We start from the raw sequence: 70,804 nt of genomic DNA, 5'->3' as shown, positions 1-70,804 counted from the left end.
TGGTACATCAAATTTGCTATGTATCTAGACATAAACGTATATCTACATACATAGCAAATTCTATGTATCAAAAAAGTCAAAGCAACTTATAATTTGGAACGGAGGGAGTACTTTCCAACCTGACCTTTCTCCAGATTTTGTTGATCAGTTTATGTTCATTGTGAATATGAATCTCTGACAAAGGACAAAGTAACTAACTCCAATGAAATGAATAAACCTGAAAGACAACCCCATGGAATCGCTATGTTTTTTCAAATTCCTTTGTTTGAAAATACGGAAGAATCAAGTTGTCTCTGCCCATTCCTCCTCTTTCTGCTGGTTGATATCAGCATCCCTATAATATTTTTCAGCAGAACAAGATTCCAATATTCAACTCATGGATGCTGAGGTTGCTCTTTACTGGAGAATCATGTGCAAGCATTTGCAAGCTGAAGCTCAGGTGACCACCAGACTATTTTAGCTTGTTATGCAACATTTTTTATAGTACTTTTGGAAGAAACTAATTCTTAACACAGTATTGTTGTCAACTATTCAATGTAGATACACTCGAAGTATAACTTTTCTTTTCCTGAAAATTTGACCTTTGCTTTTGCTATAATTTTGCATGCCAAAGTGTGGTAGCAGTAACTAGATCTAGGATGCCTAGTGTTGCCAAGAAGTTAATTGTTTTTTAGATGACTTGGTGAGAAGAACCAATCCTTTGCAAGCATCATTCATATCATGTCAAGATTACCCGATATAAAAGGGGCGTACCCAGTGCAGAGAGCTCCCGCTCTGTGCGGGGTCTGGGGAAGGGTGTCAGTGGCAAGCCTTACCCTCGCCTGTGCAATGCGAGAAGACCGCGACTTGAACCCAGGACCTTCCGGTCACAGGTGGTAAGACTCTACCGCTTGCACCAGGCCCGCCCTTCGAAGATTACCCGATATGTTGTAATATTTTGTAACTATTGCTATTTCTTTTACCTCTAGGATGCTATTGTTAGGCCTCTGTTATATATGGGGACATGATTTTGCACTGAATGATTACTAAGATGGTTGATTTCAGAATTAGTATTTCTCCCTTAAGATTCTTCCTAGGGATGAAACCAGATCGGATGTAAATGGATAATGTACGGATACAAATATGGGTAGTTGTTTTTCTTTCAGATTTAGGGTCGGATACGGATAGTTTAGTTTCGGATATGTCAGATATTGATATCCATCCCGTATCTGTATCAGGTATCTGACTTTGAGTATTCGGATTCGGATTGCAGATATTGAATGTCCGTATTTAGATAAGGATTATCCATTTAATATCTAAACCCCTTCGAACTGACAGATAATCAGGAAATATTTGTCCCATTTTCACCCTAGTTCTTCCTCTCAATCTATCTCGATATCTCCTTTGACCTAAAGATACCCCTCCCCCTCCTGACCTTCCCAGCCATGCTGACCACACCGTTCTTATGGTTATCCACCTTCTGATAGGATTGTTGGATCTAATCTAGAGCAATCATGGAAATACATGTGTTCTGCTAATTTTTAATATAATATATTAAAATTATGGAAAAAATTTTGCTAGTTCTACCGGCTTATAGTGGCTTGTTCCTGGCTGGCAATATCATTCTTTAAAGTTAAATCAATACTTTATTAAGTCAATAGTTATTCTGCAGGTCAAAGGCTCAGAGGCTGCAGCAACTACGGGTGCAGAAGCAGCGGTATATGCTTCTGAGGCTACTGATAAAAATGATCTTCTAGACAGTGTCCTTCCTAGCACAATTACTGATTATGTTGATTTGGTAAAGGCACACCTTTCTGCTGGTAAGCAAGAGTAGTTATTATTCTTTCTATGTATGGACTATTTCTATTGCTTAGCTGCCCATTTCAGGACCAAATTATCACTTCACTTCAAGGCAACTATTGCTACTTGGTGAAATGCTTGATTTCTCTGATACTATGAACCGAAAGATTGCAAGTTCTTTTCTGCATGAGCTTCTCATCAGGCCTCTTGAACATGAAGTTGACAATGATGGGAACCAGATTGCAATTGGAGATGGTGTGAGTCTTGGAGGAGACAAAGACTGGGCGAAAGCAGTGGCAGAGTTGGCCAAAAAAGTGCATTCTTCTGTTGGTGAATTTGAAATGGTGGTTTCCACTGTTGTTGAAGAGCTGGCTAGACCTTGCAGGGAGAGAACAGCTGACTTCATGCAGTGGATGCACTGTCTTGCCGTGACAGGTCTTCTGCTTCAGAATACTTCAACCCTACGGAATCTCCAGGCCACAGCAATTGAGCCTTCAGAACTGCTTCACTCTTTGTTGCTTCCTGCAGTAAGTCCAATTGTCCTACAGTTCTCTATGTGTATACTGTATGGTACTTTATATTATGCTCCCTTCGTCCCAAAAAGGATGCAATTCTAGAATAGTGTTCAAACTCTCTTAAGTTTGACTAAATTTGTATAAAAAGATATTACTTATCGTACTAAATAAGTATCATTAGATTTGTCATGGAATATATTTTCATAATATACCTAATTGGAGTTTTAAATATTGATACTATTTTCCATAAACTCACTCAAACTTAAGTTTTGTTTAACTCTAACCAAACCTAGAATATACCCGTATGGTACTATATGCTAATATTCTTCAGCTCCTGTATACAGTACATTTGCTCTTATGGGTATTAAATTGAGCTGAATTATAAAGTTTATGCCCTTGATCTTATCTCATGTAGGCAAAACAAAATCACGTTGATGTACAAAGGGCTGCTTTAAGATGCCTTTGTCTCCTTGGACTGTTAGAGAATAGACCTAATGCAGAGTTGGTGAAGCAGCTACGCTTATCTTTCATCAATGGGCCTGACTTGGTTAGTGCCATAGCATGCAAGGCCTTGGTTGATCTTGTAACTTGGCATGGGCCACAAGAAATAGATCGAGCCATTGGGATTGAATCGCCAGATCCTAGCTATGAAAAGTCTCAGTTCACTCAAGTTGACCTCTCTGATAAGAATGATGATGATCTAAACATTGGAGTTCTTGATATTTTATTTTCTGGATTCCATAAAGATGACTGGGAATTCGATCTAGAGGGTGATAATCATGATAATGTCCCAACCATACTTGGTGAAGGTTTTGCAAAGATTCTTCTCCTCAGTGGCAATTTTGCAAGTATACCTGCTGATTTGCATACTGTTATCCTCGCTCAACTCATTAGATTGTATTTCTCAGAGCAAGCTAAAGAACTAGAAAGGTCAATTGCTCATTTGTCCTCTGTTATTTAAAGGCATTTGTTTTCTGTTTATTCTCACATGCGCTTTTTTTTTCTCTGTTTCAGATTGAAACAATGTCTGTCTGTCTTCTTTCAGCACTATCCAGCACTTTCAGACAAACACAAGGCAAGCCGATAAAGCTTACCATACACTGGCTGAAATTATTTTATGTAACTTTTTCCCAGATCAAATTTACTGACTGACTGAATAATCCCAGATCAAATTTACTGACTGCCTTTCTTTTCACAGAGTTGTATCTCCAACGCATTTGTACCTGTTATGAAAGCCATGTGGCCTGGTTTATATGGTAATGCTGGGGGTAGCCCTCGTGTTATTTCAAAGAGACGGAAACTTGCGGTTCAAGCTTCTCGTTTTATGGTGCAAATGGTGCAAACCCAATTATTTTCAACAGAAAGTATGGACCAAGCTTCGAAAAGTCCTGAAAGTGCTTCAGTTTCCGCAAATGTGTCAAACAATTTTGACATCAGCGAGGAAGGGCTTGCTATCCGTATAGCACTAGAGGTATCAATGAACAATCTAGAAAACACATATACATTTTTTTTTCTAATATTGCTGGACACCGAACAAACATCCTCACAATTTTTTTGTTAGAATTATATTATAGAGGTTCTAGGGAAAAAACTGACATCATATGGTGCAAATGCTCTAGGTAGTCAGTTGCCCAGATAAGAAGACCGCAGCTGGGAAAGCATATGCTTTGGCCCTGTGCAAGGTTGCGGTGCTTCTAAGATTCCGGCAATCAGAACAGAAGGCCATCAAGTGCATGAGAGGCCTGGTTAATCATTTGGCTGCCTCAGTGGCTTCCGACAAGGAGCTCGTGAAGGAGCTAGCTCAAATGGCTGCACGGCTCAGATCGCTTGATGCCTGTCCAGATGAAGAACTGTCACAAGATGACGCAGATGTCATATTCAGTACGTCTAATGAAAAATAAGAACCTATATCATGTCAATGAATCTCTGCATTTTCGTAAGCTTTCATTTTCTAATGGTTCTTATCGCACCTTACTCTTGTTGTTTCTCAGAGAAACTAGGATTGGATGATGGCTTCAAGTTGGACACCAATCAAGCAGTGCCTCCTACTCCAGCACCACGGTCAGTCCGGCCTCCGGCTCCTGCCAGGAGAAAAACGAAACAGGCACCACCATCCTCTAGCGACGAAAGTGACGAAGGGGGAGAAGTTAGCGTGCCTGCAACATCGGTAAGCAGGGTTCCAGCCACTCCCAGTATGACTGCTGCTGCACGTTCTCAGAGAGCAAGCAAGACTGCTGCTCTGAGCAAGATGTCTGCGAAACCACCTGCTATTGCGTCTGATGGCAGTGAGTCGGACAATCAGTCTGACGTTCACGAGTGAGGAGGATTCATACGATGAGGAATCGTCTTAGGTTGCTTTTATTGTTTCGTGCAATCGTGGACTGGAGTTTCTAATGAGGTTCTTGAGTGGAAGAACCAAGTAATGTAATCTAACTAATTAAATTACAGCGGCGAGATATTGTCACACTGCATTATGTATTATTTCGTGTTACTAATCAGTACGAGTTAAAGTCGTCATTTAGGTTTGAGCATCTTGCAACGAACTCGGATCTAAACAAATCGAAATGACAGCGTCGGCTTGATAAGCATTAGGGATAAAAATGGTATGGGTATTTTCCGACTGTATTTAAGACCGAATCCGTTTAAAGGGGTTTAAATCCGTTCGTATCCGAGTCCGGATATTCAACATTCGATACCGTATCCGTATTCGAATACTCAAATCGTATATTTATGATGTCGATATCTAATCGTATCCTATCCGGCATGGTTGATACTATCCATATTCGAATCCGAATCCGAATCCGGATAGAAATATAAAAACAAATGTAATATCAGTGATATCCGTCCGTATTCGATCTGTTTTCATCCCTAATAAGCATTGACCAATATAGCTCGTGAACTGGAAGGACTGTCACACTAAAATGCAAAACCAGCGACAGGATCAAATTTTTACAATGTATGCAACTCCGGCTCAACAGCCTCAGCCTATGTACACAGTATACTGAAGAGAGAAGACTTCCCGTCTTGCTCAGCACCACCATACTGAAGAGAGAAGACACCACGCTTGCGTTGCTCTTATCAAGACATTTTATTTATTTACAACGGTTAACAGTGTTGGCACGTTTGCAACAATCAGCACATTTTATGGGGATAAGTAACCTGATATTGTGGATGTTGGGTGTATTCTTCTTTAAAACTTTATTAAAGTTAGAAAACGCTACTTAGGAATTAGGATAAAACTAAAACAGCCCTGAGAGAAACATTTTACGCTAATTGAAACTTTGAAACTAAAATATCCTAGGAATAACTGGGGCGCAGCAAGCAAGTCTTTCTATTTCCCCCCAATTAAATGGCACGATTTACTTACTTCCTTGAAACAAATTAAAAGCACGACGAAGCGCTTTCCAGCAAGCACTGAGGGCTGATTCGTGCGTTTAAGTATCCGGCAAGTTATGCAAAGCGCGTGAGGGAAAGAAAAACCGATAGGATTGGAGATATCGACTAGGGCCCTGTTTGTTTCCGCTTCTCCCAGACACGCTTGGATTATAATCTAAGCGAAGATTTTCTCGCTTCTCGCTTTTCGCTTCTCGTAGTTCAAATCTCTGAAGCGGCTTACCACATAAGCGAGAATCGGTGGAAATAAGCAAAGCGTTTGGCGGGATTCTCGCTTATTTCCACCGATAAGCCGCTTATAAGCGGAAACAAACAGGGCATAGGAAAATGGTTGAAGCAAAAATAGAGGGATTTTTTTTTTTGGAACTGGTACTCATCCTTCTAAAAACTACACATATATCAAAGCAGTCAATTTAATGGATTATTATGTTTTATTATTTCTCACAATTGAGTCCCGCATGGGCCCAGCTCGTCCAAGTCCAGCCTGAGCCCAACCTGATAGAGGGAAAGTCATGTGTGTGTGTCCATTCCTTCTCAGGCCGTCATTTGCCACGTAGACGACAACACGGTTCTCAAATTTGGGGATGGACAGTTCGGTGATTTGGACCTCAAAACCATCGCCGACGGGTTTGACCGGTTTGGTCCTTAAAAATGGAAGTGGCGAGTCGAAGGATGTGTGGCACCATCGTGAAGCTTGCGTCAAGGCGAAGCGAAGTCGTGAAGGTGTCGGATCCGTCTCATGTACCGACAAAAAGATGGATGATTTTACCCGTAGAGGGTATTTGAGTTATGTGCTTCATGTAAAGATGTTTTTGTCTTTTAACAGATGTCTATTTATTTAAATGGGTAGCTATACTTGGAGGAGTCTCTCTTATTTTGTGTGCGTGAGAGAAGGTTTGGATAAGTATGAGAGAGAATTGACTTTTGTTCTGGAGCTTTTTGTCATCTTAGTTTTGATTTAGCCAGGAGTAGCTTGTAATCCGACGTCTCGAGCTAATCCAAGGATCAAATTTGTGCATCACAGTCTCTAGATCTGAGATTTTACATTTTGTGTGATTGTTGGAGATTTTTTTTTTGAGTTTTAGTTCGTCGAATTTGACAGCTATTTGGGGCAAATTTCTTGAGGGCTTTTGGTGCTAGGACATGTGTGATCAAGGCTAGGGTGACCCACTATCAAATGTTTCAATAGAGCACCATGAATTTGAGTTTTCCCCAAATTTCCTCTTGTTCTTAGAGTTTCCTGTTTTTTTCTGAAATTGATGGTTAATTCTCAATCTTGTTGAGGGCTTGCTGTTGGAGTGGATCCTACATGATGTAGTGATGCTGTGGTTTGAATTTTGTTTTCAACCGGCCTTGATTTGGTTCGTTTTGTGAGATTTGGAGCAGCGCGGCTTCTAGTCTGTGTACTGTGCCGTTTCTGAAAACTTTTTCTACTGTTTGCCTGCTGTTTTCTAGCTTGCCGTGCCATTTCTTTCTGATTTCAGCTCACTACAGCTGTGCTCCATTCTTGTAGAACCCTGCCTGCAGATCCTTGGTTGCAGTACAGCTGCAGCAGCAGTCAGCTCTCTTCTTCCCAAGTTCTCAGTTTTTCAGACATTCAGCAGCAGCAGCATAGCAGCTTGACTGCATTGCACCGCTAGCTGTGCGGCAGCAATAGCAGCTAGCTTGACTCCTCCTTGCTGTCCGCTCATCAACGAAGCAGCAGGAGGCCGACAATTGCAGCCATGTATTCGGTACATGCAAGCTCTGTTCTTTATTCAGCAGTTAGGCATTGTGTTGTCTGAAATTTGCAGCACGTCAGTGCATAGCTTGACTTAGATTTCAGGTTTGCACAATTGCACTATGCAACTCGATTGAGAGCAGCGGCTTGGTGTGGAGTGTTTCTGTGAAGTGTCTTTTTCAGGCTACATTAATGATGCAATAGTGATTCGGCTTTTCTTGCAATCATTAGCTAATGATTTTAAGCTTCAATTTACTTCCCTTTGCTGAATCGTGAGTGCAACTTGTGTCCTAGTAGTTGCAAAGAAGTTGCACTTGTTGTCTTGTTTTATTAATAGTTCGTGCATGCTTTTGTCTAATGATTTTGATATTTATTTCACATGTTCATTACTACTTTCGAGCTCATAATTAGTAGCAATGCTTTGTCGCTTTGCTTCTGCACTGTTTTGAGACATGTCTACTTGTTCCTAGGATCGACACATCACCAGTGGACGTGTGTGATCTTGGCAATTATGAGAGAGGCGCGTTGTGTTATAATTGGAATATAGGCCAAGTTCTTTTCGGCAAAGATATTTTAATCGGCTTCCATTCACCTCCTCTGGTTGCCGTTTCGGTCCTTCACGGCTCCAAGCGCATGTGCGGCACCGGCGACATTGTGTGCGTGGTGGCTATATTGTTTCTAGTGCTCGCACATGTTGATTGTAAGTGTACACAATTGATCTTGATCTCGTCATTATGCTTTCGTGTGGGTGTGTGCATCATGCGTTGATAAGCACACTACTTTTACAGGTCGCCGTTATCAGCCATTCGAGGCCGCAAGGAAGGTTACAAACACAAGCGCCGATGCTACCATGATCTACACCAAGTCATTAGATGAGAATAATGACGACTGCGGCCTCGTGTTTTGCATCAAGCATGTGCGTGCTTGTGATTTCGGCGAAGGGTATGATTCCGACTGCTACTGCTGCGCGACTGATCCGAACGGGGAGTGTTGGGATACACTGAGTGCCTGCAGGGCGCGCATTGCCCCTTCTGCGAAACCTAGGGCCATATAGCTGTCCCTCGGTCAATAAAAATATATATGCTGTATTTAAAGAACAGACATGCGCTCTTGGACCACCACAGATGACGAATTAGCATATGCGTGTAGCGTGCGGCTCTCTTGGACAGTTGCACCTACAGACATGCGCTCGCTCGTCATTCCTGAATCTGATCCTCTGCTGCTCCAGTTGCCCAGTTCGGCAGTTTCGCACCGGCGAGGGCGCAAGTGTCATTACAGAGGTAGTAATAGTTCAAAGCAATCTGACTCATTGATTAATATAAGATTTTATAAATTAAATAACTATAAGAGGAAAAAAAAGGAAAAATCTCCCAAAATCCCTTAATCACCGGGACGAACATACAAGGGGGATCTTGCCTCCGTGATACACGGAAGCGCGGGCCCTTGCCATTCTTCGTTTGTGCACGTTCTATTTATATGTGGAAAAATATTTTTTATACTTTAATTTATTTTTTGACAAATAGTTGTATATATTGAAATATTTATTTATATATACTTTCTCCGTCCCACAAAAATTGCATACTAACCATTCAAATTTTGTTGTCAAAAGAACCATTCAAATTTTGTCCAACAAAAAATGCACACGCGGCCCCGTTCGGCTGGCAGAATTTTGGCTGAAACTGGCTGAAAAACACTGTTTTGGCTGAATTGTTGTGAGAGAAAAACACTGTTCCGGCTGAAAAAAGAAGCCGAACAAGTCGAATATGGAGTAAGCCGAACGGGGCGGAAAAGTACTTCTGAAGTAGTGCATGCAGATTAAAAAAATCAGATGCAGCCTCACATCCGCTCATTCTCGTATTCTAGAACACTCCCGTACAAGCTCATTCCGTCGGAGAACTGTATCTCTGTCAGTTGGGACTGAACTATATAGGGGTATTATTGTAATTTAGCCTCGGTACCCGTGACCGGTCCTACAATTGCAATTTTAAAGGGATTAGGTATTTTATGTTTAATATATAAAATCTGACATATGAACCTGCTATCATGTTACAAGGTCAAAGTTATGTACCATTTATGTTAAAATTGTACACCAGTCATATTACATAATTAATTAAAAACATGTTACATACGTGAAAAAGATCGATAGCTAACACATTAAGGGGGTGTTTGGATCCCCACCACTAAATTTTAGCTCCTGACACATCAAATGTTTAGAGCCTAATTAGGACTATTAAACATAAGCTAATTACAAAACTAATTGTATAAGCCGTGGCTAATTCAATTCGCGAGAAGAATCCATAGAGCCTAATTAATCCATGATTTGTCAATATGATGCTACATCAAACATGTGTTAATCATGAATTAATTAGGCTTAATAGATTCGTCTCGCGAATTAACACGGGTTATGCAATTAGTTTTATAATTAGCTCATGTTTCATCCTTTTAATTGGCATCCAAAGTTCCAAACATCTGATGTGACCCAAGCTAAACTTTAGCTGAAGGATCCAAACACCCCCTAATTGAGTCTTAGAACATTGCAAAATTATATCACCTATAGGGAATAAAAACTTACACGCTAATCAATTATGACACGTACTTTAGCTATTATGGCAATTATACTAATCAAATTATGTCGTGTCTGAAGTTGCAAAATAATTTTTTACAATACCAAATAGATCACACATGCAACAATTAAATCTAGTAAAAGATTTTTACATATAAAAGCTTCTTTATTTATCCTATTTTCTATATATATATATATATATATATATATATATATATATATATATATATATATAGAACTACTATCCTGTAGCTGGCTACAGAATAACTTATTCTGTAGCCACTTTGAGTTATGATAATTACTATGTTAATTTACGAGATTATAGTAACTCCTTACTAAGTGGTTTAATATAACGTTATGGTAAATATCCCCATGTGTTATAGTAACCCAACTATCGTAAATATGTATTGACATTATGGTAAATTAGTATATAAAATTATAGTAAATGAAGGTGGCTACATAATAACTTATTTTGTAGCCGGCTACTGAATAGCCTCTCCCTAGAGACTATTCAGTAGCCGGCTACAAAATAAGTTATTCTGTAGCCACCTCCATTTACTATAATTTTATACACTAATTTACGATAATGTCAATACATATTTACGATAGTTGGGTTACTATAACACATGGGGATATTTACCATAACATTATAGTAAACCACTTAGTAAATTAACATAGTAATTATCGTAACTCAAAGTAGCTACAGAATAAGTTATTTTGTAGCCAGCTACAGGATAGTAGTTCTATATATAGAACTACTATCCTGTAGCTGGCTACAGAATAACTTATTCTGTAGCCACTTTGAGTTATGATAATTACTATGTTAATTTACGAGATTATAGTAACTCCTTACTAAGTGGTTTAATATAACGTTATGGTAAATATCCCCATGTGTTATAGTAACCCAACTATCGTAAATATGTATTGACATTATGGTAAATTAGTATATAAAATTATAGTAAATAGAGGTGGCTACAGAATAACTTATTTTGTAGCCGGCTACTGAATAGCCTCTCCCTATATATATATATATATATATATATATATATATATATATATATATATATATATATATATATATATATATATATATATATATATATATATCACCTATTGCCTCCTAGGAAGTAGTAATAGATGATTCTATCCATATGATCTCATTAAATGAACGGCTCATATATAATCCTTTGGGAGTACCTGATATATAAAAATATGTAGTTCCTTGTTCTGAAATTCAATACGAGCTGAATAAACTATATACTTGTGGTGTTAGTTTTGGGATAAACCAGAGCGCTTGTGCAAACCATGACTACATACTTTTCTAAAGCAATATTTTCAAAACTTTTGGTGTTAGTTTTGGATTGGCAGAAGCCCAACGACAAAGGAAGGTTGTTATAAAAAAAACGACAAAGGAAGGCGACCTCCATGGTTAATACATGGGTGAGTTCAGTGAAGATGACCTCCATTATCAGATACTTCCATCTTGCCCAGCAGCTGCAGCATTGTATAGCGCGACGTTGAGACACCACGCGTGCGTTGCGTCAATTGCTCTCCTGCGAGTTTGTCTTTTCTTTTGCGAACAATCAAATGAACCACGAACTCGATCCGACAGGAGATGAGAGACAGCCATCTCATTAGGGCGTCCTCAATGGTTCCCAAACAGCTAGTCTAGAAATAATTTTATTAGCTATCAAGGAGAGAAATCAAATAATTAGTGATTTCAAGATCTTCGAGAAACAACTCTCACAGCTCACACAATCCTTCACTACAATGTTTTTTTATCCATTCAGATGCGTTTGACCTAATTTTAGAATGTTAATCGTGCGACATGTTTATACTTTGGCTCCGATGAGGTTTTATTCATCTAGAACATCGCTTATCAACCAATACCACTAGAGAAGAAGATGATGGAATGACTTGAATAGAATATTATTTATGTTTTATTTTATAAATTTTTATATGTAATTTGAGGTTGTGTATTATGCCTAGTTTTAATATAGTTTTTTCCTTGGCTTCGGGGGGGGGGGCTCTCTTACGAGTCTACAATATGTACCTTGTTTTCCGCAAAGTATTCTCTTAGTTTTATGTCACCGTGGAGACTAGGAGTGAGACCATGGAGGAGAAAAGGGATACATGGGCAGGGGGAGGGGATTAATTAGGACGACATGGTGGTAGGCCTATGCAGTACTCACTCCGTTCTAAATTATAAGCCATTTTAACTTTTTTGGTTCATCCATTTTGCTATGGATCTAGACATAATATTATATCTAGATGCATAACAAAATAGATGTACAAAAAAAAATCAATGCGACTTATAATTTAGAACGGAAGGAGTAGTTAATAGTGTTACCACATTTACAGTTATCGAGACCTATTTTATGGAGTTAATTAGCTTGATATTGTGGATGTTAGTGTATGTTTCCATAAACTTAGTGTCGGGCAGAAAGTGACCAACTAGTGAATATTTGTAGTTTTATTGTACGTTGTGATCGGGGGCGGCCTAGCACTCAATGACACAGGATTTATACTGGTTCAGGCAACGTGCCCTACGTCCAGTCGGGGTCGGTCGGTGACTTTATTCCTGAGCCCAGGTGCTCGAAGTTTGCAGTGGGGTTACAAACGAGAAGGAGAAAGATGGGGTGTACAAGAGGTCCGGTCGAAAGGGCCGAGAGTGACAGGAACTTCGCTATGAGCTAAGTGTTCAAGCGGGTGCTTGAGGCCCGAACCTGACGGTTCTGTGGTTGTGAGCTATCGATCTAAGAAACTCTGGCCAACTGGAATCGGTCCTCTTTGTTGGAGGAAGTGCACCCCCTTTTATAGACGAAGGGGACGACTTTACAAGTGAGAGGGTGAGAGTACGTATGCTGCCGAGCCTTGTCGCCCACGCCTACCGAGCCTTGTTGCCCACACTGGCGGGTACAAGATAGTGGTAGGCGCCTACAACACTATTGTTGTTACTGTAGAATGTCAGATGCGCACGGGAGGTCGTGCTGCCTTTTTCAAGGATGGTGGACGTCGGCACCTGAAAATATTGTTTGATGCCTAGAGGCATGTGAGGAGTCTCGCTATGTTCACCCGGTACGGTAAATCCTGGCGCCCATACCGCTATCGACGCCCAGAGACACGTGGGGGCCTTACCGTATGGGATTTTTAGCGGCCCCTACAATACTGTAGAGGGAGATGTCGGTGCCTACAATACTGTTCATGTCAGGGTGGCTGCAGAGTACTATTCCGTGTAGGGTATGGTCCCTGGTACAGTGGTTTTGACTTATGAGCCTTGCCTTGCCTTTCTCCGCACGTCTTCTGGTTCCTATCGAGCGGGCGTTCCCGGTCGGATGGCTCCAGTCGGCTCGGAGTGCGCCAGTCAGAGAAGAGCGGTGAGCAAGGTTCCTGCAATCCTCGGTCAAAGACGCGGATCGGAGCCAGAATTAGTGTTTTGGGCCAGGCCTTCCGATCGTAGAGGTCGTCCGGTGGTGGCTGGAGTTGAAGCGAACACTCCGGTCGGAGAGGTGGGCCGAAGCAGCCGACGAGAGGGCATTGTTCCTCTTCGGCCAGACCTTCCAGTCGGTGACTGGGCCGCCCTTTCGGTCTGTCGTTTTAGACTCTTGGGCTGGCCCATGAGTTACGCACTGTCTGCTCGGGCCAAGCCTTGGTGTGGAAGCCGGTCCCCGAGGGACCCCGGGTTTATGAACCCGACAGGAGCCCCCGAGCCCCTGAGCCCTAGGGTGATTCGGGCACAATCGTCTAGGGGATTTTTGTCTTGCTGGCGGGTGCGCGCGAGCGCACTCGCGGGTGTAGCCCCTGAGCCCCCGGGCGGTTCGGGCAGAACCGTTAGGGGGGTTTCCTGCGTTATCAATGGGGGAGTTTTTATTTTGAGACGGAGTTTTGTCACCCAAGGTGTCGTTGTGCAGCCGAGGCGGTTCTTAGTTGTTCTGAGAGATTAGGTGAGAGGGAGCTTGTGGATCCTGACGTCGGTGCGCGCTGTGGATCGAGCGAGGGAGTCAGTCAAGGGTGTTGGACGAGATAGAGCTTCACTGATCCTGGCGTCGATGCGCGCCGTGGATCAGGTGAGGCAGTTAGTTTTAGACAAGACAGAGCTTCACTGATCCTGGCGTCGATGCGCGCCGTGGGATTGGGTGAGGCAGTTAGTTTTGGACGAGATAGAGCTTCACTGATCCTAGCGTCGATGCGCGCCGTGGGATCGGGTGAGGTAGTTAGTTTTGGACGAGACAGAGCTCACTGATGCTGGCATCGATGCGCGCCGTGGGATCGAGCGAGTCGGAGTTGTGTTTTGGGCGAGACAGAGCTCACTGATCCTAGCGTTGATGCACGCCGTGGGATCGAGTGAGGGAGTCAGTCTTGGATGAGACAGAGCTCACTGATGCTAGCGTCGATGCACGCCATGGGATCGAGCGAGTCGGAGTCGTGTTTTGGGCGAGACAGAGCTCACTGATCCTGGCGTCGATGCGCGCCATGGGATCGAGTGAGGGAGTCAATCTTGGATGAGACAGAGCTCACTGATGCTAGCGTCGATGCACGTCGTGGGATCGAGTGAGTTGGAGTCATGTGTTGGACGAGATAGAGCTCACTTATCCTGGCGTCGATACGCGCCATGGGATCGAGCGAGGGAGTCAGTCTTGGACGAGACAAAGCTCACTGATGCTGGCGTTGATGCGCGCCGTGGGATCGAGCGAGGGAGTCAGTCTTGGACGAGACAGAGCTCACTGATGCTGGCATCGATGCACGCCGTGGGATCGAGTGAGTCGGAGTCGTGTTTTGGACGAGACAGAGCTCACTGATCCCAGCGTCGATGCGCGCCGTGGGATCAAGCGAGGGAGTCAGTCTTGGACGAGACAGAGCTCACTGATCCTAGCATCGATGCATGACGTGGGATCGAGTGAGGGAGTCAGTCTTGGACAAGACAGAGCTCACTGATGCTGGCATCGATGCACGCCGTGGGATCGAGCGAGTCGGAGTCGTGTTTTGGACGAGACAGAGCTCACTGATCCTAGCGTCGATGCGCGCCGTGGGATCGAGCGAGGGAGTCAGTCTTGGACGAGACAGAGCTCACTAATGCTGGCATCGATGCACGCCGTGGGATCGAGTGAGTTGGAGTCGTGTTTTGGACGAGACAGAGCTCACTGATCCTGGCGTCGATGCGCACCGTGGGATCGAGCGAGGGAGTCAATCTTGGACGAGACAGAGCTCACTGATGCTGGCGTCGATGCACGCCATGGGATAGAGCGAGGGAGTTAGTCTTGGACGAGACAGAGCTCACTGATGCTGGCATCGATGCACGCCGTGGGATCGAGCGAGTCGGAGTCGTGTTTTGAACGAGACAGAGCTCACTAATCCTGGCGTCGATGCACACCATGGGATCGAGCGAGTTGGAGTCGTGTTTTGGAGTCGATGCGAGTTTGGAGTTGCGGTCCCTGGTTTTTTGGAGCGCAGTCGAAAGTGTAGTCGGATGATGTGAGTTCGGAGTCGACGCGAGTTTGGAGTCACGGTCCCTGGTTTTTTGGAGCGCAGTCGGAAGCGTAGTTAGTTGGTTAGTTTACAGATCGGACGAGACGGTGCTCGTGGATCCTGGCGTCAGTGCGCGCCGTGGGACAGGGCGAGTCGGAGTCATGGATCCTAGCGAGTTCATGGTCGCAGTCCCTGGCATTTGTCTTGAGCCTCCGAGCCCTATTGGGCCTTCGTAGGGGTCGATGTGAGTTGTGTGCGTTACCCCATCCTCGGTTCCTCACAACCGAAGGGGCTGAGTCTTATCGCCTGTCCCGATCGCCTAGGCTCGAACGACGTCGCTCGGTGAGTTCGCTAACGGGTATGATCGAGTGGAATCCAGGTCCGTCGTTCATGATGGGGTCGGCATAGTCCTCTTGTGATATTCCACTACTCCTTTACCTACAACCTGGTAGATGCCTGGGTCGTTCTGGAGACCAACCTGGGGGCCTCACGGCCTCTCCTCGATGGAGATTTTGTGGGCTTGGCGAGAGGTTCAGGATCGAACGAGAAGGTTGAGATGACCTGGTCTGCCAAACTGGGCGAGGGCCACACGGGGCTCATCTACGGTTTTCTCCCCTGGCTCTGTTGGTTGCTCAAGTCGAATGAGGCAACCGCCGCTTCGTGATGCAACATAGAACGTTGTGATGCATTTCGCTGCACGTGCGATGCTTAGTTCTCAAGCCCCCAGGCGGTTCAGGGCCTGAATCATCCGGGAGGTTTGGGCGTATGGAATGAATGCGCGTATGGATGTATGAAATGATTGTAAGGAAATAGACGGGGTTGGTAGTGCTTACCTTGATGGCTTGAGTGACGGGGTCCGGAGAGCTTCAGTCGGAAATATCCGACCAGGACCTGCGCTCGTCAATCATGGGTGAGCCCTTGTGTGAACAATTTTTGTATTAATGAACATATGCTCACCTTGATGACCTGAGTGACAGGATTCGGAGAGCTTCAGTCAGAAATGTCCGACCGGGACCCGTGCTCGTCGTTCGTGATGGAGTCAACACGGCCCGGATGGGACGTCCCTTTGTTTCCTACCTTGCTGGCTACGCCCCTACCCAGGAGCTGCCTTGACTGCATGAGAAGGTCAGGAGCTCCATGTTCTTCTACTGAGCATCTATGGGTGCGACGCCCTTGAGGTACCCGTTGCGCTTGCGGAAGCCGAGAGAGTGGAACCGAGCAGATCCCTTGCGATCGCAGTAGTATTTGCAGTAGTAGAAAATGTAAAAGTCAAGTTTGTGGGTGAGTCTCCATGTGAACAATTTTTTTGTATCAATGAATACCTCAGTATTGCCCTTGTGACAGAACCACGATATCCGTTCTCTATTTATATCCTAGCATAATCTTCGTTTTTATCCCCTCTCTCTCGTACCTGCCCGTTTGTCCCGTAGGGTGCGACCTAGGGAGTCCAGGGTGTGGCCCGCAGGGCTTGGCTGCTCGTATCCGTAGGGAAAGGCGGGGTGCGTTCGGTTGGGAGTAAGAACAGAGTTTATGTAGGGTAATCAAAGATATGGAATGTGTTTCTGTTCGGGGACAAAGTTGTTTATTATGTGATAGTAAAAAGAAAAGGTGGTTAGACCCAATTTAGGGAAAAACGACGTAGTTGTTTAATGTTCTAAGTGTTGGTGAGAGCATTGCCGTTGTTGTCCTCTAGTCGGTAGGTGCCCGGTCGGATTACTTCGATCACCGTATAGGGCCCTTCTCATGGTGGAGAGAGCTTGTGCTTTTCCTTCATTGATTGGGTCCTCTAGAGTACGAGATCACCGACTTCGAGTATCCTTCCCCTGATCTTCCTTTCGTGGTACCTGCGGAGGGTTTGTTGGTAGCGAGCGGAGCATATGACGGTTGTTTCGTGGGCCTCTTCGAGTAGGTCGACCGCGTCTTGTTGAGCCTTCGTGGCTCGGTCGCAGTTGAAAGCCTTCACTCTTGGTGCGCCGTGGTCGATGTCAGAGGGCAACACTGCCTCAGCTCCGTAGGCCAGGAAGAAGGGTGTGAATCCTGTGGATCGGTTCGGGGTCGTTCTTAGGCTCTAGAGGATCGCTGGGACCTTTGCAACCCATCGCCTAGCGTACTTATTAAGTCAGTTGAAGATGCATGACTTAAGTCCTTGGAGGACCATGCCATGGGCACGTTTGACCTGATCGTTAGTTCGTCGATGTCCTACCGAAGCCCAGTCAATCCTGATACTATATCCGTCGCTGAAGTCTAGGAACTTTCTTTCGGTGAAGTTAGTCCCATGGTCAATGATGATACAGTTAGGAACACCGAACCGGTAGATGATGTCGAGGAAAAATTTGACTGCCTCTTCCGACTGGATGTTGGTGATGGGTTTGGCCTCTATCCACTTGGTGAATTTGTCGACCGCTACGAGTAGGTGAGTAAAACCACCTGGGGCCTTTTTGAGGGGTCCTACCATGTTGAGGCCCCAGATCGTGAACGGCCAGGTGATGGAGATGGTTTGGAGCTCTTTGTGTCGGCAAATGGGTTTGCCAAGCGTAGAACTGGCATCCCTCACACCTACGGACGACCTCCTCCGCATCTCGTAGCGCGGTGGGCCAGTAAAAACCCTGGCGGAAGGCTTTTCCGACCAGCGACCTTGGGGCCGTGTGATGCCTGCAAATGCCGGCATAGGCCTCGAGGAGGAGCTACCTCCCTTGGTTGGTGGGGATACACTTCATGAGTACCCCTAATGGGCTCCATTTGTAGAGCTCATCACCGAGTGCGACGAAGGTCTTGGCGCATCAAGCGATCCATCAGGCTTCAGTCCTTTCGGGTGGGAGAACCTCCTCGAGGAGGTAGGCGAGTAATGGTACTCTCTAGTCATTTTGATTGAGTGCCAGCATGGCAATGTTCGCGGGTGATGTTGTCATAGAGGTGCTAGGATTGGAGCCCCCGAGCACTGGTTTGACGCTGGGGTCGGAGCGCCCGAGCGCCGATCGGGCATCGGGGTTAGAGGCCCCGGGCGTCGGCTGGGCATCAGGGTGAGCCTGGATCGGACTTTCTAGGATGCGGGCGAATGGCTCGTGAACGTCGTTGATGAAGACCCTGCTGAGGGACGGATCCCGCCTGACGACCAGTTTTGTGAGGAAATCGGCGGCATCGTTGTCCCTTCGAGGGACGTGATGCAGCTCGATCCCCTGGAATTTGTCCTTGAGTTTGCGCACCTCCTAGCAGTATGCTATCATAAGGGGGCCTTTGTAGGAGGACTCCTTCATGACCTGATCAACGACTAGTTCCGAGTCTCCGCGAACGTAGAGTCGCGTAGCTCCGAGCTCAATGGCGATGCGTAGTCCGTTGATAAGGGCCTCGTATTCCGCGGCGTTATTTGAAGCCAAAAAGTGGAGGCAGATGGCATAGCGGAGCCTACTCCCATTCGGGGAGATTAGAACCACTCTAGCTCCCGAGCTGGGCGCCATTACTGACCCGTCGAAGTACATTGTCCAGTACTCGTGGGTGACGTTCGGGGTCGGTAGCTGGACTTCCGTCCATTCGGCGACAAAGTCCGTGAGAGCTTGAGACTTAATAGCAGTGCGGGGGGTATACCTAATGTCATGGCCTATGAGTTCAAGTGCCCACTTGGAGATTCGTCCTGCTGCGTCGCGGTTGCGGACGATGTCTCCGAGCGGGTACAAAGTGACGACCGTAACTTCGTGGTCGGTGAAGTAGTGTAGGAGTTTCCTGGTTGCCATTAGCACGGCGTATAGGAGTTTCTACACCTGGGGGTACCGGACCTTAGGGTCGGTAAGTACTTCTCCGACGAAGTATATGGGTCGTTGTATCTTGAGCTGGTGTCCCGGCTCCCTTTCGACAACTAGGGCAGCACTCACCACATGGTTACTTGCCGTGACATAAAGGAGGAGGGGTTCTCCCCATTCGGGAGCGACGAGGATTGGGGCTGATGTTAGGGATGTTTTGAGGCTTTCGAGAGCCTGCTGGGTTTCCTCAGTCTAGACGAAGGCGTCCGTCCTTTTGAGGAGCTTGTAGAGCGGCATCCCACGTTCACCGAGCTGGGAGATGAAGCGGCTCAGGGCAGCTAGATAGCCGGTGAGCCTTTGTACGCCCTTGACGTTGCGTATGGGGCCTATGTTGGAGATGGCCGTGATCTTTTCGGGGTTGGCCTCGATGCCGTGCTCGGATACGATGTATCCAAGCAGCTTCCCCTTCGGAACCCCAAAAACACATTTTTCGGGGTTCAGCTTGATGTTGAACCTTCAGAGGTTTGCGAATGTCGCGGCCAAGTTCGCGATCAGGTCACCAGCTTGAGCCGTTTTGACCACTATGTCATCAACATAGACGGCGATTGTTGGTTTTGGCCGTTCGGCCTGATCAGGCCGATCGGGCGGGTCGATTTGGTCGGCGAAGCATTGCTGCATGCACCTTTGGTAGGTGGCGCTAGTGTTCTTTAGACCAAAGGGCATGGTCACGTAGCAGTATGAACCATACGGGGTGATGAACGAGGTTGCGAGCTGATCGGATTCTTTCATCGTGATCTGGTGGTAGCCTGAGTAGGCATCCAGAAAGGAGAGGATCTCGCAACCCGAGGTGGAGTCGATTATCTGGTCTATGCGCGGCAAAGGAAAGTGATCCTTTGGGCACACCTTGTTGAGCCTAGTATAATCAACACACATTCTCCACTTCCCAGTCTTTTTTTGACAAGAATGGGATTGGCAAGCCAGTCGGAGTGGAATACCTCTCTGATGAATCTTGCTGCCAGGAGCTTAGCAATCTCTTCTCCTATGGCCCTGCGCCTCTTGTCGTCGAAGCGACGCAGGCGCTGCTTAGTGGGCTTTGAGCCCGGGATAAGGCGCAACGCGTGCTCAGCGACCTCCCGCGGTATCCCCGGCATGTCAAAGGGCTGCCATGCGAAGACATCATGATTGTCGCACAGGAAGTCAACGAGCTCGCATTCCTATTTGGTCGGGAGCTGGGTCTCGATCCAAACCATCTTGGTTGGGTTGGCGGGGTCGATTCCCACCACCTTGGCTTCTTCGAGCGGACGGAAGGCCATCGAGGAAGTTGGTTTGTTGTAGTCTGGGACTGCCAGAGCCGATGACTCCCCGAGCTGCGGGAGCTCGGACGAGTTGATGACCGCAGTGACGAGCTCGTAGTGCTCACGGTCGCACGCGAGGGCGTGCGAAAAGGCGCTACTCACGGTGATGACGCTGTTTGGTCCCGACATCTTTAGCTTGAGGTAGGTGTAGTTGGGGATCGCCACGAATCTTGCGTAGCATGGCCGCCCCAAGATGGCATTGTAGGACCCTAGAAAGTCCACCACCTCGAAGGTGAGGATCTCCGAGCAGAAGTTGGCCTAGCTGCCGAACGTGACGGGTAGATCGATCTGTCCGAGCGGGTATGCCTACGCTGCCGGGATTACCCCGTGAAAGGGGGAGCCCGTTAAGCGGAGCTCCGATCGGGGGATGCGCATGGCGTCGAGGGTGTTGACATATAGGATGTTGAGGCCACTGCCTCCGTCCATCAGCACCTTGGTAAGGCGCTTCTTACGGACGATGGGGTCAACGACAAGCGGGTAGCGTCCCGGTCTCGTGACGTGGGAGGGATGATCCCTCTGATCGAAGGTGATCAAAGATTCCGACCAGCTGAGGAAGGAGGGGACGGTCGTCTCGGCGGCGCATGCCTCTCTATAGCAAACCTTGTGCTGGCGCTTGGACCAGACGATGTCGGATCCGCCAAAGATCATGATGCACTCCTCAGGCTCAGGGAAGCTGTCTCTGTCCTTGCCTGCCGTGCCCCCCTTCTTGGCTACCGCCTCTTTGCCGTCTCCCTCCTTTGGCCCATCGGCCTGTCGGAGGAAGCATTTGAGGAGCTCACATTCCTTGTAGAGGTGCTTGACGGGGTAGGCGTGATTGGTGCATGGACCGTCCATGAGTTTGTTGAAGTGGTCAGGCAGTCCTTGTAGGGGCTGCTTGGCCATGCGATCGGCCTCGGCGACCAGCGCGGAGCTGTCCGACCGGCGTCGATCTTTTTTGTTTTTCTTACTCCTCTGCGTGGAGGGGCCTTCGTCCGGGTCCGTGCGCTTGGCTTTGACCTTGTCCCAGCCTCCGTTGAAGACCGCTCTGATCGCCTCCTCGCCAGAGGCATGGTTGGTGGCGACGTCGAGCAGGTCGCGGGTGGTACGAGGTTTCAAGCAACCAAGCTTGTGGATCAGGGACTCGCAGTTCGTCCCGAAGAGGAACGCACTGATGATGTTTGCGTCGACGACATCAGGGAGGGAGTTGCATCATTGGGAGAACCTACGGATGTAATCCTGCAGGGACTCGTTGGGCTCCTGTTGATAGCTCTTGAGGTCCTAGGAGTTTCCCGGGCGGACGTACGTCCCCTGAAAATTCCCGACGAAGACCCTCTTGAGGTCCGTCCAGTCGCGGATGCTGTCGTGCGGAAGGAATTCAAGCCATGCCCGAACATGTTCCCCCACGCAAATGGGAAGGTTTTGAATGATGAAATAGTCATCATCCACTCCTTCGGCCCGACAGGTGAGTCGAAGGTCTTCGAGCCAAATGCCTGGGTTTGTCTCTCCGGTGTATTTGGTGATGTTGGCGGGTGGTCGGAAACGCTGCAGGAATGGCGCTCTTCGGATGTGTCGGCTGAAGGCCCGTGGCCCCTGGCCCTCAGGGCTAGGGCTCCTGTCGTCAAGCCGGCGACCGCGCCTGGGGCACGTTTCACCGCTCCCCTCGATGGTTTGGCCGAGATCCGTGTCGGCTGCTGCCGTCTGGTGGAGATCACCATCGTGTCGGGCCCGATGTCGGTTGCTGATGATGCTACGAGTGTCCTGGTGTGGATCGGGCCACTCGTGTGCCGGCGGTTGGTGTGGAGCGGGCGTCGGGTTGGATCGTGGCGCGACTGCCGCTTCCCGAGCGACGCCTGACGGTTGTAGCGGCGAGCGGATGGAGTGACCCATGTGGCGCGTCTCCGCTCCCTGGTGGGGAGAGAGGGCGCGGGTCGGAGTCACGACGCGGTGCTTTCTGCCTATTGGACGGCGGTGGCTTCTACCAGAACCCGGAGGTTCCGGTAGACTGCGCGCTCCTGGGGGTCAACGGGATCGAGAACGCCGCGCAGAAGCATTGCCGCAGCAATGATGTTCTGGCCAGCCCGGGCGAATTGTGGGAGATCGCTCCCCTCATTCATGATGTCGTGTTGGACCTGACGGGCGCGACCCCAGGCGCCACCCGCCGGGCCAGGCGCATGGGGTGCAACGTGTCGCACCGACTGCGTCGGCGCGGGCGGCGGCTGGTTCTGCCATTGTTGTCATAATTCCTCGGCGTGTGCTTGCGTAGACACGAGGGCCCCCGCACGTGGGTCCGAAGGGGTGTGAGTTTGCGCAGACTCCACAACCACCGGCGGCTGTCCCGGAGCGTTCGCCATAGCGCACTCCCAGGACGGACGATGGCGGGGCGCCATGTCACCGATGCTAGAACCGTCGCTCTCGCCCTCGCCATCCGGGAGTTCGTGGGAAACGACAGGAACACAGCCTGCCATTCCCACGAATTTGGACGTGAGGGGGGATGGTGCCAGCATCTTTCGGAGCCCCGAGCGTATGCATCCGTGGAGGACACGAGGTCGTAGGGGAACCGATCGTACGGTGTTTGTGGCGTGGGCGGTACATTCCCTCCAGGTGATCGGTGGGAGATAGTAAATAAAGAGCAAATAACAGTACGCATATTACTTACAGTGGTGTTTGAGCAGAGAGTTTGCTCGGAATGAAGCGCAGATGCCGCGTCATCGAAGTCGCGCGTCTCGGAGTCGATGGAGGACGTCCCTCTGACGGGTGCCGGGTCGCGAGCCTCCTCGCGGAGGTGTAGCACGCCGAGTCGGTCGGCGATGAAGTTCAGGCTTCCGAAGAGGAAGGCCTGGGATGGCTCGAAGAAGGGTGGAACCCACATCCCAGCGGGTGAGAGTGCGGGAAACTCCAACGAGCCGAAGCAAATCGTATCGCTCGAGCCCGCCACGGTGGGGGTGGCGGAAAAATGGGCCATCCGATGACCAAAAAGTGTTGAACGTACAGCGTCTTCCCCACGGACGGCGCCAACTGTCGGTGCAGAAAGTGACCAACTAGTGAATATTTGTGGTTTTACTGTACGTTGTGATCGGAGGTGGCCTAGCACTCAATGACACATGATTTATACTAGTTCAGGCAACGTGCCCTACGTCCAGTTGGGGTCGGTCGGTGACTTTATTCCTGAGCCCAGGTGTTTGAAGTTTGCAGTGGGGTTACAAACGAGAAGGAGAAAGATGGGGTGTACAAGAGGTCCGGTCGGCTCCGGTCGGAAGGGCCGAGAGTGACAGGAACTTCGCTATGAGCTAAGTGTTCAAGCGGGTGCTTGAGGTCCAAACCTGGCGGTTCTGTGGTTGTGAGCTATCGATCTAAGGAACTCTGGCCAACTGGAATCGGACCTCTTTGTTGGAGAAAGTGCACCCCTTTTATAGATGAAGGGGACGGCTTTACAAGTGAGAGGGTGAGGGTACGTATGCTGCCGAGCCTTGTTGCCCACATCGGCGGGTACAAGATAGTGGTAGGCGCCTACAACACTGTTGCTGTCACTGTAGAATGTCAGATGCACACGGGAGGTTGTGCTGCCTTTTTCAGGGATGGTGGACGTCGGCACCTGCAAATATAGTTTGATGCCTAGAGGCATGTGAGGAGTCTTGCTATGTTCACCCGGTACGGTAAATCCTGGCGCCCATACCGCTATCGACGCCCAGAGGCACATGGAGGCCTTACCGTATGGGATTTTTAGCGGCCCCTACAATACTGTAGAGGGAGATGTCGGCGCCTACAACACTGTTCGTGTCAGGGTGGCTGCAGAGTACTGTTTCGTGCAGGGTATGGTCCCTGGTACAGTGGTTTTGACTTATGAGCCTTGTCTTGCCTTTCTCCACACGTCTTTTGGTTCCTACCGAGCGGGCGTCCCCGGTCGGATGGCTCCAGTCGGCTCTGAGTGCGCCGGTCGGAGAAGAGCGGCGAGCAAGGTTCCTGCGATCCCCGGTCGGAGACGCGGGGTCGAAGCCGGAAGTAGTGTTTTGGGCCAGGCCTTCCGATCGGAGAGGTCGTCCGGTGGCGGCTGGAGTAGAAGCGAACGCTCCGGTCGGAGAGGTGGGCCAAAACAGCCGACGAGAGGGCGCTGTTCCTCTTTGGCCAGACCTTCTGGTCGGTGACTGGGCCGCCCTTCCGTTCTGTCGTTTTAGACTCTTGGGCCGGCCCATGAGTTACGCGCTGTCTGCTCGGGCCGAGCCTTGGCGTGGAAGCCGGTACCCGAGGGACCCCGGGTTTATGAACCCGATACTTAGTTAAAATTAAAAAAAGGACTGGCTTAGGATAAAAGTAATCAAAACTCTCAGTGGATGTAGTAGAACATTTGTGCTAATTGAAACTTTGAAACTAGAATTATTTTATCCTAGGAATAACCTTTTTTTTGCGACTTACCCTAGGAATAACTAGGGCACAACAAGCAACTCTATCTATTTTTCTCGATAAAATGCCACGATTTTACTTAGTACTCCGTTCTAAACTGTAGGTTAGTTTAGTTTTTCTAGATATATATACTCCCTCTATTCTAAATTATAAAATATTTTGTCTTCTCTGGATATATTGTTTTTATTATGTATCTAGATATAGTGTATATTTTAGTGCATAGCAAAACTATGTACTAGAAAAGATGAAACATCCTATAATTTAATTTAGAATGGATGGAGTGGTTTTTATTATGTATATAGACTAGACACAGTGTATATTTAGATACATGATAAAAGCTATATATCTAGAAAACTAAAACGACTTAAAATTTGTAACTGAGGGTAGTAGTTACTTTCTTGAAACGAAGCAGGACGAAGCGACTTCCCTGAGGGCTGATTCGTGCGTTAAGTATCCGGCAAGTTATGCAAAGCGCGTGAGGGAAAGAAGCACCGATAGGATTGGATTGGAGATCATCAGCTAGGAAAATGTTTGAAGCTAAAATAGAGGGGTTGTATTCGTCTCGTGCCTTCCACAGGAAAGGATCCTCTTAATTGGCAGCTGTGAACTGATCACGGCCACGCCTAGAACCCCTCTCGTGTAGTCGTGTTGTTAACGAGGAATCTTGGAGCCGACCGATCGAACATAAAGCTAATAAAGCAAGACATGTCACGGATTTGACACGAGGATGACGATGTTTGTCAAACCTTACTATAGAGAGAGAGAGAGAGAGAGAGAGAGAGAGAGAGAGAGAGATCAAATTGGCGTATCAGGCTGCGTACTGATACTGAATGAACCTCTAAACCCTGCGTGCAATTCACGTCGTGAGCAAAGCAACCTTCCAACTGAAGTAACTGAACTGAACAGCAGGTGCCAAGGGTTGCTGCGAAACGACGCTGTGTGTAACGCTTTCGTTTGCCGACTGGGTGATCACACCCTGCGCACGCGCTATTATCTATAAATACATCTCCTCCTCCTCCACCTCGCTCTCTCTACCTCTCCGCGGTCCACACAGGGGCACTTGGGGTCGAGTCGATCGAGCTCGCCGGAGATCACTTCGTCCAAGGTCGGTTAGTTCCTGCTACCTGACTGATATTAGTTGCTGGGATTGTTGTTCTGCTCTGACTCGTTGGTATTTGGCCTCGGCAGAAGAAGTTTGCGCAAACATGAAGCAGCAGCCCAGCACCACCACCACGACGGAGATGTGGCAGTGGCAGTGTGGCACGTGCCGAGCTGATTGGAAGATGCTGCGCCAGGTGACGACCACCTGCTGCCCACACGGACACGGACACGGCAGCCGCTGCTTTCAGGGTCAGGGTACTCCGCCGTCTCCATATGCAGGAAACCCTGCTCCTCACTGCCACCACCATCACCATCGCCAGGAGGAGGTCAGCATCCTATCTACTACTACACCAGTTCTTGTAGTAGCTTCCGTTTGTAGCTTACTGTAGACTTGTATGCTAATATATATGCTGCAGGGTACCAGCAGCCGAGCTTTGGCGGCGGAGGCGGAGGGTTCCAGCGCTGGGCGTCACACCATCACTACTCTGAATCCTGCTGCCCCTCCCGTCGTCGCGGAGGTCTGCTGGGTCCCGGACCCCTACCTGATGGTGCAGCAGCTCAGGGAGTTCGAGTCCCTGAACGACGAGCTGGTGGCGCTCAGGGTGCAGCTGCAGGAGTATGCGGAGGAGATCCACAAGAGCAGCAAGGACGACATCAACGCCGGGACCGTGATGAACATGAACTGGCTCCTCGCTCTCCCGGCCAACGTCAGGGACGTCGTCATCTTGGCCAGGGACGTCATCGAGTCTTTCATTGCCATCTCCACTAGCGCACCACCAGCGAATTAAGCAGCTATATAGCCTATTGTCATGTGGATATTATATTATACGGTTCTTCGTGCTTGTTGCTTATTCCGCCTGGACGCCTGGTATTAGGTAGATTTGCAGGTTATTATGTGAGTCTGGTATAAATAAATTATGAGGATACTGTTGCTGCTGAATTCGTGAGTTGCGAATTCAATCTACTACTAGATCCGTTTAAGTCAAATCTATGTTAACTTGAACCAAGTTTGTAAAAGATACATTAATCAATATTTACTATATTATACCAAACATGAAAATTTCCATTTCATGTGTTTTTCATGCGAAAATGGACCTATTCTTGTGAAATTCACGTATGAGTGAAATTCCTTCATTCCAAAGAGTCTCTAAAATTATTTGATGATGTATATGTTAGTGCATTTTTTTTAATAATCTTTTAGTGTTTTGTATTCCTCCCTCCAGAAAGAATTTAAGTCTCGCTCCATGTGAAGTCAATCGGTCTTAAATTTGATTACATCTATAGAAAATAATATTAATATTTGTATCTCTAAATAGGTTTATTATAAAAAAAAATATTCTTTAATTAGTCCAGTAGTACTTATTACACATTATAAATAATAATAGTTTTTTATATACATTTGATCAAATTTAAGATTAATTAACTTCTCGAACATCGAGATTTACATTCTTTTAGGGATACCAGGCGTAGAACCAGTTCATCCCATGTGCATAGATAGGGTACCCAACTAAATCTAGCAATATTATAAAAATATATTCTTTAATTAGTCCAGTAGTACTTATTACAAATTATAAATAATAATAGTTTTTGTATATACATTTGATCAAATTTAAGATTAATTAACTTCTCGAACATCGAGATTTACATTCTTTTAGGGATAGAAGGCGTAGAACCAGTTCATCCCATGTAGATAGGGAACCCAACTAAATCTAGCAGGTGAATTTAACACTAATCCCCCCATGCTAAAATAACTATACATCTCGTGTTTGACTAGATTTATTTATAGAATATGTTTGATCAAAGTTAAAAAGAGGTTGACTGTTGCCAAAGCTGTGAGACTATCACTGACACGTCAAGTCCATGCCACAAAAACATTTTTAAGAATCAAACATATCCATCATTGCTCCTGAATTGTAAGAAGTACACTGGTTTAAACAAATACTCATCCGAACTTCGGGATCAAATTTGAGCGCGTGAATCGGCATCCTGCGTTTCGGACTGATTTGGCAGGGAATTAATTACTTTGGTAACCAACATTGAACTAATTACTTTGGAATGCACGGGCAGAACAAATTTTCTTAGGCATAATAAAGCCAAACCGTGGCCTCCATCCAAATGGGGCCAAAAATAGTTGGGCAGGGTCAAATATTGATCTGGTACATTAGGATTAGGGTAAGAACCAAACATAATAGCACCTCCAACCTGTAGTCCTCACCAAACATTTTGGCTAATGCCTATTGAAAATTCTAACATTAAGAACTAGAATAATATGGAAAATTTAACAGCAAAACCATTCAACGGTTGAAAACATAATTCATCAATAAGTTTAACAGCAAATTCTGATATCACAGGACTAACTCCGAACAAGAAATTGCAGTAGGAATCTAATCTAACTGACGCAACGGGAGCATGACAGAAGTGTGCGCATTTAACAGAATAACAACAGACAGAAAACAAGCTTAAGCTTCAACATAGTTCCAACTTCCAGGTAGGACTGGATGATGGATTCACTATCTTAGACATTCATCGCACCAGAGTGGTAGTTGTCAAGGTCCTTGTCCAATTGTTCGGCTGATTTATCCACATTACCCTTGCGCACATAGCCACGGCCACGGCCCTGAACAAAGCTACTACGGCCACGGCCGCGGCCGCGGCCGCGCACTTGCCCTCGCCCTCTTTGAGCAAAACCACCACGCCCTTGTCCTCCTTTTTGAACAAAACCTCCACGCTTCCACCTGGACATAGCACAATGATTACAAAAAGGTAATGCACGTACTGTGAAATAGAAGAGCATATGTAGTTTGTATTTTGCACTCGACTATGAATATATGGTCAAAGTTTGTTTGCAAGTTGATCTCCAGACAACCTTAACAATGAAAATGATGTCCGGTAATTGCATGTGTTTTTGTTGCCAAAAAGGAAATTAAATACTTTTTTAGAAATAATAAACATACAAAAAAAATTACTTCAGGTTACATTGGAGTTAGTTACTTGTCACTGTTGTGCCATGTTGGTAGGTAATACCACAAGTAGAATGACACACGTATACACCACACATGGGGGAAAATGAAGATCAAATCTGACACAACCATATGCGGTTTAAAAAATTTGGGAAAAAAAATCACAAGTTTTGGCAACTATAAGTTGACTACTAGTTTGAAATAGCTATTTCTGTAACATTTTTACAAGTTATAGGAGGAAAGCTATTCTATTTGTATATGTGATTAGCCTAGAAAATATCTAGCCATGAGAACCTACCCAGGAAGCGAACTAGATGGGCCAGATGCACCTAGTCCAAACCCACTTCCACCAGGCCTGAAAAGAAACACATGTCAGGAATAAAATGAAGAAAGTTGCCACATGACTCATGAATCCAACAGTGAAGGCAATGCCGTAGAAGAGCCATACATCATAACAACTTCTCTCTGCCCTCTTCCGCTTGCACCAGGAACAACACTAATTCGGGGTGCGGCAGCAGCTGATAGACCCAAATCAGCACCTATTACTTCAATCTTCATTGCCTTCCCATCAAGGCGCACATTATTATATCTCTTCAGTGCTGCAAGAGCTTCACTTCTCCTGGTGAATATCACCTCAGCCGAACCCTGTTCGACAATATCCATGAACAAACAAGAGAGTAAATTTAGTACAGATAGCACATTTCTGTTCTGTTAAGCAATCACAATCACAATGCCAATATATTATAATTATCGTTTGACAATCTAAAGTTTACAACTTCCAATCTGAAATATGGCATTTAGGTTTTCCAGATTTCGAATCATAGTCACAGGGATAAAGGCCGATTGGTTGAAGCCACGTTCCATGACCCTGGGACATTGTCCCCATTCAAGGACCAGGGTCGAACAGGGTCGCTGTCCCATTGAGTCAAGAATATATCACAAGACAAATATGATCTGTATTGACGAACATGTGAGAGAAGAGAAGGGGGAGCAGAGGAGGTTGTTGTGGCCAAGATGCTGGAGCTGGAGGCAGAGGGCTATTCTCCACGAGCATCAGATAGGACCGCCAGTGTGGGATATGTTTCAGTAGATAGACAACAAATTAGCAGGTCTCCAACAAAACAGATAGCACAGACGGGAAGAGGAGGCCAGGGCAATTGAATTTGCTAGTCATGGTGTTTGAAACTGGTCGGAGGTGACCGATTTATGACTGGCAGTGCTAGTTTGTCTGAGAGAAGAAAGAGAAGCTGAGGCCAAATGGGGCAAGGCGGCAGTGTGTTGGCAAGAGACTATATGAGGCTTAGGGTTATGATGGCAGGCTGTATGGGCCAGCACATAGCAGTCCATTTAAATATTTCTCTCTTCTTTCCTCAAGTTTATTGGCAAGCAATATTCAAGATTAGTTGGAGTCACTCGGTCTTCAACCCTCGTTTTTTAGACAGTCATGACTCACTTCTCTCAATCCCTGAATTGTGGCCCAATCAACCCAGATTTTTAGCGACTGTGTCAAACCTTTTTAGTTTTAGCAATCAATAGATCATATAGGTTAAAATGCGGTTTATGTTACTAGATTCATCATGGATAACACTTTCACTAATTGACATGAATATTTCAGTTTCTTCTGCAGATTTAGTGAATTTTCCATTCACAGATCCACAGCATTTGCAGCTACACGCACAGATATTTGCTTATGTAGCTCTTATGTGGGTTATAATTCTCTTATGCTACTGGATCAATGGAACCTCGAGGTACAATATTCTGTGCTCAAATGCAAACAAGGATCATAGATATTTTCTTGGATGAAATATACTGTTCAGAAGAATGTTTTATTGGAGAGATCGAGGGTTCTTATTAGAAAGGCAGGTGTACAATGTTTTATTGGAGAGATCAAGGGTTCTTATTAAAAAGACAGGTGTACTTCGTTCATCTGGTATGGAAAACATAAGCAGTTGCCTCGAGTCTTTATAAAAAAAAAAAAAACTTGACCTGCGGGGGGTAAGACAGCCCCCGGGCAATGCCTGGTAGAGAAGATCTCTCACGCAGATCAAGAAAATCCCCGAACCTCCACCCCTGCACCCTTACACAGGACCGTTCACCACGTGAGATGATTCGGAACCACTGTGCTTTGAGTGAGTCGGACGAGGGGATTTTTTTACCCAGGCCACGTAAATCCGCTCCCTCTGGGAGTCGAACCCGGGTCACTGGGGTGCCATGCGGCCGCTCTAGCCATTTCAGCCAAGAGTCCGTTGGCGCCTCGAGTCTTTATCAAAAGCCGTATCGTTACTAGTGGTGGGTTTGAATCACTTGATGCAGTTTCTAATGTATCCAGAAAAGAATATTTACGATTAATGTTTGTTCATCAAATCAGCAAAACATCACTTCGGATTTATCTCAAAGAAATTCAACTGCGATCAATCACAGGGATATTCTAAGCTTCAAAATATATAACTTTCTATTTGAAATAACAGATATCACTAGTCCAAGTCCCATATTGTAGACAGTGTCAATATCCTAATGCACTTAAATTTGGGATTAGAGGGAGTAAGATATATAATGGAAACATCTGAATATTTTGTACGTTTTGGGCAGGTAGAGGTTGAATTAAATAAACTGAGAATTACTGTTGTCCTTACTAACATTACAAATGCACGTTTCAATTTGATATTCTTTCAAAATACATTACTTTTCTTCGATGCACACGAGTATTACTTTATCCGTAGGTGGATGGAGGCGGAGAGGGATGCATGTCCTTACTACTGGCAATATGCCAGAAAACAGAAGGCAACATCATAAAGTAAACAAATAAAAACAGCTGAAATTTAAAAGGAAAAACTTGCAGGAACTCTGGACAAACAAAGGAACCAATGGAGTGTTTTGAATGACTAGTATGGTGCATCAGACTAAATTTAAGTAGGTTATAAATACCACATATCCATCCCACCAAACTTCATTACAATCAACCAAACTAATATCCAAACCCTAAACGTGCAAGTAACATTCCAGTACACATATTAAGGCAAAGAGGCTTGTGTTTGCAACACAATATGAGAACATAACCAAGCATGAATATTTAAAACAGCAGATAAATTGTCAAAATTATCATATGTGTTTCCTATTTTCTCCACTTCAGTCAGTTAATATACAGCATCTTGCTTTTTTTCTCCATTTTCCTATGTCAATATGCCAAAAGTACAACGCCAAAGATTAGGTGCTAGTCAGAGGTTGCCTGCCTGCCTTGTGCCTAGTAATTTTTTGAAACATGGGTCAAAATTATCATAAAACTACATATTTAAATTTGAATATAGAAGTAAAGATTCAAAGTGTCAGTTTCAAGAGCTGCATATTAAAAAATTGTATCATAGGACTACATGTTTGGTGTGTAAGGTATGGCAAAACTAAAAATTCCACCACCCAGCAAAAAATCTGTATTTATGTGATACATTTTTTCCCGAACAACGCAGGAGAGCTGCATGTCATTTCATTGAGAGAAGAAATACAGAGACAGGCCAGTCGGCCTACTGCCAAAATATCATATGGATTATAGACACCCCCACAAACATAAAAACATGACCAATGCCAGCAATCATATAAGAGTTCAATTGTCTAGGATATGTGACCTCAGGCGTATTTATAAAAAAGATTTGACCAGGGGGAGAGATGTCCCCCTGATTTTCATCTTAAGAAGCTGGTGCCGTGACTCGAACCCGGGCTGGCTTAGCCAACCGCTTCTTTGGCGTGTTGTGCTGACCAGTTGCACCGTGAGAGTGTTGGCACCTCAGGCGTATTTATATGATACATTGCACACCTGAGTATGTAGTTTTGTGGTACTATTTCATCAAAATATGTAGTTTTGTAATACTTCGATATGTTAAATACAGTTTTGTGATACAACTTCTTAATTTTGTAGTTTTGCTAACTTTACACACTTTTTAATTTAATTACAAAACACTCAATTGTGTTATAGAAAAAAAACAACCAAGGTTTAGTGAGACTCACAGTTGGGTGTCTGTAACTGTCGTAATGAACAGCACAGTGCTTCAAATGACCCATTTCTGAAAAAAGCTCCTGAGGCAATATTGTGGATAGACAGAGATCAGCTTCAGGAATGCCGAATATGAATGGGACTGTCAGATGTTGTATTACAAAGATGAACATCCAGCTACCTGTATATCTTCCCTTGTCACTCCATAGTGCAAGTTTGAAATGTACAGCTTTGTACCAGATTCTACCCCAGAAAACCCAGCTGCCACCATGCTATCCTCAAAGAGATCATGTCTCCACACAAAATCCTTTACTTTATTGAATGGCTGTGATATTCCATATCATGCATGTCCATGTTGTGACGAGCAAGTATTAGCATAAAATCACAAAACTCATCAATCCATGGTACTTGATGAAGCAACTAGCATCAGCAAAATCATAAAACCCTATACCATTGCACACAATGGTGCTATTTCTGTATACATCAAAGGCCTTATCCACAGATTATTAAGTGGCCCATCAGCATGCTGACAATGAGTAGAGACAATGTTTTCAGTTTGAACTTTGAAGCATTAGCCAGCATAAACCAACATATGCCTCACCACCCAACATACTTGGCCGAAAAGGGACAGGTCCCTGGTAATTCGAAATGAGAAAGACATTGGATCCTCTTCGAAGCTCCACAGTTAAATGGTCACAGATATGGTCTCAATGGAATGGTTGGGCTGTCCCATTTTAATAAGTTTATAGCCACTTCTTGTCAGGTACCTACTACAATTTGGATTCTTGAAGGTAATAGAAAAACAGTTATAGTTTTATGCTTGCCTTGGCAATAGCAAATGATGAGGACCGAGTATTAACACCAAGTGGCCTTCGCGAAGGCACCCCTAGTCCCCTTCCACGGAAGGTGCCAGTGCCACGCCCACGCCATGAACCACGAGCCAATCTTTGGCCATCACCTCTGCCTCGGCCTCCTTGTCCCCTGCCTCTTCCCCTTCCCCTCCCGTTTCTGCTCTTAATCAAATCATCCAGTGTAACATCCAGAGATGTAGCCATTCAAGACAAAATTTGAGACTAAAAGTTAGGAACAAAACCCTGCACAACAGAAAACAATTTCAGTATCTTGATTGTTCAGATGAACACAGTATACCAAGCAAGCACACGTGCACAGAACAAAGATAATCGCAGCCTTAAGCTTTACTTCCATTTTTCACTTATTTGGAAAGGTCAAGAGCTTAACATTATATCAAAAAGTTTGCAGCTAATCATTTTGCAGTTTAAAGAAAGGCCCAACCTTGGACCTTATATGATCAGGATACATCGTTAGTTGTTTCCTTATTCTTCCACACTTATCATCATGTGTTTCTGATAAACATGTCTCTGACTTTCCGCACATAAACAATTTAGTGAGATGATCATAAGCTTCCAAGTTACAGTTTATAAAGTACGGCATCACCTAAAAAAGCTCAGTAATTTTTTTAAAAAAAATCACAGTATCAGGCACCAGCAAAGCATAGAAACAAAAAGTCAGCCTTATTACAATAACCTTTCCGTGCCTCTATGTTACCTATGTTATGTTCTCTTATTATTCGAACACAGGAACAAACCAAAGACACTCCAAATAAAGAATTTGCACAATGCTGCACATTGATATAGGGACAAAATTATCCCCACGTTGTAAGCTAAACTTGAATAATACAAGCTAAGGGAGTCTATCACTCTTTTGATCTGTAGCACTAAAACATGTTTTCTAATAGCTAGACAGTTATGGCCTACATCCTAACATCTTTCTTTCTCCTATTGATGAAATAATATGCAGCTCTCCTGCGTTTACGAGAAAAAAGGGAGCTAGTCACAGTAAGCAGGGTGGCATGATGAAATGAGATAGCTACTAGCCAGCAATGCCAGAAATTCATAACACCTAAGCTTTGAAGCCTTAATATGGAGCACAAGAACCTAGACCACACTGCAATTAACACAAATGCAACCAACCTTAAAAAACCATCATGATAAGAAGCTATTTGATAAGCTAACCAAGCCAGCAGGCAGATACACTTCTGCTGGTGAAGTGTGAAACGTCTGGCATTCCCTTTGACTGCCGCCAAAATATAGCGGGTTTTGAACTTTACTATAGGACTCCCCATGCATGTATTTTGATGTTGAAATGTTTTTTTTTCTACGCACTTGACAGTAAAACTAGTTTGGTTAAAACTGAGGTTAGTAAATTTAAACTGAAACAAGGTCCTTATGTCAAATGTTGTGCACTCCTACGTACATGGTAAAAATAAAAATAAGCAACAGCAATTAATAGCTATTGTTGACTTGAAGCATTAAACATGAATCTCCAAGTGCACACAAAATGATTTGCATTAAGCCATGAACACACACCAATCTGCCAACTAGTTACTGCAAGTGCTCCTTCAATTAGATTTCGAAAGGGACCGGTAGTATGGGTTAGTATGCAAGTTAGCATAGCTAACTACCACCTCAGTTTGCGAACTTCATCAACAATGCATCAACACAGTCCCTAGTCTGAACACTACCGTGGAGAAATTTATGGATCTACAAGTAGCTATAGATCAATCATTCTGCGATGCCTAAATCAATCAAAGTATTTTTGAAAGAAAAAAAAGAGAAAAGAGATCCACGCCACGCACCTGCGGCGACGGGCCAGACGGAGTGAGGAGGCAAAGGGCTCGCGAGGGGCTTTCTGGTGGCGACAGCGCAAAGTGCAGTTTCAGCGGCGGGTGAGTCAATCGAACGCAGAGGAGTGCGTGGGTGGCCCGTTCCGCAGCCGGCCGCCGGTAGTGAGACGAGATCGCTATAACCCTAGTCGCATGAGGGTTCGCGCGCGGGTGGGGGACGCGGGAGAAACGAGGTGCGGTGTGTTGGATGACCCGGGATCGGCCGACTTCCGGAGGGTGTTCTCCCGGAAGCGCCGAGATTGGTTTTGGCCGGCGGTTGCGAGGACCGGCGACTCGACGAGTCGTCTCCTCGTCGAATTGAGCGAGAGAGGGCAGTTGGCGAGGACGGCTTTGGTTTGGTGTGTGGGCCCAGGGGGATTGGGTTCTTTTCTCTGCGTGGTTTCCCCCGCCGGCCGGGTGGGTCCACTGATTCATGAGAAGGGGAGGGTCCATTTGTGATTACAGAGAAGTGGAGAACCAGGACGCGCAGCTCGAATCGAGCGTCCATCGACAACGGAACTTTCGCTTTTCACCAGTCATCGAAAATTGGTTTTGCAATTTTATTATCTCGTAAAATAATTTCGTTAGTTTATCATTATAAAATATATACAACCCGTCAGAATGTCATTTGATAACTTTAGATCTCAAAAAAAATAAAAAATGAAGTTTTCTTCCGCATTTACCCCTTGCCCTTTCCTTCTTCTTTCATGTGAGAGCACACGGACGGACGGAACCGAGGGAGGAGAAACGGATCGAGCGAGGCACAGGCCTGCCACCACGCCGCTAGCTAAGGCCTGCCACCTCTTCGTTTCCTTCCGTCGAACCGCGCCATCTCCTTTCTCCGTATGCGAGCCGCTCCTCTGCTTTTCCGCCCGAACAAAGGAGGTCGCGCTGCTTCCGTCCGTCGGCGTGAAGGCCACGCACGCCACCCTGGCCCGCCGAACCGCGCTCCGCGCCCGTGACCAGCTCCCCTTCTTGAACGTTCTGAGCCACGCATCCCGATCCCCCACGCCACGTCGCGCCGGTCGTCACATCCACGGGGCTGGACACCGGTGCACCTCGCCAAGAACCTTAGCCGCCGGCCTCGCCCTCTCGCCGTCTCCCTCGGCCCGCCGCCACGAGCATGCTCCACTTTGCCTCCCCTGTTCCCTCGCCGCGACGCATCCGAGCGACGCCTCGGTGGGCGTACCCCCACGGCAACGCCGCGAGCCTCCAGCGACGCCCGCTCGCCCCCCACGGCAGCACTGCCCGCTCGCCTTCGCCATGTAGAGTCGTGTTCCCACCAACGAGGCATGGTGGCTGCAGCAGGGACCTCGGGGCCACCGGGCTCGTAGGCCGCTTCTTCGGCGCCGGCGAGTAGAGCAACAAGAATCGCGAGGTGGACGACCTAGCCCCAGCGAGGCTATTCGTGGGCCTGCCCATCGACTCGGGCACGAACGAGCACGGTGAGACCGAGGGCCATCAGCGAGGGGCGGCCTCGGCGAGCCATGTGCCGACAACGCCACGGCACATCGGGCACGCGATGGCCACGCCGTCGCGACTGGAGTTGGAGCAATGCCCGCAGAGGCAGATGTGCTCCCACGGCACGAGTAGCGTCGTCGTTGCCCTGACCCGGCAAGCCCCGCACCTGAGGTTCAGGTGTGCCGACGCAGCGGCTTCCCCCGCCGAAAGGCGCGCCGAGCGCGACGGCCACGGAGCACAGAGGGGAAGCGGGTCCGTCTTCGTCACGCATCCACGTCGCCCAGCACGGGAGCAGCCGGTGGTGCACGAGCTCGACGAGCGAGCTGACCGTGAGCGCACGGAACTCGATCGAGTGGAACTCGAGGCTGGCCGCCTTGCGCTGCCTCCTCCACACCTTGGCGTCGGCGCCGAAGATGCCATCGCCGAGGAGGTGCCGCACGGTGTCACCTGCTGCGTCGATCCGTTTTGACCACGAAGGCGGAACGGTGACATATAAGGAGAAAGCAGGACAGGGGTAGGAGCGGAAGAAAACTTCGTTTTTCATTTTTTTGAGATTTAAAATCATCAAATGGCATTCCGGCGGGTTGCACATGTTTTATAATGGCAAAAAAGCAAAACCATTTTGCGGAATGACAAAAGTGCGAAACCAGTTTTCGATAATGGGTGAAATGCCAAAGTCTCGTCGACAACCGCCATTTGTGTTTCCAGCCCACATACAAGGCCCGGTACGGAAAGCCCAGGACACGACATGTGTATAGGTAGAATTGTGTTTTTTTACGGAGGGAGTCGGCCTTTATCTCCGAGCACGGCATCCCAGATAACCGGCGGCAGCTGTGGCGCACGGACCAGCGAGCATCGAAAATAGGAAAGGACAGGTTTCCAACGTGCCGAGTGATGCGCTCGTAAGAATTTTTTTCAGACCTTTTTTAAAAGATTTTCTCAAATACATTTTAAAAAAATAGACCCTAACCTCAGCTTCGTGACAATTGGCGCCGAGCTTATAAGTCTCAGCGCCAATTGCTTTGGCGCCAAGGTCCAGGGTCATTTTCTTCGTGTTGTTGACGTGACTGCTTGCGTGGCGCAGACGTGGCATGAGCTCGGCGCCGTGGATCATGACGCCGAGCTCGGCGCCAATTACTATGGCACCGAGCTATAAAAATTGATAATTTTTAATTTTTACCATAACTTGGATATTGAGAAATGTGGCTAACACTAGAGTTTTTACAGTGACTTGCTGTTTAATCACTTAAAACAATCTAGAAATACTTAAGATAAAAAATTTACCTAACCAAATGGAACTACAGGACGTCCGGGCAACACAGTACAGAGCTCGGCTCCTGCAGTACGGCGGGGCGATGCAAGGATCGGCTCTATGCGTCTATTGCATTGCTAATCGGAGATGCATCGGTGCATGCAATGAACCGTACATGCATGTGTAGGCATGCAAGCACGGACGCAACACACCTCACATGTAAGCACGTCATGACCTATAAGCACGTGGAAATATGGCTAAATCTAGAATTTATGACCGTGGCTAAGTCTGATTTTTTACCATTGCTAAGTCTAAACTTGACGAGACTTGTTTTGTTGTCATCCTCTCAGAGAGTATTTAAACTCGTAGTACGGTATCAAATTGAGTTGATATACAAATTTGGAAGATAAAATATCGTAAACATGTCAATTCACTACCAGCGATAAAGAAATTAGAAAGATTTAGAGGGGCCAAAACAGCGTCACAATTCAGCCATGTTAAAAACTTATTTAGGTTTAGGTCCAAAAGCAAAGTTTGTTGTACTCAACTCAAACTATAACTTCTATTAAAAATCAAACTTCATATCTAGAAAAGAAACTATAGTTTTATCCTGGTCAAAACAGCATCATGAAAAAAGAGTTAACTATCGATCCAACACTTAGAAGCATTTTTAGGCTAGTTCATACACATAAACCCTAGATCATTTTTTATCTTAAATATTTCTATACGGTTTTAAGTGATCAAACAAAAGTCACTGTAAAAAATCTAGAGTTAGCCACATTTCTCAATATTCAAGTCATGATAAAAATTAAAATTTATCAATTTCTATAGCTCGGCGCCGTAGTAATTAACACCGAGCTTAGCGTCAAGATCTACGACGCCGAGCTCGGCGTCAAGATCCGACGCCGAGCTCATGCCACGTCCGTGCCACGCAAGCAACCACGTCAACGACATGAACAAAATGACCCTGGACCTCGGCACCAAAGCAATTGGTGCCGAGATGTGTAAGCTCGGCATCAATTATCACGGCGTCGAGGTCAGAATCTATTTTTTAAAAGAATACTGTCAGGAACGTATTTATGAAAATCTTTATAAAAAAGGGCTGAAAAACAAAACATTCGGTGCGCTCGTGGCAAAAAGACACCAGTGCTCAGTGTCGAAGTCTCTGGCCTTGGCTTCGAAGGAAACCGTGCGCCCGCGCACAGCTCCTCGACAGCGGCTCTCCCTCTCCACATGATGGCATAACGAAAGCTCTCCCCGCTTTGCGGTACTTTGCTTGATGCTTTTGCTCTCTTGGGCAATCTCCACAAACCGACATGCATGCTCCATGCTAGTAAGTGCCAGACTGCCAGCCCTTGAACGAATGCCCAAGCAACTATTGACAAATCCGTATCTATCCACCTTTGCCCACGATCGACAGCACAAATGCAGAATTACACGTGTATGTGTGTGTGTATGTGCGCGTGAATGTCCTTCCAGTTGTGCATTGTCACAGTGTGGCATGCCACTCAGAAATACGACGATGGAAGGGAGTCATTTCTTTTTTGAATGGAAGCGAGTCATGCAATGCAAGATTAGGCTAGAGTTGTTGGAAAGCATGTCACTATCGGCTTGCACATTTTGCACGCGTACGCTTGACCACGAGGTCGCTGTCAGTCAGTCAGAGTCAGTAATCCCCTGCGAATGCGATTAGCTTGAGAACTGGCCCAAGCAACACTAGTAGAGAGAAAAGCCGCCTGTTCGCTTGATAGTTTATGTGGTTTATAAGTTAACTGATATTGTTTTGTTGTGAAAGAAAAATATTATATCATAACTGATAAGCATGGCTAATACGATTAAGCGAACGTGGTGAGATTTGATGGAGCTGCAGTTCTACCGCTGACCTGGGGTCGTTGTCTCTTGCCCGACACTCTTTTTTTTCTTTTTTTTTTGTCTGGGCGTGCTTGTGCTTGTGCGCGAGAACCCACCGATCAAGTAATGCCACACTGGCGGCGAGAAGCATCGATCCAAGCCGTGCAGCCAGCTCAGACAACTTGATAGGTGGGCACATTGTTAAGCTTACTTGGTCAAAAAAAAAATGAAACGAACGGAAGGATCAGATGCAATGTTCACTCAGCATCTGCCAAGAAATAATAAGAAAAATAGTAGTGGTAATAAACTGGAACAGCCCTCAGCCTGATCACTGGGCTGAGGCCGACCAGCCCCCTCACATGCCTACTATTTACGCGAACCAGGCAGCAGTACTTCTCTCTCATATAAACGAACCAGTAATGATACGAACCAGCCAACCAAACAGAGTGCCTGAATCCGGATCAAACCCGGACTCAGCGTCTCGAGTCTCGGCTGGCAAGTGGCAAGGATGATTAGCTACTGTGCTAACATGCGCTTGCTGTCAACCACTCCACTGCTTGGGCCCATTGTTTAAGACCAAAATAGAGCAGATCAGGTAGTTCAAACAGAGCAGGGATTTGAACAATCTCGTGTGAATTTTCCGTGTCTCAGAAACGAATTCGCGCATTTGCTCTTGTGAAACTCCATTTTTTCCCATTTGATTGATGAAAGAAAAATTACTCTAACCTGCAAAGTGCAAACCAGCAGCCTGTTCGCTTGACTGGACTTGTTCGTTGCTGGATCGTGAAGAAGTAACGCTGATTGATTTGGTGTGAAAAAAAATACTGTTTCGACTAGAAATTTACTATCATTTACGAGGAGCCGAATGGGCCGCAGATACGCAGAGCGCGGCGCGGCCACTGTTTTAACGCAAGTAGAACGGCACTGCATATATCCAGGAAATTGCGTTAAGGACGTGTTTGTTTTGTAACCTGGAAAAGTTGCCTGCGCCAGACAAGGATCTGAGGCGTTCATTTTCCTACGCCTGCAGCTGAGCGAGCTGCCTGGCCAGGCCTCCTCAGGCTAGTATATAGTAACCAAACAAGCCCTAACTGACCGAGATGGATGCAGGATGCTGCTGTCCTGTCCTATATTTTGGCTGTGTTTAGTTCGCGAATTTTAGAAATTTGGTTACCGTAGCACTTTCGTTTTTATTTAGCAATTAGTCAATCATACACTAATTAGGCTCAAAACGTTCGTCTCGCAATTTTCAACCAAACTGTATAATTAGTTTTTTTCGTCTATATTTAATGCTTCATACACGTATCCCTTTTTTGAGAAACTTTTTATGAAATAAACAAGCACTTCCGTGTTCTCCCAAGGAAGAACGGCGGCGGCTTTTTACGCGGGGCCGATCTCGTCGTTCCACGGTCCATCCCGCCCGCGCCTGCGCGGCTCGACGGCTCGTGACCGCGTCGGTCCGAAACCGAAAGCACCGCGAAGGAAAGCGAAGAGCCCGGTCCCAGTGGTGGCGCGCAGGTGGGCGCCGCTGCAGAGACAACGAAGCAGAAGAAGCACAGGGAGCGCTCCGTCCCCACCGGGCCACCCACTCCAGCTCGCCGGGCTCGTGGGTTCCGGAAGAAACAAGAGGAAAGCTGGAAAATACTATTATAATAGTAATTCTAAAAAACAACTCGCGAAAGACGACCAAACCCAGGTTTGCAAACCCAGCAGCCGCCGGAGTTTGATGCAGCCGAGGAGGCGACGGGCAGACCGCGAAGAAGAGGCCGCCAGGAGACGCCGACCTTAGCCGCCACCACCGCACCAGGCCCCGCGGAGGCAGGCAGGCAGGCGAGCGAGCGAGCGCGGGTCGGGGCGGGGCGGCGGCGGGCGGGCGGTGCGGCCATGTCGGTGAGTTGCGGGCTCGAGTGGGTGGCGTGCCTGGGCTGCACGCGCTGGGCGTGGAAGCGGCTCACCTACATCGGCGCCTACGACAGCGAGACGTGGCCGCCGGCGTCCCCCGACGAGTTCGAGCCCGTCCCGCGCCTCTGCCGCGCCGTGCTCGCCAACTACGACGAGGACCTGTCCAACCCCAAGTTCGCCCCGCCGGAGCGCGGGTACCTCGACATCGACCCCAGGGGCATCGTCAAGCGGGCCACCTACGAGGACGTCGGCAACGCGTGCCCGCCGTATCTTATCTACGTCGACGAGGCGCACAAGGAGACCATCCTCGCCATCCGCGGCCTCAACCTCGTGCGCAACGCCGACTACAAGGTTAGTGCCTGCCTGTCTGCCTGACATCGTCCAGCTCGCGAGCAATCGCGCGATTGGCCGTTCCATGAGCAGCAGGGCGGTATTTGACGGGTTTGTTGTGGCGTCACGAATTCGTTCCGCAGGTGCTCATGGACAACAAGCTCGGGATGCAGATGTTCGACGGCGGCTACGTGCACCACGGCCTGCTCAAGGCCGCCAAGTTCATCCTGGAGCGGGAGACGGAGACGCTGCGGGACCTGCTGCGCCGCTACGGGCCCGAGTACAAGCTCGTCCTCACCGGCCACTCGCTCGGCTCAGGCATCGCCGCGCTCATGACCGTGCTGGTGGTCAACAACCGCAAGGAGTTCGACAACATACCCAGGAGCCGAGTCAAGTGCTACGCCCTCGCGCCCGCCAGGTGTATGTCGCTCAACCTCGCCGTCAAGTACGCGGACGTCATCAACTCCGTCGTGCTCCAGGTACGCCGTACGCACGGGGGCGCGTTTGACCTTCTACCTTAAGGTGGTCGCTCCGTGCTGTATTAGGATGTTGCCATGGACTTCTCCGGATGTGGATTTGCCGCCTTTCATGAACAATTGCCCTGTTGGGATGGTTTATGGGGAGGGGAGGGGGAAAGGGGATCAATCTGATCAAATGTGCTTTGCTTGTTGTTGCCTCATTGGGAATGTCTTTGAAAGGTTAATTAGTTTGATTAGACAGAACGGAAGGAATCATTTAGTTTTCACGTGCTAAAGAAAGGTTGTTTACAGGAGGTTTAAGTCATATCTGTCGACTGTCGATCATGAAATGCAATGTTCAATTTGAGGAGCAGCCTGTACCAGTAAATGTACCCTGCTTTCTCATTGCCCCACAACGTGATGAATTTGTTTCATACAGTAAGTTGAGTTGATAGGGAGCATGGTTTATATTTCTGAAGAAACTTAGATAGCGCACTTGAATATATTATATATACTATTTGTGTGTGCTTCAAGTCTGCAATTACCAATGTTGGTTGTTGCTCTGTTGCTGTCTTGTTTATTCTGAATAAATGAACCTTTATGAACTCAGCCAATCATATGTTGTCAATTTAATTGTCATCTCTGGTACTAATCAAATCTTAGTCTCATCTGAAGTCTTTGGCTTACTTTTTGGTGTCTCTTCCAGGATGACTTTTTGCCAAGAACGCCGACACCACTAGAGTACATTTTTGGGTCTATCTTCTGGTAACTAGATCATTTTCTCCAGATTCTTATGTATTTCTGCTCTTGTTTAGGGAAAACAAAACAACTGCCTGTATGATAGTTTTTCACCAGGCCTTTATGCTTTGGACAGCTTGCCCTGCTTGCTATTCCTCATCTGCTTGAGAGATACATTTAAACAAGACAAGAGAAAATTTAAAGATCCAAGAAGATTGTATGCTCCTGGGCGAATGTATCATATCGTTGAGAGGAAATTTTGCAGGTAATGTATCATATCATTGCAAAGAGTAGCTTCCCCTGCTTGCTAATTGCTCGTTTCTGTTTTTATGTCATAAATAATTTTAAAAAACAAACCTACTCTTCTAGTGTAAGGAAGCTCCTGCCTGTTTCTTATAATCCATACTACAGCCCCTTTTTCATGATTTAAAGCAAGGATTGTTAGTCCTTGTTTTTTTTTCTAGCAGAAAGCAGCAAAGCTTCAGTCTGCTCGTGCATGAGAGTATGGAAGCTCCAATCATGTATTCTTCTATATTGTTTGAACAGATGAAGGCTACCTTGTTTTACTCAATTTCCTTACATTTCTGCTGGTCTATTACAACATGAAATGAATTACGAATATTAAGAATAAATAAGGTAGAGTTCAGGAGCCTAGTACAGATTAGTTGTTTCAAAATTGACGAGTTACTGGAGATTATCGGATAATATATCTTATTAGGGTCTATTATCATGGAATGTGATCCATGTCAGTACCTAGGTTTGATGTATGTTCTTACAGCACTATCTGCATAATACAATGCTAGAGATGTTTTATTTTACAAAACTTCTTCATTGTTGTACACAAAAAGTATGTTTTGATATTTTTAATGACTACAATGCTACTCATCTGCAGATGTGGAAGATTCCCACCTGAGGTCAGAACTGCAATTCCAGTGGAAGGACGATTTGAGCATGTTGTGTTATCATGCAGTACCACTTCTGATCATGCCATTGCTTGGATTGAACGGGAATCACAAAAGGCTTTAGAGGTATATACTCATTATACATGTTGCAGGTTTATTTTAACAAATTTTCATGTATTTTCCCTTTTTTTCTGAACTGGAGTATCTTGTTGATTACACAGTTATCCAATTGCTAAATCTAGGCCATATTATATTTATGGTTGATATACCATTGTACTTACAAAAAATTGTTAGAAAATGAAAGAGCAGACCCCCGACCATATATATACTACAAATATCCAATATAAGGAAATAGTATCACAAGATACTAACTCCTAAATAGCGGAGGATCGACACGAAATTGTGGAACCATGTTTGCATGACTAGCTTATATGGTTTTGCCATAGGGAAAACCAAAGGAAAACTGTGCCAAAACTGTATTTTTCCAAGCATCTGTGAATAGCATACTTGTTTAGATTTGGCTTTACGTGTTACCCTTTTTGCTTCTGCTATTTCTCTTTTGTGTACATTTTTCTTCCCTAAAAGCTGTTGTAAATTAGGAAGTACACTTTTGCGTTCAAAAAAACATTTAGGAAGTACACTTTATGTCGTCATGTTTTTTTTCCTTTTTTGTAGTATATACTGCATTTGGAAGATGTCTACCTTTTACCAATATGAATTAACTTGGAAGATAAAAGGGTGAGCTACTTGCGAACAAAATATTCAGAAATGTACTCCCTCCATTCCAAATATAAGATGTTTTGGCTATTCTAGATACGTAGATTTTGCTATGCATTTAGATAGACACTTATGTCTATATACATAGTTAAAGCAATGTATCTAGAAAAGCCAAAACATCTTATAATTTGGAACTGAACGAGTACATCTTTGTAGCAGCAAACTCAGCGGAGCTTCTATGTGCTGGAACTTGTGGTTACTTGCAGCAATGGTATGCTAACTTTTTCAGTGAAAATTTGTTATTGATTACAGATCTATATTTTTTTCGCAGCTAATGATGGACAGCAAGAAGGAAATGACTCCACCTCCGCAGCAAAAGATGGAGAGATTGCAAAGTTTTGAGGAGGAACACAAGAATGCTCTCCAGAGAGCAAAAACCCTGGATGTTCCTCATGCCGCGGACTTGTCTGAAGAGGAGATTCAGGAGGATGGTAGCACTGGACCACCCTCTGATACTCGTAGCGAGACAACCACAGAAACAAAATCTGCAGGTAGAACGAGTTGGGACGAACTGATGGAGAAGCTTTTCACCAGGGATGAAGATGGGAAACTTGTCGTGAACAAGGATGCCATGGCAAGGGAAATTACTGTCGAGTAACGACTGCCGAGACTGCTCTGCCCATGGTTTAGTTCATTCTATTAGCCAGCTGTATAAACGAGTAAGCTGCGGTTGTGATATATCTCTACTACTTTTTTGGCTAGTGTTGAAAATGTCTTTTTGAGATCCGGTCATTTTTTGGTATACAGAAGAGGGATAGTACCAAGGTCTATCTAGTGCAGAGGCTTCATCTGTGTGCATTATTGGACGTTTGAAGTCTTGTAAATTTATTGTACATTGTTAGTGGCAATGGATTGCGAATTCAGAATTTTGTTTTGGGCAAAACTAAAATCCTTCTGAATCTGCGTTCAATGTTTTTTTTTCTTTTCATTTGATATAGGATGCGTGCTCGTTCACTTGAATTGTGACCAAATTCTGCAATGTAAGTCTGCTTCTCTTTTAGCTTGAACTACTTATCATTTTATTTGCAAATAACAGAACTTATTATCGATTTATGCTCTTGCACGAACTAGAATATTATGAGACCTTGGACTAATCAAAATTTCTTTTCTTTGTGCACTCTATCTGTATGTTTATTTTCTAACACTATGCTCATATGGATACTCAGCCTGTTCGTTCATTGGTTTCTGGACTGATAAACCTGGCTGGTGCTGGTTTGTTGTGAGAGAAAAATATTATATCATGGCTGATAAACTCTGGTCGAAACCAACAAGCGAACATGCTGACTATGAGATCTCTATTGGCCATCTGTGCATCCTCAACATGCTAATGTTATGTTGAAACCGTAGTTTAATTGCAACCTACTATGTTATCTCTATAGCTCGTCTCTATCCTCAGCATGTTGATGTTATGTTGAAACCTTTGTTTAATTGAAACCTACGTGTCATCGTATCGTTAATCTAGATTTTAGCTTTCAAATTTTAACCTTATTTGTTGTTACAATTTTTTAACCGCATTTTAAGTTAGAACTCCAGTGTTTATCGTGACTTTTATTTAAAATCATCCTTTTTGTATTTATTGAAAAAAATAGATTCTAGATACACTCCACTTTTATTTATTACAATTGATACCTCAACCTGTACCCATGATACCAATCGGGCCTGTAATCTAACAGATACACATGTTAGATATTTATGTATAAATTTAGGGCCCACGACTAATCAAAATTGCTTATCTTTGCTTTCTCTCATTTGCTCATGTTTACACAATACTGATGTAAGTACTTTTATTTTATTAATATTCAGTTGTGGTAAACTTTAACTAACATGAAAACACACTGTAACTTATAAAAACTAGGTATTCTACCCTTTAAAATATTAAAAAACATCTAGATAACCCTATGAGGCGGTTTTGAAGGTGATTTACTAACATGACATACTACGTGGATGTTGACAGGACAGTAACAAATAGTAGAAATACATAACCTCTAACCTATCAAGAGCTGACTACGTAATCCTCTCTATTATAAAACTCGATATTATATTCTTTAAAGCATCTAATAATATTAGGATGACTACCTCGGATGGTTTAGCCAAAGTACCATGCTTATATGCAGGCTCATATGTTCCCTCCCTCCCTTACTCTTACCAGGCTTGCCCCACCGTCCGAAGAGCGGCACCCGACCTCCTGTTTCCAACTGCACCTCATGGCACTCTTCAATGACATTGAGCTCATGTACTGTGCCTATGCCTAGTTGTGAATAGGAGCTATTTCTAACTTTAAGAACCAAAGTTGGTTAACTTGGTTTCTCTGAACTGACTCTAGTTCTAAAAGTTTCATAAAAAAACATGTTTTGAAAACCCAACTCCAAAGTCCCAAGAGGACACCATTTCGAGAAACCCAATCCACATTGGCCTCGTTCGCTTCGCTGAAAAAACAAGCCGAAACATTGTTCCGGCTGATTTATTGTGAGAGAAAAATATTGTTCCGGCTGAAAAAACAAGCTGAAAAAGACGGATTATAAGAGAAGCGAACATGGCCATTATTGCAAATTCGACCTACCAAAATTAACCATCTATTAGAATGGATTACTGGATTGACCTTCATTTCATCACTCCTCATTTTTTGATTAATTTTGTGATTTTTAATGCTACAATGCATTTTTGGGGACCTTCGAGATTTGTCTTCAGGAATGGCATTTAGGATCTTCTCAAATGAACTTTCATGGACATTGGAATCATCAAGCACAGAAGATGTAGCTAACCTTCGCCAATGCAAGCCTGGGGCGGAGGGAGGGGGGTTTCGATGGCACCCCCAGCCTCATGTGTGCTCCCTTATATACCATGCTAAATTAGGTACTAAATAATGATGATTGGTACTACTTAGTTCTTTATCTGTTTGATCTCTTTTGTGTTAATCTTTAATGACATTTATATGTGTAGGATCTCTGGTTGGCCTAGAGGGAGGCGAATAGGCCTGTCAAAATAAACATTCAAACTTGTATCAAATTCACCCTACGACACTGCCGCTCTGGAGGGCAGCACTGTCGGACTACGACACTGCCGGACCAGAACAGTGGCACTACCACACCTGCAGACAACTTTGAGTCACAGTTTAAAATCTGTGAACAAAAACTTAGATCGGAGAGATTTCCTAGCTTACTGCAGGTATGACAATCATAGATCAATAGCTAGAAGTGGTAGAAACACCACACACAAGTAGATCGACTAAAAACCCTAGAAATCACCTCAACCACAATATGTCATGCAAGTAATATAAATCAAGCACAAGTGACATAATGATTTATCCGGTGGTTCGGCTCGCCACCAACGCTTGCCTATCTCCACATTGTTGTGGTTAGCCACTAAGGCTTAGAGCTTTTCAGCCCTTCCTCGTTCTCAAGTCAAGAGACTTAACTCTAGATGTGAGGGGTGAGCTTACTAGCTTGAAGAGATGATTACAAACCTCCTAGGACTGCCACACAAGTTGGCAAGTTTCACGGGCGATGTTCTATCCGGCTAGGAGCCAAGCTCCAAGAGTAACTGAAAGCATCTAGGCCCTAAGTTGGGTTTCGGTGATTAATGATAATACGAGATTACTATGACTAACGTGTGTTTTGCAGAGGCAATTAAGCTAGGTCATGGTAATGACAATTGATTGGGCAATCATGGTTGTCATGCCCCTACGATGGAAATCGTTTTGGTTTTCAAAGGATGGACGACAAGGTTAAGGATGAACTAGTTCTAAGTGTCGTTTGGTGTTGAAGAGACACTTAGAGTAGTTTAAGACTTTGTTTTTCCTTTGGTCATACTATTAAGGGGGGTATGGACTAGTAGCTTGACCTAGGTGAGTCTAGTGGGTTAGGTGTGGTGCACAATTATCAAATCTAGCACTAGGTAGCTCAGGAGTAACCCTAAGATCAATTAGAGCAAACTTCATTCACATATGATTTTGAGTTGGAAGTGAATGGAGGGTCAAATGACTGACCGGACGCTGGTCTGGTTGTGACCGGACGTTGAAGGGTGCGTCTGGTCTGTTCATTTGATCAACTGAAGCCGTCTGGTTGCGACCAGACGCTGAGTGAAAAGTGACCGGGCGCTGGGTGCCAGAGTTCGGTCAACTCCAGATAGGTTCCAGAGAGGAAGTTTCCTGATCGGACACGTCCGGTCAATGCTGACCGGACGCTGGTCAGAATCCGGTTACTGACCGGACGCTGAACAGCGAAGTGATCGGACTCTGGGTGACAGCGTACGGTCAACATCAGTAAGGTTCTAGAGAGCAGTTTTTGTGATCGGACGCGTCCGGTCAGCGCTAACCGGACGTAGGTCAGAGTCTGGTCACAACTTAACGGCTCTATGGCGGAGATAACTGATCGGAGCGTCCGGTCACCCTGCAGAGTGCTGACTCAACCTCCTAACGGTTCGTTTTGAATGAGGAGGTATAAATACTTCCTCTATTCATCCAAGGGAGGTCTCTTGCTCATTTGTTTAGCTAAGAAACACCCTTGAGAGCGCTAAGGAGAGCAAGAGCCTAGTGAGGTGATTAAGATTTGAGAATCTAAGATTAAGGCCTCATTAGTGCAAGGAGAGTAGCAAGTGTGCATCCACCCTTCTCATTAGGCTTGTTGTGGTCAAGTGAGAGTTCGTGCTTGTTACTCTTGGTGATCGCCATCACCTAGACGGCTTGGTGGTGATCAGGAGTTTGGTGATCATCCGACGGAGCTTGTGGATGACCTAACTGAAGTTGTGAGCGGTTGTGGGCGATTCACCACGACGAATTGTCAAAGAATCAGCCCGTAGAGAGCACTTGATCCTTGCGTGGATCAAGGAAGAGCTACATCCTTGCGCGGGTGCTCCAACAAGGACTAGTGGGGAGTGGCGACTCTCTGATACCTCGGCAAAACATCGCCATATTCTTTCTCCTCTCTTTACTTTAAACATTTACATTTGATCAATTCATTTCTTGTCTTTATATTCTTAGAATTGCCATGCTATAGTAGGATTGGAACTTAGGGTGCTAAATTTTTATGCGGTAGATCTATAGAATCACATTCTAGGCACAAGGGGTGAAGTGGGCTAAGTATATGGTTTAATTATTGCAAATAATTTTAGAATTAGTCCAATTCACCCCTCTCTTGGGCATCTTGATCCTTTCAATTGGTATCAGAGCCTCGTGCTCACTAAATTAGGCTTAACCGCCTAGAGAAATATGTCCCATGGAGATGGATCTCTTCCTATCTTTGAGGGAGATAATTTTCCTTATTGGAAAATCCGCATGGAGGCTTACTTAGAAGCTCTAGATGTTGGAATTCTTAGAGCCGCCTCTCAAGGTTTCCCAAAACCTAAGGATCCCGCACGCCTTCAAGGCAATGAGGTCAATTATGAGAAATAGAATGCAAAGACTAGAAACACCATCTTTAGAGGCCTTTGCAAAGATGTGTTTAACCATGTACGGAACCACAAGGACACCCATGTACTATGGTTGGAAATTTATGCGCTCCATGAGGGAACAAAGAGTGAGCGTGAGGAACGATATCATCTTGTTATAAAAAAGCTTAATTCATTTGAGATGCTTCGTAAAGAAAGTGCTAATGAGATGTACTCATGCTTAAATGTTCTTGTAGAGGAAGTCAATGGACTTGGACTCACACAAATGCAACTATCTGATGTTGTAAGAAAGATCTTGAGTGTCCTCCCCATTGACAAATATGGACATATTATGACCGTGCTTCATCAAGGCAATCTTTCCACCGCTACACCAACACAAATATTGGAAAAGATCAATGCACATAAAATGTATATGCACATCACACCACAAGATGGATCTTCCTCCACCAAGAAGAAAGACTTGGCATTCAAGGCTAGCCAAGAGAAGGGCAAAGCAAGAGTTGAATATGAGAGCTCTAGTGATGATGAAATTGATGATGCAAGTCTTGCTCTCATGGTGAGAAGAACCACCAAGATGCTTAAGAAGCTCAACAAGAACGGTGTCAAATTTGATGGCAAGAAGAAGTTCTTCACTAGCAATAGAAGAAAGCCAATCTCGGAGATGGATTACTATAATTGTGGAGAACTTGGTCATCTAGCACATAAATGCCCCAAGCCAAAGAAAGACAAATACAAAAAGAAGTACAAGGGCAAGAAAGATGATTCAAGTAATGAAGATAATGATGAGAAGAAGAAAAACAAGCCATACAAAAAGAAGGATGACAAGAAGAAGGATTTCCACATGAAGAAGAAAAATGGCAAGGCATATATCGTCGGTGATTGGCTCACGGATATTGATTCATCAAGTTGCTCATCCGATGATGATAGTGAGAACGAGAAGGTGGCCGCTATTGTGATTGACTCTTCACTATCTTCACCGACACCACCGCCATCATCCTCTATACACCTATGCCTTATGGCCAAGGGTGAATGAAAGGTACAAAGTGATGATGAGAGTAGTGGTAATGATCATGCTAGCGATGATAATAGTGATAGTGATGATGAATTTGAATCACCTTCCTATGATGATCTTGTCGAGTTGCTTAACCAATATACTAAGATCATTAGAAAGACAAGAGCTAAAAATAAAAAGCTAGAACTTAAGAATGACTCACTTTTAGCTAAATGTGACATAGCGGAAAAGGCTAGTGTTGAGCTTAGAGAAGCAAATGAAGTTATGTCATCCAAACTCAAGGAGCTCAAATCTTCTAAGAAAGAGCTTAAAGAAAAACATGATAAACTTGTGGGGATACATAATGAGCTCATCACTAGCTACAATATGCTAAAATAAGAATATACAAATCTCAAGATCAATCATGATAATCTTGTTGTCTCTCATGAGCTATTATCCAATGAGCCACATGATGCTACTAACCATGTTGTTAAGATTAATATAGCTACATCATGTGATGATTTGATTATTAAGAGCATTGAGCAAGGTTCTAGTAGCAAAGGCAAGCAAGTGGTTGAGTCTGACAACTATGATGAGTATGTCAAGATCAAGAATGAGAATGAGAAGCTCAAGAAAGATCTTGAAAAGCTATCAACCACCAACACTATTGTGATAGAGAACCTTGACCATGATAGTGATCTAGCTCTTAAGAATGAGAAGCTCAAAGAAGAGAACAAGAGACTAAAGAAAGAGAAAAATCATGATAAACTCAAAGAAGAGAACAAGAAGCTCAAGTTAGAAAAAGAATATCTCAAGACCGGCTTGAACAAGTTTACAAGAGGTCAACATCTTCAAAGTGAGCTACTCATGAACACCGTCATGAAGATGGATAGAAGTAGAATCGGGTATTTGGCACATCAAGAGAAGAAGGCTCAAGCTCAACACCACCAACAACATAAGTCAAAGCCAAAGCCAAAGAGGTGTTTTGAGTGTGGACAAGAAGGTCACTTTGCTCATGAGTGTCAAACTCCACCACCACAACCCTTGCCCAAGCATGTTAGACCTTTTGCTTTTAATGCTCATTACATGCTTAGAAAGGATTATAGTGATAAAATGAAAGTCATGTTCTTAAGACCTCCCAACAAGAATAGGCCTAAGAAAATTTGGGTTGCAAAGTTACTTGTTGAGAAAGTCAAGGGCCCTCAACAAGTTTGGGTCCCTAAACAAGCTTGATCTCTTGTGTATAGGTGAACTACAAGACCGATGGAAGTCATTGGGTAATTGATAGTGGTTGCACTCAACATATGACCGGTGATCCTCGTATGTTCACCTCACTAGATGAAGAAGTTGATGGTCAAGAAAGAATTACATTTGGTAATAACTCAAAGGGCAAAGTCAAAGGATTGGGCAAAGTGGCAATATCAAATGATCATTCAATCTCAAATGTGTTATATGTTGCTTCATTAAGCTTCAACTTGCTATCCATTGGTCAATTGTGTGATCTTGGCTTCCAATGCTTGTTTACTGAGAAAGAAGTGGTTGTATCTAAGAAAGATGATGATCAAGTTATATTCAAGGGATTTAGATACAACAACCTATATCTAGTGGATTTCACCTCCGAAGATGCTACCTTAAAGACATGCCTATTCACCAAAACATCACTTGGGTGGCTATGGCATAGAAGACTTGCTCATGTTAGGATGAGCTCACTCAAGAAGCTTATGAAGAATAAATTGGTGAGAGGGTTGAAAGATGTAAAATTTGAGAAGGACAAGCTTTATAGTGCATGTCAAGCCGGCAAGCAAGTTGCAAACACTCATCCTACAAAAGCTTTCATGTAAACAACAAGAGTGCTAGAGCTCCTTCACATGGACTTATTTGGACCAACAACTTACAAGAGTTTGGGAGGAAATCTTTATTGTCTTGTGATTGTTGATGACTAGTCTAGATATACATAGGTGTTCTTCCTCCATGACAAGACCAAAGTTGCATCATATTTCAAGAAGTTTACCAAGAGAGCACAAAATGAGTTTGAAGTGAAGCTCAAGAAGATAAGAAGTGATAATGGAAAAGAGTTTGACAACACAAACATTGAAGCTTATTGTGATAAAGTTGGGATCAAGCATGAGGTCTCTGCAACATACACTCCTCAACAAAATGGTGTAGAAGAGAGAAAGAACTGAACACTTATCACACTTGCAAGAACAATGCTTGATGAGTACAATACATCCGAAGCTCTATGGGCGGAAGCTATCAATACCGCATGTTATGCATCCAACCGCCTATTCCTTCAAAAGTTTCTTGGCAAGACACCTTATGAGTTGCTCAATGGGAAGAAGCCAGATGTTTCATTCTTCTGGGTGTTTGGTTGCAAATACTACATCTACAAGAAGCGGCAACACCTAGGGAAATTTCAAAGATATTGTGATATTGGCTTTCTTGTTGGTTACTCATTAAAATCCAGAGCATATAGAGTATTTAATCATGCCACCGGCTTGGTTGATGAAACATATGATGTGGAATTTGATTAATCTAATGGCTCCTAAGGAGCACATGAGAATCTTGATGATGTAGGTGATGAACCATTGAGGGAGGCTATGAAGAACATTCCGGTTGGAGACATCAAGCCTAAAGATGATGAAGACGATGTTCAAGTAATTGATCCACCTTCTTCATCATATGTGCCATAAGATGGTGATAAAGATGGGAGAGTAAAAAATGAAGATACTCATGTCTCTCATGATCAAATGGTGGCACAAGCTCAAGATGTTGATGCTCCACAACCTCCCCCTCAAGTGATTGATAGAAGAAACTCACCTCTACTGCAAGCTCATCCACAAGATCTCATCATAGGGAGTCCTTCAAAGGGTGTAATGACTCGATCTCAAAACTTGCTTCATTCATTAAACATCACTCTTTTGTCTCTTGTGTTGAACCTAAGAATTTAGAAGAAGCTCTTCAAGATTCGGATTGGATAAATGCCATGCATGAAGAGTTGAACAACTTTACTCGCAATGATGTTTGGATTCTTGAAGAGCGACCATAAGGTGCAAGAGTCATTGGAACAAAGTGGGTGTTCTACAATAAGCAAGATGATCAAGGCGTTGTAGTGAGGAACAAGGCAAGACTAGTTGCAAAGGGGTTCTGTCAAGTTGAAGGGTTGGATTTTGGAGAGACCTTTGCACCGGTTGCAAGACTTGAAGCCATTTGTATCCTCCTTGCATATGCATCACATCATGAAATGAAATTATATCAAATGGATGTTAAAAGTGCATTTTTAAATGGCTTCATAAATGAACTAGTCTATGTTGATCAACCTCCCGGGTTTGAAGACCCCAGATATCCTAATCATGTTTATACGTTGTCCAAGGCGCTATATGGGCTTAAGCAAGCCCCAAGAGCTTGGTATGAATGCCTTCAGGATTTCCTCACTGAGAAGGGCTTCACCATTGGGAAGGTTGACACCACACTATTCACCAAGAAGCTTGATGGAGAAATCTTCATTTGTCAAGTATATGTTGATGATATCATCTTTGGATCATCAAATAAAGATTATTGCAAAGAGTTTGGTGAATTGATGTCGAAGGAGTTCGAGATGTCAATGATTGGAGAGCTTACATTCTTTCTTGGTTTTCAAGTCAAGCAAATGAGAGAAGGGATTTTTATCTCTCAAGAGAAATATACAAATGATCTTCTCAAGAGGTTCAAAATGGATGAATGTAAGCCAATCAAGACACCAGTGCCATCTAATGGACATCTCGACCTAGATGAGGGAGGTAAAACGGTTGATCATACTCTCTATCACTCTATGATTGGTAGTTTATTATATTTGACCGCATCTAGGCCCGACATCATGTTTAGTGTGTGTATGTGTGCTAGATTTTAAGCTAATCCTAAGGAAGCTCATTTAGTTGCCCTTAAAAGAATCCTGAGGTATCTTAAGCACATACCAAGCATTGGTCTTTGGTATCCCAAAGGAGCTAGATTTCAACTAGTTGGCAATTCCGATTCAGATTATGCCAGTTGCAAAGTTGATAGGAAAAGCACATCCGGAGGGTGCTATTTGCTTGGTAGATCACTAGTGTCTTGGTCCTCCAAGAAGCAAAATAGTGTGGCTTTGTCCACCGTCGAAGCGGAATACATTGTTGTGGGTGCTTGTTGTGCACAAATACTTTACATAAAGCAAACTTTGCTAGACTATGGTGTTGTTCTAGAAAAAGTCCCTCTTTTGTGTGATAATGAGAGTGCGGTAAAGCTTGCTAATAATCTGGTTCAACACTCTCGCACCAAGCACATAGATATCCGTCATCACTTTCTTAGAGATTATATTGCTAAAAATGATATATCACTAGGTGTAAGGATCGAGGATCAATTGGTGGATATCTTCACTAAACCACTTGATGAGGCTACATTTTGTTGGTGAAGGAAAGAGCTCAATGTGCTTGATTTTAGTAACTTCACTAGAAAATGAGCTTGTGTTATCCCTTGCATTACATTGTAATATACAACATGTTTAATTTTTGGTAATGCATTTAGGGCTTGTCTAACATGGTTAAGATAACCGCCGAAAAGCGTGTGAAGAAGCTTAACCTTGGATCAAACTCGATAAGCAACTAGAATTACTTTCAAGTATTGCATTGCATATGCATGTATGTTGTTTTGTCATTTCCTTTCTATTACCCTTTTATTGTCTATTTTCTTAAAAAGAAGTATAGCCTAAGGCAAAATATTTTGAAAATTTTGAGGGTTTGAGAGAGGTCACTCACAGCAGTCCCAATTGGTGTTTATTTGGGTCTTATTGAAGTTGGGACTTGATTGGGAACAGACAACGCGAAGGAACATTGAAGATTTGCTAAAAAAGGGCGACCAGACGCTGCACCAGACTCTGGATTCTAGCGTCCGGTCAGTTCATATGAGGTGGACAGAAGCGCAAAGGTGTGACCGGACGCTGAAACAGTGATCCTCCTACGTCCGGTCATATGGTGGTCCTATGTCCAATCAAGCGAACAAGGCGTTGTTAGGATCAACCGGACTCAGGCTACGTCCAGTTAGGGGTAACCGGACCCGTCTGGTCATGACTCGAGAGATTTTGGACCTCTCTGTAGTCGACCGGACTCTAGGTGGCAGCGTCCGATCGTTGCCACCGGTGCGTCCGGTCAGTAGAAAACGTGTGGATTCCGATCTCTTCTCGTTTCCTTTTCTAATCCAACTCAGGGGGGCACCATAAAATCTTACGGTGAGCAGCTCCTACCCGTGCCCTAATCCTCGTGCCGCCGTGCCTGCATCATGCCTCTACAGCCACTGCGCCTTCTCTATGCTGCCTGCCCGCGCCGCCTGCTCGCGTCGCATGCCTATGTCGCCAGCCCTAGTCACTGCATCGTCTTACCCACGCCGCGCCTTGCTCCACGCCATCGTGCCATGCAGCAGCACTGCACGACCATGCCCTAGCACCGCCGCGCCATGCAGTAGCACCGTGTGCCCGTGTCCTAGCGCCACCGTGCCTGCACCTCTGCACCGCACGCCCGTGCCCTAGCTTGCGCCTGCATCGCCATTCACTGCCTCTGTCGTCGCGTTGTCATGCTCACGTCCGCACATCGCCAGAACCCTAACCCTTACCGACCTGGTGGTGCCCTCGTGTTCCATTCCTTTGCTCTTTGGTTCACTGGTTCATCAAGTAGCAAGCCATCACCTCTAATTCCGTATCTATTACTTGTTTCTTAGGGTTTCGTATCTCCAGATATATATTGTAATTATTCATATATTCAATCTATTCTATCATGCAGCGAGTCAGTGTTTTTGAGGTTGCTTTGGCAGTTGTTAGTTAACTCGGGGCCAAGCCCATGAGTACGGATCGAGGCTAAGCCTTGCGAGTGTCAGTTGGCAGTTGGTTCTTGTCCGTGACAACAGTTCGTTTTAGCTCTAGCAATGGCACGTGTGAAGAATATCAGAGGTGGTCTAGGTGATGAGGATCTGAGGCCTCAGCCTCGCCTGTCTACTGAGGTGAAAGGCAAGGCGAAGAAGACTATGACAAAGAAGCGCAAGTTTGCAGATGCTGATACTGAGAGAGCAGTAGCAGTGGCAGCCGTCGTAGAGTGTGCAGAGAGAGGAGGGGCTCGGAGTGGTGTTCGTATTGCAGATCAGCTTTCACCAGCTCAGAGGGCTACTGTTGAGAGCGTTGAGAGTCTTCATGATAGTCCAGCTAGGACTGTCATGCTTGGAGGACAGCGTGTCGCTATAGAGAAGAGTTAGCCTTAGAGGGAGTCACAGCAGCAGACACAGCCACCAGTGCAGTCAGAGGATACTCAGCAGGCTGAGTAGACTGAGCAGGCAAAGCAGGTCGAGGAGACAGAGCAGGCACCTCAGCCATAGTTACGACACTCTAGCCGTACTCGTGCTCAGGTGACACCGAGGCCTAAAACATAGAGGAGGGGTTCTCATCCGCCTCCTAGACCACAGGTCCGCCCCTAGTGACTCACCTTGACTTGAGGGCAGCCACATCCAAGCAAGTGCAATAGCTCCACTTTGTACAGTTTGAGGACTGGTTTCCACCGAGGCAAGATGAGCGTGCTTCAGAGCACTTCTATACATCACTGTAGAAGGATTTCTATCATGCATATCTTAATAGTGGAGTAGTATTCAGATCATAGAGGGTTTGCTCTATTGAGGCACTTGTAGCAGCAGTAGGTGAGCAGATCTGCCCTCACCTCTCATATCTACCAGGGTTGACAGACCTACTTGGATGGACTAGCCGATATGTTCCATTATGGGTCCGTGAGTTCTACTCTTCACTCTGGATTGACCCGAGGCACAGGTTCATACACTTTGCATTCAGAGGCCGTGACTATAGGCTATAGAGCTCGAGGGTCAGAGAGATTCTTAGGATTCCTGAGTCACCCATTCGCCTTCATGAGGTTTGCTATGGTCAGATAGAGCCTCCTAGACGCCCTCATGGCGGTCTTGTGCCTCCTACAGATCTGGTCCAACCTTGCTTCATAGAGCCATTCAACGAGGGGTCGAGCAGGACACCACGGGACCTTACTCCTACAACTCGGCTTCTTGATGCTATCATGAGGAGGACCTTGCTCCCAAGGATGGGTTATCGTGAGGGATTGACTCGTATTTAGTTATGGTTGGTGAACTCCCTGGTGCAGTAGATAGTTTTTTATATTTGGGATATCATTCTTTCAGAGATGGAGGACACTCTTGCAGAGGGGTTCAGAGGTCACCGACAGTTGCCCTATGCTCACTGGATCACATTCTTGATTCGCAAGGCAGTTATAGTGAAGTCTCCAGAGACGATGGTAGAGTATACTGGTGCTACTACTGAGTTTCCTCCATACAACATGACCTAGATGCTCCATCACAGCAGTGCGAGGACACCTAGTCAGTCGAGCCATCACCCAGAGGTGCCTAAGATAGCAGCCCAGCAGGATGAGATCATCAGGGGTGTTGCAGCGATAGAGGAGGAGCAGATGCTCAGCAGGAGGGTATGGTTGAGAGCGATCCTAGTGACAGCTCATATGATGATTATCAGGCTATTCCTCATATGCCTTCACGACCACATGACAGAGAGGCTAGTGGCTCTAGCTCAGCTCCACAGCCACCACAGACAGACCCCGCTCTTCTTGCTATTCTTGAGTGGATAAGGCAGGATTAGGCACGCCAGGCCTAGGATTCCGTAGCTGCACTAGCACAGGTTCAGGCTAGATAGGATGAGTTCTAGAGACAGCAGCAGGCCATACAACAGCAGCAGCAGCAGGCCATGCAGCAGCAGCTCCTGATGCAGCAGCAGTTACTTGGATTTATGCAGCATGTTGTCACTGCTATTGGTGTTGCTCTGCCATCGTCTACACCTTAGCTCGGCTAGCCTGCCACCACTTTAGTAACCCCCTGTTGTACAACCCAGTGGGCTTCAGAGTTAGGGACAGCCAACTACTCAGTTTGCTTCACCTACAGAGCAGGTGTCCTAGTGGTTTGCTTCGCCAGTGATAGCCCAGGGTCCACACTTCACACCTATTGTTATGGGCTTCACACCGGCTCAGAGTTCCTCGGTGCTACTTTCAACGAGCTTACAGGGTAGCCTACACCGCTAGAGTTGTGAGTCCCTGTATCTTCCATAGTCGCTCTAGTTACTGGGACAATAGAGAAGCTCCCATCATCTGTTGCATCATCAGAGCCACCTGCTATAGTAATATTTGTAGAGTCACAGGCCACGTTAGTCCCAGAGCAGACCCAGACCGCTTCAGTTTCACTTCCAGCGATAGAGGGTTAGACAACTCAAAGCTCCGAAATAGAGGATGATGCTACATAGTTTCAGATCGCTCACTGCACCGTAGCACCCGACTCGTCTGCTCCTGCCCCACCGACCGACCCTTAGGTTTTGGTGCTTGACGCCAAAGGGGGAGGGGGATCGAGTATGTTAGATCTAGGGGAGCGCTATATCTAGGGGAGCTTATGATTTATTACTTTTGGCTTTTTATGTGTGATACATTATTATGCATTCATGTTTACTTTCATGCATTGAACTACATATGTGTGATTATGATACTTATGTGATATGTGACATGTGTGCTCTCTACTTTGATCTATATATATGTCATGTCACTTCATTATGCTCATTTGCTTTGCTTCCACATTTTACTCCGATTCAAATGAGCTTTATTTCTTATACTCATGCTTATTTCATATCTATTGAGTACACCATGTTGGCTTGGGTCATATAAGCATGTCTAACTCCTTTGCTCTTATTGTCAAAAGCTTATATGAACCAAGCATGTTGAAAACCTCATCTCTTTCACATACTCGAGGTTGTATTGTCATAAATCACCAAAAAGGGGGAGACTGAAAGCATCTAGGCCCCTAATTGGGTTTCGATGATTAATGACAATACGAGATTACTATGACTAACGTATATTTTGTAGAGGCAATTAAGTTAGGTCATGGTAATGGCAATTGATTGGGCAGTCATGGTTGTCATGCCCCTACGATGGAAGTCGTTTTGGTTTTCAAAGGATGGACGACAAGGTTAAGGATGGACTAGTTCTAAGTGTTGTTTGGTGTTGAAGAGACACTTAGAGTAGTTTTGGACTTTGTTTTTCCTTTGGCCATACTATTAAGCAGGGTATGGATTAGTAGTTTGACCTAGGTGAGTCTAGTGGGTTAGGTGTGGTGCACACTTGTCAAATCTAGCACTAGGTAGCTCAGGAGTAGCCTTAAGATCAATTGGAGCAAACTTCATTCACATATGATTTTGAGTTGGAAGTGAATGGAGGGTCAAATGACTGACCGGACACTGGTCTGGTTGTGACCAGACGCTGAAGGGTGAGTCCGGTCAGTTCATTTGATTAACTGGAGCCATCTGGTTGTGACCGGATGCTGAGTGAAAAGTGACCGGACGCTAAGTGCTAGAGTCCAGTCAACTCCAAAGAGGTTCCAGAGAGGGAGTTTCCTGATCGGACGCGTTTGGTCAGTGCTGACCGGACGTTGGTCAGAATCCGGTTACTGATCGGATGCTGAACAGCGAAGTGACCGGACTCTAGGTGTCAGCGTCCGGTCAACATCAGTAAGGTTTCAGCAAGCAGTTTTCGTGACCGAACACGTCCGGTCAGTGCTGACTGGATGCAGGTCAGAGTCCGGTCACAACTTAATAGCTCTATGGCGGGGATAACTGACCGGAGCGTCTAGTCACCTTGACCAGAGTGTTCGATCACCCCACAGAGTGCTGACTCAATCTCCTAACAGTTCGTTTTGAATGAGGGGGTATAAATACTTCCTCTATTCATCCAAGGGAGGTCTCTTGCCCATTTGTTCAGCTGAGAAACACCCTTGAGAGTGCTAAGGAGAGCAAGAGCCTAGTGAGGTGATTGAGATTTGAGAATCCAAGATTAAGGCCTCATTAGTGCAAGGAGAGTAGCAAGTGTGCATCCACCCTTCTCATTAGGCTTATTGTGGTCAAGTGAGAGTTCGTGCTTGTTACTCTTGGTGATCGCCATCACCTAGACGGGTGGGCATCGGGAGTTTGGTGATCATCCGTCAGAGCTTGTGGATGACCCAACTCAAGTTGTGAGCGGTTGTGGGCGATTCACGATGATGGAGTGTCAAAGAATCAGCCCGTAGAGAGCACTTAATCCTTGCGCAGATCAAGGGGGAGCTACACCCTTGCGCGGGTGCTCCAATGAGGACTAGTGGGGAGTGGTGACTCTCCGATACCTCGACAAAACATCACCGCGTTCTTTCTCCTCTCTTTACTTTAAACATTTACATTTGAGCAATTCATTTCTTGTCTTTACATTCTTAGAATTGTCATGCTAGAGTAGGATTGGAACTTAGGGTGCTAAATTTTTATGCAGTAGATCAATAGAATCACATTCTAGGCACAAGGGGTGAAGTGGGCTAAGTGTAGAGTTTAATTATTGCAAAGAATTTTAGAATTAGCTCAATTCACCTCCCCTCTTGAGCATCTTGATCCTTTCAGTAACAAACACAATCGTCGGCCAAAATGTGAACCAAGTGCTTTTTAGAGTTGGAAAATCAATGGAGCTGCTCTCTAATCGAGTTTGGGACCCTTTTTCCTCAAGGATTGATGGGGAAATCAATGAATTTGCTTGAGGGTTTGAGGTCAACAATGGAGGGAGAGAGAGAGAGAGAGCTCCTGCTCTGCTTTGGACGTGATCAAGTGAGGAAGAAGAGGCAGGTGACCGTTGGGAAGGAAGGGGAAAGGTATATATATACCCCCAGCCCCCAATAGTCGCTTAAATCACAGATAGCCGTTGGGGAGGAAAGGAAAAGGTATATATACCCCCAACCCTCAACAGTCACCGCACTCAAGGGGTCGGGTGAGACAAAGCCCGCGGCCTCGAGGTCGGGCGAGACGGAGCCCGCACCAAGGGGTCGGGCGAGATGGATCCCGCGACCTTGGGGTCGGGCGAGACGGATCCCGCGACCTTGGGGTCGGGCGAGACGGAGCCCGCACCAAGGGGTCGGGCGAGACGGATCCCGCGACCTTGGGGTCGGACGAGACGGATCCCGCACCCAAGGGGTCGGGCGAGACCGTTTAATACGTCTCGAGCCATCCGGGGAAGTCAGCGTGGACGCTAACTTCCTTGTGCCGTGACCCAAGTGCGTCAGTGCCTCTCTTCAAGTGCGACAGTGCCGCACCACGCAAGACAGCAAGGGTAATAGTGAAGTGGGAACTATCTTGGCTGTGAATCTGAAGATGCTTGTGATTGTTTGAGCACTTGATAGCACATATTAGCTTAAGCATTGTGTCCCCCTTTATAGTACGACTTTTCCTATACTCAAATTCAAGATATAAAAGAATCTTAAACCTCTTTTTAGTTTGAAGTCATCTATATTTGTAATTGGGGGCTCCTCCGTTTCGTGTAGCATCCTCGAATATAAATTCTCTGTTTGTCATCTCGATAAATTTCATTAGTTCTATAATTGCGTGGTCATTATCAACAAAACCTACAATTAAGACTGGATTGCACTTTCAATATGATTAGGACTAAGGACCAATGATGGGTGTTCTGTGCGGTTGTGCCTATGTAGCTGGACAAATAAGAATGATATGCAGCTCGAAGTTCATGGAACATTGGTCATACATGTCAGGGTAGCAATGCAAACAAGAAATCATCTTTCATCGTATTAATGTTGTTACTAGAATCTAATGTATATTTTATATACAATCACTTCATTCCTTTCCTATGTTATGGGTTCTTATGATCCAAACAACCTAAGTTGTGTGTTGGAATCATGTAGTTCTTCACATTTTACTTAATTTTGTTTGTTCCTGTTTTTTTTATTCTTCTATTTTGGATTCATATGTTCCAAGCGTGCCCTAAATTCTATTATTCTAATGTTTTTCTTTTATTTCCCAGTTTTATTTCATTCTTTGTTTTACTTTCGCCATTCAACCCTCTCTTTTATGTAGTTCTCGATTGAACCCTCTTGAATCGTTTTAGGCTAGATTGCCAACGCTTTACATTTGGTACCACCGAATTAAACTCCGGAACTTTAAACCTACCAAAGTGACACACCTCTCGGTCCTATTATTATCCCACTCATCAATGGCCCATGACCATGGGAGCCCGCGAGGCCGAGATGCACAGTGGACCATGCGCATTGCTCAACATCCCAGTCCACATGGGCACGTATACTCGTGTGCATGCACGTACCGGTGCGGCGCCCATCCACATGGCATTGGCAGGCTACATCACCAAATCAATGGAGGAGGACGAAATGGCGTGTTACTTGTCCCCCCTCGTCAGATGCAATGTTCCCTGTGCATTGTCCTATTCATTTGGCTGATAAGCCATGACTGAAAGTACTGTTGGCTGATTTGTTGTGAGAGAAAAATATTTTTTCGTTAGTTGAAAAAGTACGACTTATATGCCAAGCGAACGAGACGTTGGACCGCACCTTCTTAGTGTTGGTTTCTCATGTCATGTGGCTGCCAAATGGATATCCAGTGCGATTGCTACGTGCATTCAGTGCGCGCAATCGAATCGAGCATGGGGCATTCGTGCTCGTTTGCACTGTTCGCGTGCGGCAGCTGCCATCGTCTCAACTTTCGGCAACGTCGTCGCTCTAGGAATTCTGTAGTCTCTTCTTTTTCGAATAAGTACTGTGCGTTTACAGTTTATACACGAGGGTGATTCTGAATCGAAAACTAAAACGCGGCACTTGTATGTAGATGGAGAGGGAAAAAAGCTCAAATCTGACACCGACAGTATTTGCATGCAGGGGCTAAATAAAATCGAAGTTGTATAAGAGAAACAGGTTAGAAAGGTGCCAAATAGGTTAAAGCCTGAGCAATCTTGTTAGGAAGGCTACAGAGTGAAAGCTTCATATAGGATCAATCAGAGATTTGGCTGGATTTCACAATTTCTTTAGTTGCTTTTCTTGTTTCATTTCATCTGTATTCTTTCATCTCTTTCTTCCTATTGTATTTTACTATTTTATAATCTGCCCTAGTCATGTAGAATATAAAGAACAACATCTTATTCGATATTTTGTATTAGTTTAGCCCTTTTTTTGGTGGGGGTGGAGGGGAGCTCGTGATGTTTTGAATTTTGTGCAATATAGCGTGAAATTGTTTTTGTCTCTTCTTCTGAAACAAGGAAAACATTTCTTATCGGCCCCCATTCCTTTAGGTTTGGCCTGGAACGGCCTGGAACATGGCCCATTTCACCTGAAATTTGTTGTGAAATGACGTCAGTACACCAACAGGCGTCCTTCTACAGATGATCTCATTCGTCCGTACAAGCAGTTAGGATTAGAGATTAGATTAGTAGTTAACTGTAGCACTACGAAGGGGCATGTCCCTTCGGTAGTAGATTGTTCTAGTGAACAGTTGCTTTTCCCGAACAGTCACGTCCGTACGACGTCCGTACATTATTTGTATATGCTCCAAAGAGATCAATGAAACAGACAGTTGTTCCCAAATCTTTAATCATTCCATTCACTTTCCAACACGTTATCAGTCACTTTCGCTCTTCAGGAACAGGAGAAGGAGAACGACAACAGAGGCACGTATGCCTCTACACCACCATCGGTAAGCATGGCAAAGATCAACTTACCGTCACATCTTGTTCGTGGCTTGCTCTTCGCCCTTCGTCGCATCGACAGAGTTCGCTGTGGCCCGATCCGACACCACGACCACCATGGACAGCGCCGAAGCGTCTTCGAGCGCCTTGGGCCTCGCGTTTACCGTAACGTTGCCCATGGTCATGGCCATGGTCCTTTTGACCACCTCTTCGACTCCGTTGTTCGTGGTTTCCGTACCAATGCAGTTCCTCGCCGTCGATGGACTCCTGTTCGTGGCCGTCATGCTTATCCTCCACGCGATCTTCGTCTGCAGAGCTAGCCACCATCTCCTCGCCTTGGCTTCGATGGTGCCGGCCCCAGCAACACTGCACCTCTAGCGGTTGAAGCCCCAGCACCACTAGTCGATGAAGCCCCGGCGCCACCAGTCGTTGAAGCCCCGGTGCCACCCGTTGATGAAGTGGTTGCCGAGCCCATCGCTATACCCGCGTACGTCCCCATGGAGCCAATGTCGCCAGCACCGGCACTGCCTCGCTACTGGTGTTACTTTTGCAAGGAGTACACGCTGATGCCACACACGTTGGAGTACAACTACACGCTGCCATCGCCCACACCAGTCGATCCGACTCAAGTGGCGGCTGACAGTGGCATGCCTGACGGTGTCCTCAATCCTTGGATCTTCACCACCGTCTCCGCGCCGATGCTCCAGCAAGTGAAGACCGAGGACGAGGACATGGTGGCTGCCCCCGGCGTCGGCAACCTCTTGAACCCCGACGGCACGCCCGGCCAGGACCGGCATCCCACCGTACACCTTCTTCGACGGGACCGGCCCCTCGGCTCCTCCTCCGAAGGCAACCCCGACACAGGCTTTTCCGCCCGCGACTTGCGCGGAAGCCGCTGCCCGCATGAAGGCGAAGGCCCTCCCGAGTCCTCCTCCGGCCGAGACGCTGCCGACCCCGATGCTCTGGCACCTCCTCGGCCACAAGACGGCGGTAGTGGACAGGCGCCTCGGCCTCCGTCGCACCGGCGCCTGGAATCCAGCAGATCTCGGCCTCCCGAGCACGGAGGTCCTAAACATGGTGGTCAATGGTGGCGGCTTCTACTCCCCCGACAAGGGGGAGTCCTCTTCCAACTGAAGATAGCGAGCAGTGGCAGCACAGTGGAGCGCGGCGGCGAGGAGACAACCAGCGGCGGCGGCCTCCAAGATGGCAGCGGCAGCGAGCAGTTAGGGGCTGAAACCCTAATTGCCACCCGACCCCCCTTTTATGGGCTGCGCGCCCGACAATGGGCCGGCCCAAGGCTGGTGCCCTGCCCTCCCTCCTCTCCCTGTGCATGCCGACTGGACTAGGATGGGCCCAAAATGAAAATGGTTTTTCTTTGGCCTGGCTTCTTATCTATTTTATTTATTTTTCAACATTAATTCGTCAATGACTATGTTAGTCTCTTATAATTATGTGCTGTAAAATTAAGTACTCTTATGTTTAGTCGCTGACTTTAACTATAGTTGTACTTGTGATATTTTATCATTGTAAAATATCCATTTATGATATTATTCAAAGTATTTGTCCTAGTATGTATGACAAATCCAATAAATAATATCCTTGTTATTACGACCATGATCTTGTAAATTATTTATTCATTTATCACTTTTGCAATCGATCATTTTATTTAAGCCCCTTTTATGCTTTTCGAATTTAAAGCACTACGCGCTTAAATAATGGATGCGACATTTTATGTATATTTTCTCATGAATTGTATAACGTGCATGTTTCCTATTTGTTTGTTGGCCACACATGGTAGCACCACTATTGCTACTGCGGGATCTACACTAAGTAAACACTTAGTGACTATCCTCAACGTGCGTACCCAACATCACAAATTAGAACATTTGGTCTACATTTTTTCACAAAGATGACTACCACTAATTCGCATTCCTATTGCCCATACACAAGGTAGCACCATAGTTGCTACTGTGGGATCTACACTAAGTCCACAACTTAGTGACTATCCTCAACGTGCATACCCAATTTGTTTGCGTATTGACTAAGGTCTACATCATTCTTGATGACTACCTTAAGACGTGTTTATACAACTTGCATAATTACTTGGCATCTACTGTTAATATAGACTATGTCCAATTTGAGGTCTACACTTTTATGGTGACTACCTCCATTATTTTATTATGCACATGAGATCTTTACACCATTAATAATACAAGATTTATCTTGTCTCTATTTTGATTCACATAATTACAACACAACACAACATTTTAATAACTTAAAATGTTTTGATGGTTTGCCTCGTGTAGGATCAATGACCGTCAAAGAGTTTGATTTGCTTGCTCTAGATGGCCACAATTATCCCACATGGGTTGTGGATGTAAAGGTTAGTCTTGTGTCCCGTGGACTTTATCGAGCTGTGTTACCACTCGAAGAGGGTGTTTGTCGACAGAATATCATCGGTAGTCCTCCGAGGGATATCCCACAAAGGTAGATTGATCGGCAGATAAGCGTGTGATCAAGAACAAGAAGGCAACAGAGACACACGAGTTAGATAGGTTTAGGCCGTCAGTATGACGTAATACCCTACTCCTATGGTCTGTTGGTTTGTATTAGCTATCGTATGATATTGCGTGAGTTTGGAGGGGGTCCCTGCCCTCCTTATATAGTCCGGGGGCAGGGTTACAAGTCAGTTAGATCTGAGAGATAACCGGAAAGTAATAACAGATTATAGGAATCTTAGGATCATACGCATCCTAACAGATCTCGTAGTATCTTCAGGATATCTTCCCGGTATCTTGCGGGAGGCGCCAAGCAGAGTCGTGCCACGCAAGGCTTCATCTTGTGGGCTGGGCCACCCCTGGGGGCACAACCCGTGTGGTCTGCCGTGGGTATCCGGGGTTGTACCCCTGACAGCTAGTCCCCAAGCGCCTTGTACCCATTGTGCAACGCCATCTTGAGCTTGTCCGAGCAGTTGTGAGCAGTTGCCAAGCAGCGTGAACTATCGCCGAGCAGCGTGAACTATAGCCGAGCAGTATAACCCAAGTATGGCTTGCCATAAGGGTGCAAGGAGCTCAAGTTCATAATCGAAAACTTTCTTCGCAATGGACCAAGTGTGCCCACTTAGAGTCTGACCATGAGAAAAAGGAGGTAGTCTTCTTCAGCTTCAAGAGGCGCGGAGTCTTCTAGATTTAAGCAAACACACTCACCGCAAGGTGAAGTGTGCCCACTTAGTCCCCGAGCCTGACAGTAGATGACATAGTCATGTGGTGCTAGGGTCCAAAGTAGAAGAAAAATAGAAGACCAGTCGAGCAGGCGGCCAGTCCCTGAGCGTAGCCCTGGAAAGCACATTCACCGCAAGGTGAAGTGTGCCCACTTAGTCCCCGAGCCTGATAGTAGGTGACATAGTCACATGGTGCCAAGCTCAAAAACAGTAGTCAACTTGGAGAAAACAGAATCGCGAAGAAAAAACCTAGGGTAATGGCTGTATAGTAGTAATTACTGAGCCATAACGGTTGGCGGAGATGTCGGCGAATATTCGGCGAGCCATAACAAATTGCGGAGATAAATCAGCGATACAGGCCGGGGCTACGTGAAAGCCCAGGTAACGGCCCACCTTCAGTTGCGGAGAATTCAGAGCAGCGCAATTCACGAGAATGGTTTCCCAAAAACCCTCGAATGCCAAAATGTGGGGGGAGTGCTTTATAACTATGCCACCGCACCCCGCGCTCATACCTTCGCCCCTTTGTCATTTCATCTTCCTCCTTAGCCGTCGCATTTCTAGATTCACATCTGCTCCTGCTTCCGCCGCCAAACCCTAACCAAATATGAGAAATGGCGCCGAACAAGGGAGCCGCGAAACCGAAGAAGACGAGCCCCCAGAAGGCAAGCGCCAAAATCCGGCGTGATGAAGAGTGGGTGTCATCATGGATGGGAGAGGCGGAGCTCAACAGATTGGTGGAGGCAGGCAACCTGCCAGACCGCGTCACTGCCGGATGGCGTCCGGCCCTCAGTGAGCCCTTCCCCATGCCTCATACCGACGAAGTAGTGGTATTTGAGGATTATTTCTGGCGCGGTTGGGATTTCCTGTTCATCCATTCCTAAGGAGTCTGTTGGAGCTCTGGGTGGTTAGTCTGTGCAACCTCCACCCAAATACCATATTGCACTTATCTATCTTCATCTATTTCTGTGAGGCATATCTTGGAATCCTTCCATACTTCAATCTCTTTCGTAACCTATTCTGGCTAAAGAAGAGAGGCGGCGGTGGTTCCAAGGTGGTGGGTGGAGTGTATCTTCAGCTACGCGATGGGATGGCAGGGGAATACCTTACTGTTCCGCTAAGCACATCGCTGAAGAGGTGGAACACCAGGTGGTTCTACATGAAGCAGAGCCACCCTACAATCTGCTGCAACGTCGACCACATACCAGAGAGCCAGAGGAGCTGGTCGGAGATGCCAAGCAGCACTAAAATGGAGCAAGTGAGGGGAGTCCCCGCGCAGTAGGTGATGGGAGCCCCTGAGTAGCAGGCGACAGGAGTCCCTGAGCAGCAGACGGAGGAAGTCCTAGAGCGATGGGTAGAGCAAAGGACGACGGTGGAGGAGGCAGGACCTCCACCCTAGAGCATGGAAGTTGACCCCATAGCCACGCCTAGGGCCTCGGGTAGGCATCGTTGGTTCAAGAAATTATATCGGCAGACCAAACCGTAAGTATCCTTGACTTGGAGTTACTTTGCTGTCATTTCCTAGCTTTTTTGGCGACTGACAAGATGATCTGATACAGTGCAAAGCATGCAGAGGATCCGACCCCGCCTGTCTAGACTGTCGAGCAACCAAAGGCTGGTCCCGGAGTAGAAGAGGTGCTGGTAGACCCCATTCTAGAGTCTCTGGTTGCTCAGCAGCCTACGGAGGAGTCAACCACAGCTGCTGGCAGACTTGGCGTTGGCGAGAGGTTGGCTTCGATGGCTAACGGGTCGGCGACGGTGCCGAAGGTGACGACGGAAACCGCCGGGTCTTCGGGGGGAGAGGCTGGAGCCGCTGATGCCGCGCCGACGTTCGGAGCGGAGGGGCCTACGGTGCAGGTGGAGCAGACGGCGCTGTTTAAGGCATCGAAGGGCATGGTCGGACACGCTATCCAGTGACCGAGCCCCCAGGTGGTGCCTCTAGCTACGGCGGAGGAGGATGAGGTGGAAGAGATCAAGCGTGCTGAATCTTGACCCTAATATGTCCGAATCCTTCGCAAGCACGGCGATGAGGTGGTGGTTGTCGATGAGGAGGACACCACCAGGGAGATGAGGAGACTAAAGTCCACCCTTGCCGGAGTGATGAAACAAATCGAGGTCAGTACTGCATCTAGAGAGCTTGTCTTTGATGTTGGAGATCGGAGTTCGTCATTATCATTGTGTATTTGTAGGGGATAACTCGTACTACCAAGCAGCGGCACCAGCTGATAAAGAGGATGGAGCCCCTCATTGAGGAGAACAAAAAACTCAAGGAGGCGATGAACCTCATGGAGAGAAACATCCAGAGGGCCCAGCGCAAGTGAGACCTCACAGAGTCCAACTGGCGGCCACGTCTGAGCAGCTACGG

The 70,804-nt window shown here is 45.9% G+C and overlaps 4 protein-coding genes across 7 annotated transcripts in view; 3 read left to right on the top strand and 1 right to left on the bottom strand.

The window, feature by feature from the left end:
• LOC136521409 (uncharacterized) overlaps nt 1-4,843 on the top strand; it is a 6,519-nt gene extending 1,676 nt beyond the window's left edge. For 2 of the 3 annotated variants that reach the window (XM_066515146.1, XM_066515144.1), the window contains exons 5-12: nt 351-439; nt 1,652-1,799; nt 1,867-2,306; nt 2,710-3,224; nt 3,309-3,369; nt 3,493-3,765; nt 3,914-4,175; nt 4,286-4,843. In XM_066515146.1, the coding sequence (XP_066371243.1) occupies nt 351-439; nt 1,652-1,799; nt 1,867-2,306; nt 2,710-3,224; nt 3,309-3,369; nt 3,493-3,765; nt 3,914-4,175; nt 4,286-4,614 (2,117 nt within the window). In that variant the 3' untranslated portion in view covers nt 4,615-4,843. The remainder of the gene's footprint in view (nt 1-350; nt 440-1,651; nt 1,800-1,866; nt 2,307-2,709; nt 3,225-3,308; nt 3,370-3,492; nt 3,766-3,913; nt 4,176-4,285) is intronic. The other variant, XM_066515145.1, reaches the window with a different exon arrangement.
• A 21,102-nt stretch (nt 4,844-25,945) lies between these two features.
• LOC136524453 (uncharacterized) lies at nt 25,946-26,943 on the top strand. The gene is made up of 3 exons (XM_066517824.1): nt 25,946-26,007; nt 26,091-26,329; nt 26,420-26,943. Exons 2-3 carry the CDS (start codon nt 26,108-26,110, stop codon nt 26,789-26,791), a joined length of 594 nt encoding a protein of 197 aa, XP_066373921.1. The 5' UTR covers nt 25,946-26,007; nt 26,091-26,107; the 3' UTR covers nt 26,792-26,943.
• Nucleotides 26,944-28,280: 1,337 nt separating this feature from the next.
• On the bottom strand, nt 28,281-36,001 carry LOC136521550 (THO complex subunit 4D-like). The gene is made up of 7 exons (XM_066515298.1): nt 35,602-36,001; nt 33,770-34,039; nt 33,127-33,270; nt 32,960-33,028; nt 29,412-29,608; nt 29,262-29,318; nt 28,281-28,738 (listed from the first exon to the last, which is right to left on the bottom strand). The coding sequence occupies exons 2-7, from the start codon at nt 33,998-34,000 to the stop codon at nt 28,519-28,521; spliced, it is 918 nt and encodes a 305-aa protein (XP_066371395.1). The 5' UTR covers nt 34,001-34,039; nt 35,602-36,001; the 3' UTR covers nt 28,281-28,518.
• Nucleotides 36,002-41,777: 5,776 nt separating this feature from the next.
• LOC136520853 (uncharacterized) lies at nt 41,778-46,200 on the top strand. 2 transcript variants are annotated; one of them, XM_066514520.1, is made up of 6 exons: nt 41,778-42,445; nt 42,568-42,903; nt 43,589-43,647; nt 43,757-43,885; nt 44,513-44,648; nt 45,198-45,326. In XM_066514520.1, the coding sequence occupies exons 1-6, from the start codon at nt 42,077-42,079 to the stop codon at nt 45,237-45,239; spliced, it is 1,071 nt and encodes a 356-aa protein (XP_066370617.1). In that variant the 5' UTR covers nt 41,778-42,076; the 3' UTR covers nt 45,240-45,326. The 2 variants fall into 2 exon arrangements, with proteins under 2 accessions (XP_066370617.1, XP_066370616.1); XM_066514519.1 differs by lacking the exon at nt 45,198-45,326 and adding an exon at nt 45,571-46,200 and having other exon boundaries at nt 41,780-42,445.
• Nucleotides 46,201-70,804: the final 24,604 nt, after the last annotated feature.

The sequence above is a fragment of the Miscanthus floridulus genome, chromosome 18 (genome assembly GCF_019320115.1).
Source record: "Miscanthus floridulus cultivar M001 chromosome 18, ASM1932011v1, whole genome shotgun sequence".
Lineage (NCBI taxonomy): Eukaryota > Viridiplantae > Streptophyta > Magnoliopsida > Poales > Poaceae > Miscanthus > Miscanthus floridulus.
Note: the sequence above shows the minus strand (reverse complement) of the source record. Positions and strands in the feature narration are given on the sequence as shown.

Coding starts and splice junctions, on each gene's coding strand:
- LOC136524453 (XM_066517824.1), top strand. CDS start 26,108: ATGAAGCAGCAGCCCAGCACCACCACCACGACGGAGATGTGGCAGTGG. Junction 26,330..26,419: donor ATCACCATCGCCAGGAGGAG/GTCAGCATCCTA, acceptor TATATGCTGCAG/GGTACCAGCAGCCGAGCTTT.
- LOC136521550 (XM_066515298.1), bottom strand. CDS start 34,000: ATGGCTACATCTCTGGATGTTACACTGGATGATTTGATTAAGAGCAGA. Junction 33,271..33,769: donor CATCATTTGCTATTGCCAAG/GCAAGCATAAAA, acceptor GGAATATCACAG/CCATTCAATAAAGTAAAGGA. Junction 29,609..32,959: donor ACAGTTACAGACACCCAACT/GTGAGTCTCACT, acceptor ATTGTCGAACAG/GGTTCGGCTGAGGTGATATT.
- LOC136520853 (XM_066514519.1), top strand. CDS start 42,077: ATGTCGGTGAGTTGCGGGCTCGAGTGGGTGGCGTGCCTGGGCTGCACG. Junction 43,886..44,512: donor GTTGAGAGGAAATTTTGCAG/GTAATGTATCAT, acceptor ACTCATCTGCAG/ATGTGGAAGATTCCCACCTG. Junction 44,649..45,570: donor AATCACAAAAGGCTTTAGAG/GTATATACTCAT, acceptor TTTTTTTCGCAG/CTAATGATGGACAGCAAGAA.